The sequence below is a fragment of the Nesoenas mayeri genome (genome assembly GCF_963082525.1).
Source record: "Nesoenas mayeri genome assembly, chromosome: 12".
NCBI lineage: Eukaryota > Metazoa > Chordata > Aves > Columbiformes > Columbidae > Nesoenas > Nesoenas mayeri.
In genome coordinates, this window is record NC_137547.1 from 9,955,414 (window position 1) to 10,027,169 (window position 71,756).

General features: G+C 45.0%; 3 protein-coding genes across 3 annotated transcripts; 2 read left to right on the top strand and 1 right to left on the bottom strand.

Moving 5' to 3' along the window:
- Positions 1–10,437: 10,437 nt before the first annotated feature.
- MTHFSD (methenyltetrahydrofolate synthetase domain containing) lies at positions 10,438–25,284 on the bottom strand (the record flags this gene model as incomplete). Its single annotated transcript, XM_080352080.1, has 8 exons — positions 10,438–11,031; positions 19,039–19,164; positions 19,378–19,490; positions 20,340–20,430; positions 22,511–22,624; positions 22,866–22,979; positions 24,977–25,080; positions 25,257–25,284. The coding sequence occupies 8 exons, from the start codon at positions 25,282–25,284 to the stop codon at positions 10,510–10,512; spliced, it is 1,212 nt and encodes a 403-aa protein (XP_080208206.1). The 3' UTR covers positions 10,438–10,509.
- Positions 25,285–32,164: 6,880 nt separating this feature from the next.
- FOXC2 (forkhead box C2) lies at positions 32,165–34,223 on the top strand (the record flags this gene model as incomplete). The annotated part of the gene is made up of 1 exon (XM_080352079.1): positions 32,165–34,223. The coding sequence occupies one exon, from the start codon at positions 32,165–32,167 to the stop codon at positions 33,632–33,634; it is 1,470 nt and encodes a 489-aa protein (XP_080208205.1). The 3' UTR covers positions 33,635–34,223.
- A 4,365-nt stretch (positions 34,224–38,588) lies between these two features.
- FOXL1 (forkhead box L1) lies at positions 38,589–41,168 on the top strand. Its single transcript, XM_080352284.1, has one exon. It carries the CDS (start codon positions 40,026–40,028, stop codon positions 40,950–40,952), a length of 927 nt encoding a protein of 308 aa, XP_080208410.1. The 5' UTR covers positions 38,589–40,025; the 3' UTR covers positions 40,953–41,168.
- The last annotated feature ends 30,588 nt before the right edge of the window (positions 41,169–71,756 follow it).

The window sequence follows — 71,756 nt, forward strand, 5'->3', positions numbered from 1 at the left end:
CAAGGAGAAGGTGGAAGGCGGCGTTTGACAGCTCGTTGCCTCTTGCTCGGAGACAACTCAGGGATGCACCCGCGGCTCCTTTTCTCTTCTCCTCCATCCCGGGAGCGACACACGGGCATTTTTGGGGCAGCCGGAGCCTCCACTGGGAACGGCGAGAAACACGCTAAAAGTTCTCGCGTGAAAAAGTGGGAGAAAAAAATATTAATAATAAAAATAAAGCAGATGAACTCCCGCACCACCACCGTCCTGCGCTAAATGCGCAGCGAGGGAACACAAGCCCGGCTCATCTGCATTAAGAGGTCTTTTTCTGCGAAGTTTGGCTTTATTTGGTCTAATTGAGAATACTAGCATATCCAGAAAAATTTGCTTTAATCTGTGGGGCAATATGTCTATATCAACGCTCATAGCAGGAATATACACACACATAAAAAGATGCATGCGAATTGATCTGATTATTGGCTGTGTGTTTCTGTCCTTATACAGGGAAATTAGGTTACTGAATACTAATTAGCCAAGCTGTGTGTAATCAGCCTAATTAAAAGCAAAGTTAGCTGTTAACAAAAAAAAAAAAAAAAAAAAGAAAAAACTTAATTATTCTTTTAATTAAGGCAGGTGGCAAAGGCTTTATTAGAGTTGGTGGAGGCCTTTCTTAGGAAGTAGGTTTTTTGTTGTTTGGGTTTAGTTCAGTTTAGTTTTGTTTTGTTTTTTTTTCCTAAGAGTTACTTTGGTGGGCGTTTGGGTTTTTTTTTGGGGGGGGGAGAGGGGGAGTTGTTTTCTTCTTTTTGAGAGCAGATCTGTTTAAGCTAAGAGCAAGCAACCTGCAGCATCTATTGGCATTTCCCATGTTATGCCTTTCTGGGCTGATCTTTCTCTGCACCGCTGCCCATCCCTGTTGGAGGTGAGTTGCATTGTTTCCATCTTTTTTTATATACAAGCTGAAAACTGAGGGTTTTTTTGCTCCCGAAGCACATATCTCTGCTAGGTGTGGCTGAGATAAAGGCCCAGGGTTAGGAGTTTGGTCTCTGCCAAGTGATTCTTCCTTCTTTGAAATCTCACTGTCACTTCTAAGGTAAATTTTCGTCCTTTAGATTAATTTTGGACTTTCTTCTTTGCCTGCGGTGCTGATGCCTTCACAGCTTGGCGGGCTGGAACCTTGCAAGCCTCAGGTCCAGCTTGAAAGGGGTTTGATATCTGGTCCCCAACAAAGGTTTACATGATTTACTTTTCTCCCTCCCGTCGGTTTTCCAACCTGGAAAAACAGAACCACCGCATTCCGTGGACGCCACATATTCCTCAAGCCACTGAGCACAGTCTAAACAGACAGGTCTCCATCTCAGACACCTACAGCAGGGAGGAGAGGATGAAACCCCACAGCCCTTCTTCTGCACAAGACAAACATGCTTTTTCCCCACACTTATTGTCCCAGGGGATTGGAGAGAAAAAAAAATCTAGCCGCTATCACAAGTGTTCCATTTGTACAAGCTCTGCTTGTATGTTTGCAGGGTCGTTTAGGAGCTGGTAGGAGGTGAGGAGAAAGAAGTTTGCTCAGAAATTCTGTTGGAGCCTTGTAGGAGCAGATGAGACATAGGCTTGCTCAGAAATGTGGTATTTGCTCACGTAAGGGCCCAGATCTGATCGTGGTTTGGTATCAACAATCTGCTCACTGCTCCTCGTCACCCGCTTCCCAACTTGTATGGGATAAAACAACACGGTTTTCTTTTCTTTTCTTTTTTTTTTTAAGTTTTATTTCTCCTATAGGAAAGAGTTTCTCATTGCAGATACCATGTGCAGGCCCATGAGCTTTATACAGGGCTGAAATTTTGGAGCATGATGAGAAACAGGCCTTGGTGTCTCCAGCTGAGTTTGGCACAAGACGTATCCCTGGCTCAGGAGACCTGGGGAGTCCCTGGGTGAGCCACCCCCAGGCCTGTGTGCTGCCATAACAGGGATTAGGATGGTGAGGCAAGCTGACAGCCTTGATGCTTCTTTGTGCTCCCCCCATCCTTGTAGGGCCACCATGGAGCCACTTTTACTGCTGTCACTTGGCCCTTGTGTCCCCTGCAGTGCTTATGGGTGGCACACAGTCCCATGTGGGGCACAGCTCGAGTGAGGGTGAGATCACACAGGGATCCCAAAGCGGGGACATGCACTGTGGAGCCCCTGCAAAAGGAGACATGAGGCTGGGTCCCCAGTGGGGTAAACCCACATTTAGTGGGGGACCCTCGGGGTGATCTGTCGTTCTTCGCAGGGGGCGGCAGGGGACAGGGATGCCGATGAGGAGCCTTTCGGTGAATAGGGGGGTTTGGATGGATCCCTGCCGAGGGTTGCGGTGCCGGTTGAGGCGGGAAGCCGGGAGGTTCTGGGGGGCATCGAGGGGTGACAGCGGCGGGCGGTGCCGTTCCCGTGGCGGCAGCGCCACCTGCTGGCGGCGAACCGGCACCACCCGCGCCTCGCCCCTGCCGCCGTTTTCCCCAAACTGGGCTTAAACCCCGCCTGTTTCGGCGGCTTCTGACATCTTCTCCACGGAGTGAGTGTAAAACGCTTGCTTATTTTTTATTTTTTTACTTTTTTACTTTTTTTCTTTCTGGCATCCAGAGCTCTGAAGGCAAACGTCCCTTTTTATTCAGATTTAGCATCACGATGTTAGTGGTTGAACCTGCCAGGTGAAACTCGTTTCTGGGTCACTTCTGGACCAGGCCTGTTCTGTGCCCAGGTGGGACAGATAGCAATACTTGGCATGGGATATCATGAAGTAGCCCATGAATACAGAAACTCAGCACACGATGTTCTCGGATGGGGTTGATGACCCAGACTAGCAAAATACTGGGTACCTTGGAGGCTTTACTGGTGAGACTCTTGAATCTTAAACAGGTATTTGGAAGGCAAAGTTCTGAGTCTGGTACCAACTTATCAGCAGGTAAAGGCTCAGATCCATCAGAACAATTGTGTTCCTGATTTCTTCCTTAAAACCCAGAAGTTTCGAACCTTGGGGGGTCTGAGCCACAGTTCTTGTCACTCTTGAAGAGGGGGCTTTGATTTCTGTGTCACTGAAATGCTTTTTGCAAGAGCACACCTGAACATTTGTTCCCTTGCTGTGCATATTTACGAGCATGGCTGCTGCTCTGCAGGAAAAGACAGTGCTCGGGTGCAACTGTGGGCTTCACATTTGCACATCCCTGCCAAGAAATCTTTGCCACTAGGAGTTGTCCTCAGGAACAAAATACCTGATGCAGGCGAGTGTGTGTTTGGCTGATGAGACCTCCTGATGAGCAGATGTCCCCAAGTGCCAGCAGCGGCTCTGCAGTCGTGAACTGTTATTCATAGAAAGTTGTCAGATCGGCTCAACAAGTGAGGAAAGGCATGTGGCTCAGTTGATTTTTTTCTAAATAATTTTCACTGCCAGTGTTCATCTTGCTTGGTAAGGAGCTAAAAATCAGAATATTATTACGGAAAGATAACAGGAGTGAACCTTACTGTTACTGAGCATCTGGGCTGGAGACCCATCTATCTGCACAGGTTTTTTGAAACCAGTTCCAGTTATCACGTGTTGCTCTGATTCATCAAACTTCTGATTAATGTTTTAAAGCCACTCTTAAAGTGAGCTAAATGTTTGTAAGGGAGACACTGATCCTTCAGAAAAATTCACTGAGGTGGATCATTGTGTCGTAATCATGAACTTCGTCTGTTTGGACAGTTCTCACAAGTCCTCCAAGTGATCCCAAGGAGCCTGGTACAAGCATCAGACAGCAAGTGACAGTCCTAGAGATCAAACCATCTCTATTTAATCATGGGAAGAGATGTGCGGATGTTGGCAGTGCCGCGTTCCTTCAGCAGTTCTTACACTGGTGTATTAATAAATACACAAGCCTAAACATAGTTGTTTATTTAAAGCAGCAGAAGTTGAAAGACCCAGAATGGTACAGAAAGTGCAATTCTGCGGCTCAGCTCAGCTTCAGGCTAATTACTGAAAAAATAAGCAAACACACCTGAGAAAGCAAGATGACAGGACCTGGAAAGTTTTGCAGGAACTTACGGTACCAAAGTTCACTTGGAGCAGAAGTTGCTACAGCAATTGTGTTGCTCTGCGGTGGTGAAGAAAAGCCACTGCAGAGTGATCGCCTCCCTCAGAGGGATGGAAACGCCACGCTTCGGAGTCTGAGCAGCGCAGGTGCCTGGAAAGGCTCTGAAAACATGATATCCCTCTGGAAAAACTGCAAGTATTGCTTGTCTGAACAATTATTCACTCAAAAATACTAAGGAGTGGCAGCAATGGATACACTAATGACTAGAAATGTAGAAGCTTTTGCAGCATTTCATGAATGTTTCCCTTATTTTCCCTTCTTTCCCTGCCCTTTCCCCCCCTCTCCCCTCCCATCTAACAGTCTTGCATGTTTGCCTTAGTCCTCAAAGAAAGAAAAATCACCCTGGTTTAGCTCTATGTGCTCCTGCATGGGATGGATGGACTGTAACACACTTCTGTGACTTGCTAGATCTCTGGAGGAGGGACGTTTTGGGGAAAAGTATCTTGATTTCTGTCTCATTTGTCACAGGGCAAGAGAGCTGTGATTTGTCCCTGGACTGAAGAGAGGCTGGTGTTGGGTACCTGGAGCAGGAGGATCGTACAGCAGGGCTGGCCAGTGGCTCCAGCAGGAACATGGAACCAGGGACCGAGACATTGCAGCTCTTCCTTGGGAGGCAACAAGATGCCCATCTGGGACATCAGGTACCCATCACATAGAAGAGTGCAAAGGCTATCACACTGTGTGTTTTTTTGTTTGAGAGAAAGAGCTTTAGATGAGTTTCTAGTCTGTTCTCTCCAGTTGTTTTCCAAAGCGGTAGGAATTACCAGTTGCATCTCGTCTATCAGGAGCCACCTCCGCCTTCCTCATTTTCCCACCCGTAAAACGGGGATGTTGCTGGGGCCACTGTAGAGATTTGACTAGATAGGTCCGTATCCTGAACTCATTTCTCCCCGTGACTTCAGTGGGATGCTCAGCCCAGAACAATGGCAGGATACACGACCCTAAACATTTCTGCAGCGCTTTCAAAGATGAAAAGCAGTGGCTTTTCTACCTATGTCAGTGTAGGGGCGGGGAAACGCTTCATGATGTTTATAGCAGACATCACGGACATTACACATGAAAACATGGGAAATGGTGTCCTTTTCTTGGAGGGAGATAATCTTTAATAGATGGCAATGAGGAAATAAAAGCATTTGTACACAACAGGCTACCTCACCAAGGGGTGTGTTTGCCCAAGTAATGTGGCCACAGTCACAGATGTTTCCTCCAAAGCCAGAGCTGCTGCACGGGGCTGTTCCTTCTGAGGAACCGGAATGAGAGAAATCCCAGCACATGCTTTTCCTCCCCCTCCCCATCCCTTGCTGCAGTTGTGGAGAAAAAATCAGGCCCAGTAGTAGATTTTTTTTTATTTTTTTTTTTTTTTTTTTCAATGGAAACATTCCCTTAAAAATGTTTTTTTGTTTCTTTGGAGCAGTAGAAGAGGATGAAATTACAAAAATTAAAAAAAAAAAAAAGGCATGACTTGAAGACAGTATTTAACCATCAATTTTCTGAGATATTTTATTAGTCTGCAAAGATACTGAACTAAAGTCAGATTGCTTTCTGGGAAGGGGCCGGGGACTGATGTGCAGAGATGCCAGAGGGCTGGATGAGGACCTGGTTGTGGGATGCAGGAGAGGAATTTACTCCCTTCCCACCCTGATAGTGAGGTGTGTGTGTGTGTGTGTGTTTTTTAATTTCATTTTTCTCTCGATAGAAACAAACACTCCCTGACTCTTGTCACTCAGAGAAGACTACACAGCAACATGGCTTGTTTACTGGCTGTTTTCAGTGGATTGAAGCTGTGTGGCCTTGTCCTCATTCCAGGCAATGCATGGACAGAGCTGTCTGGAGGAAAACCCGACCAATTGTATAGTTTTCAGCACCGAGTGGCAGTTAGCCACCTCGCTTTTATTGTTAGCAGATCGCAATGTTGCCTTGCTGCTATGCCACACACCATGCTGTGACTAATATCATTCAACAAAAGAAAATCCCCTCCAAAATGACCCGTGTTCTGCAGCCGAATGCATCTGGTAGAGGCTCCATTCATCCGATCCTGGTTTTTTTTCTCTGCATCTCTCCCACAAGCGAGAATGGGAAGAGCAGGAGAATCACCCTGGGAAGTTCACGTCCATGATGTAGCACCTCGGGTGGTCACTGCTGGATCCCACACCCTCTCAGTTGCCATCACAGCGGAGCTGGGTTTGCTCACACTGACCAGTCTCCAGAGTTGTTCAGCATCTTTCCCCACCGAACCCTCCAAAAGAGGGGTGTGCAGGAACAACATCACAACTTGTTTGTGCCATGAAAGGAGCTGGAAAGAATGCACCAAACCACATGACAAGCAAGGACATTGGGCTGCACAGAGAATAGAAAGACTTCATTTTTAATTAATTCTGAACAAAGTTGGCTCAGTAAAGCTCCTATTGTACTGCTGAACTTTTCTTCTCATCGCACAGCAGTGAGATGCCGGCTCCTTTGCTGCTGCAAGTGAAGGAAAATCAAGACTGTGTTAGGGATCACTTCATTTCCTATTAAAAGCAGACTACCCATCCATCACCAGCATTTCAAACTTTTCTGCAGCATCCAGGCACTTTGGCATTGTGGATGTTTTTATCATGAGAGTCTTACAAAGCAAGGATGTCCCCCTGCCCCTACAGAAAGAAAATGGGAGTTACGTGCTTAAAGACATCTTCTCCCCACTGCTCTGGGCACAAAAATGTTATTACAGAGGACAGGCTTGAAGATTCAGGACTCTGGAGTTCTGGACTGGTGCTTCAGTTGCAGCAATAAAGAGGGGATGTAAGGGCTGGTATCCACCCAAAATGAGGCACATCGACATAGAGGTAACCTAAATCAACCTATGTGCTAACAGCAAGGCTACAACTACAACAGGTACAACATGAATTATTGCTTGAGTAAAGGTTCTCATCTTTAAAGCCTGGTCATTCAGACTATAAATTCTTTAGGGCCCAAACTTTGTGGTTTGATTGTCAGTAAGATATCTTGCATAGTCTTGGTCTGGGCTGAACTAAAACATAAGCAGGCTACAGTTCCTCAGGTTTTATTGAGATCAGAGTCCAAGGATTCACTAAAATGTATTCCATTTCAGAGTTTTGTGGATTTAGAGAAAAGTCAGAAGTGACTCATGTGTAGCTGAAGTATTCTTGAGCATGCAGAGAGCCTGGAACAATAGATCTAAGAGATCCAGGCTGTCCCATTCACTTTTTCTTCAAAATCTGCTGTTTCCTCAAGTAGGAACTTGGTCAGCCCACAAGAAAAAATCCACATCATACAGCTAAAGACACCAGAAAGGCTATGCAGGCGTGTGCCTTGGGCAGTCTTGCGTTATTTAATTAAATAGCAATTTAGCATCTTACATTGAAACATCTTTGAGCTGAAGATGAGCATCTTCCCAAGCAGCAGCAAGGACTTCATCCTTGTCACTGCTTCCTGTGCTGTCCAAGATAGAAACTGCATCCATTTCAGAGTCCAGAGGCTCCAACTCCTGCTGTGTTGGTACATGACACATTTCAGAAAGCCTGAGCTATACCCTTCTCTGCACAGGTAAGCTTATAGAACAGCTTTGCTGCAAGTCATGTAGCTCTTTTTTTTTTTTTTTCAGAATGTAAATTCCCTGTAAGAATCCTACAGCAATACAAAGGTGATTTCTGAGGACTTTGTTTTGCCTCTATCTAACCCCTAACTACTAAATCTCTGCAGCAGCTCTGAACTCTGGTGAGCCTTCTGCAGCTTCAGGCTCCAATTTCAACAGCTGCTTGGACTCACTCCTTTCCCGCAGGTTGTTGCTCTTGAAGCAGAGATGGCACAAATGACACTTCTACCTGCACTTCAGTTGCTACTGATCTGCTGAAGCTGCTGGTGGGTTTGCAACAGGCTACCAATGTGAAGCTGCTGCTACCTGGAATTATAAACACTCTTTGACTTTAAGATAGCAAGGCCCAAAATACCCTGCTGTTTATTAATAACCTGGATCAAAAATTAATCCTGAAGTTGGAAATACAGTTATCATAGCATAAACATTATTACTCCAGTCCATTCAAAATGCTTAGCTTAAGCTTACAGTTATTATTTTTCTTCTCTGAGCCTAACTACAGTTTCATACCTTGGTCTAGTTAACATCTTCTCCATAGTGCGGCTGGATTGTTAATTGCCTATTGGAAGGTAATGAGATATTTATTAGGTAGTGCAGTGAAATGGGACCTCACAACACATGACAGGAAAAAAAGCGACAGGCTCAAAGAGAACTGCAGAGATCTGCCCACTTGGGTACAGACCCAGCACAGCTCACCCCAGGGATTACACTCAAAACCACAGCTACAAACAAAAAAATATCTAGATGTGTTGATTCAAAAAAACCCTCACCAGACACTGACTGCACACAGGGTTGAGAGCAAAGCAAGCAAACATTTATGTGTTACATAACAAAGAAATGTATCTGCACCAAAACTTCAGATGTTAAGAAAGGAAAGATGGTAGAGGATGAAACTCCCACCAATTTGACCAAAAATCCCTGGTTCTATCTCTTATGCAATAATTTTCAATTCTGGAAGTTTTCACTGGCAGAATAACTGCTTTTTAACTGCTAAGGTCACTTGGGCATCTTCAGCACAGCAAGCAGTATTGCAAGAGTCAAAAAGAACATCAAATGATCATGTTACTTAACTTACCGTTATTTGGAAGTGGAAGGCAGTAATGTATAATTCTTTTTTTTTTTTTTGCTTTCCTTTCCTCTGCTTTCTAAGCTCATGATGTAATGAGTATGTTTAAGTAGTAACATAACTCCTGACTCTTACCCTTGAAGTGCACAGCTACTGAAATAAGATGCAGAGGAGTTTGTAGTGCTTATGTTTTAATTCAGACTATGTGATATGGAAAATAACTTTGAGCTGGAGAAAAAGAGAGCATTTTAGAGCTCAGCACTATTTTTTTTCCAGAAACTTTCCTTTGTTTACCTTACAAGAAGTTGAAGCAATGCTCTTCTTGAGCACCTCTGTACAGAGAACATAATAATGATGAGAACTTTTTACTTAATACTGTATGAAATGTCTGACCCTTGAGGCAGAATTATGTGCTTAAAATATACTTAACAGTACCCTCTGGCTAAAAAAAGTTTCCAACTCATACCTAAAAAACTATCCATTTAGCTGCTTACTTTGACTATGTGCCCAGCATCAATGGCAAAAGTGCTTCTGTTTAGAAAGGATGGTTCAGCCAAAATTCAACTTGTTTTTCAGGAATAGGAAACCAAAGGGGAAAAAAAATGTAATAAAAGCCATACCAAATAAATCATCATTCTCCTTTACACTGTAACTGAGTGTTCATGTGTGTGCAATTCTTACTGTTCAAGCTAGTACTTGACAGCACTTTCACAATGAAAAGCTGTTTGACCCTCAGCACTGTCTGGTGTTGTAGGTGCAGGAAGACCACACTGGTGCTGACAAAGGCACAAGAGGAACAGGCTGTGCTACAATCTCCAGCAACTCTTCCAAGAACTCCACACCAGACCAGTCACCCACAAGTTTTGACTGTGGTCTGTCTGCTTTTCCTTCCCACTACAATGATTAATATGAATGTAATTGCACAGAGACAATGGAATCACACCAAATTATAAGAGACAAGATAATTGCAAAAACCATCTGTTTTATAATTACCTGCATCCATGAAAAAGGCACCTGAAGTGCTTTGGGGAAAAGCAGAGGAGAAATCTCTCCTCTGCTAGATTGAAATAAAAAAATACAAGGTTTACAGAGGGCTGAATTAACAAAAGAAAGCTGAGAAAGGGGCTACCATCCCTTTCACCTGATGTTAACAGCTATTACTAGAACTTGGTGGCTGAGCCAGCATTTCCACAGCTGTTCTTCAAGAGCACAAAACAAAAAGAGCAATCTCTCCCTTCAGCCACTTTTATGAAAAACATGTCGAAAACTCCCAACAGGCAAACCCCTTTTTTTTTTCAGTAAACAGAATTGTAACCCTTAAGACAGATTTTCTGCAGCTGGCTTTTAATCTCATGAGTACAAATTTGCAAGTACAACCTTTAGATGACAGACCACAACCACCTCACTACACGTGGCTGCACACAGCTACCAAAGGGCAGGTTTTTGATCCAGGCCTAACAAATGTATGCACCAAAGAGCAAACCAACCCAATGAAAAACAAATAAACAGAGTGTGGGTACTTCATGGATTACCCTTTAGAGAAAAGGCCCCTCTGTCATCTGTCTGGACAAATCCACTTGGCTTGCACAACTGCAGGAATGAGGCAGGGAACTCAGCTGTGAGATGTACACCTCATTTACTCAAAGTTGGCCTTGCATTTCCTTGTTTAGCTGTCAGAAATCAGAGGATATGCTAACATCCTTGAAAACTTAGGTTGGCTTCTCACAAAACAATAAAAACCATGCCTCCTTTTTTTTCCCCTCTATTCATATTAGTTTATGACTTTTGATTTCTCCATACCCTTTGCTTCTCTGATTCTTGGCCAGCTCAACTCGCAACGTCTCACCCCCGAGGCTCAAGCCTTTCAAAGAGGATACGGCGCTTTCTGCGGTCGCTTTATCCTTGTAATCGAGAAAAGCCTTGTGCTGTGCTCCTTGCCAATTCAGTCGTAAAGGAGTTGCCTGGAATTCCCTTAAAGCACATTTCAGCTCGCTCACTCTTACGCTGGGAGGTATGTTCCCCACATACACAGTAGTAATCATGCTAGATTCCTCTAATCTGGGACTTAAAGAATCACTTTCAACATGATGATGTCCTGTTTGAGCTGAGCCTATTGCAGTCTTTGGTCTTGTGCTTTCAGCTGTCGCCTTCTCATTTGACGCTGCTGGTGTGTTGGCATTTGCCAAATCTGAATGTTCATCTTTGAGGGTAACATCCTTGCCAGCCTGCTTCTCTCTGTATCGAAGACTTTTTAGGATGGGGATTTTTTCCAGCATCTCATAGCTGACCTAAAAAGGAGGAAGACAGATACAATCATGAGATTTCTCTCCTTCCAGAAAAAGGAGAAGACCATCAGGACCCATCTGTACCATAAAAAGAGAGGAACCTTATATTGCTACCATTCAGAGTGCCAGAGCATTCAAAACGTTACTAATTGCTGGCCCGATTCTGAAGTTGCTCCCTAAATACACATTACAAGACAAAAATAAACACTAAATACTCTACAAGCAAGCAGCACAATGTAGATCCAGCAGGAAAATCAAAACCAAACTCAGAACTATTAGATTTGACACTTATTAATCAGGGTGCTTTCAGATTCACATCCTTATTGTTATCCCTCAATATTTGCTTTGACTGAGAGCTTGTGCTCCTGCTCTGGCAAAATGTCACATGCCTACAGTTCATCAGACCATCAGGGACTTTCATTCTGCAGACCTCCTTGTGCTCTTTTTCCCCCAAAACAGGATATCCTGTAGGCTGGTTCCCACAATGGGGAGGGATGGCGGTGTTAGGTTTGCAGCTGGGGAGCGTGCCTTGTAGCAGGGCTCCTCCAAGTGTGGGCCCAGCCGGAGGCACGTTCTCTGGTTGTGGCCCATCACCACAACCTCCCTCTTGTCATCCAACCTCATGCACCACCCGCAGCTACTCATCAGATCCCACATTGGTCTGCTGGGTTGGATCACAGAACAGAAAGGCACCCAGACGCTGTACTTCAAAACTGTGAAGCCTTTACCCCCTCCCCATCCGTTCTCAGTTCACAAGCAGTTTTTCTGGAAGGGCTCTTCCTCCCCACAGCTGAACCGTATCCATCTCAGGCATGAGATGCCCCAGGCTGCACTCAGTGACTGGCAAGAAACCCAGTGGTTCCCCAGCTCATGTGGTCTGGCTCTTGGCTTGCAGACTGCACTTGGGAGGAGGAATAATTCATACTTGGCTGCTGGACAAGCAGAACATCCATCAACACAAGATTCAATTCTTAAATTTAGGGAGCAAAACAGAGCCTAGGGAAGCGATGCCTGAGTGAGCAGAGACCCAAACTAGTAGCCCACACAGTGTGAGCAAGCCACTGCAGCAGGGTACTGAGCCCAAGCTTAAGAGCCACTCAGCAGGCTTTACTAGACTAGCACCAGCATATCCTGGCTCAAATACGCCTGCAGATCGCCCAGCTCAGATCTCTCTCATCTCAGAGAATTCCTTCTTTTACAATTACAGTCAGAGTAGGTCTGGATTTGGCCACACCACATAAAGTCTAAAATGCACCTATCTGCAGGGAGAGTAGCACAGCCCTGAAGTGACTCGAGTGGAAAAAAAAAGGCAGGGTGGGAGCAAGGTTAAGCTTAGGTACAGGAAACTAGGTCAACAGAATTCTCGTAAATGTTCACAGGGCTCCTCTTCTGAGGAGCAAACAAGCAAGTTTTATTTCAGGCCAAGACTAAATAAAAACATAATCTACATAAAACCTGTCCTAGCTCTACCTTGTTAATATAGTATAATATCAAAAAGCAGAATAGGACTAACCAGTATGGGCAGAAGTCACCTCCATTCTGCCACACTGACTCAGAATCAAGGTGTTTGGGATCAGGCCCTTTGAACAATTTCTGAACAAATGTGGTCTGATCTAGCAACCAGCACAGGGAGGCAAGGATTTCCTCTGGGGCTCTGGGAGCCTCCATGCTCTGAAAGGTACATGCCATTTTCAGATTTTAAAGAGTTATTGCTTTGTGGATTCTTGGACTGATTTGTTTTTCTCAGCCAAGAATTCAGATTGTTGTGTTTGACAGCAAACTCCCCTTCCCTGGGCAATACAACATCAAAATGATGGCTGAAGCCATCTTATTTTTACTGGCCAACAATTAGGAATATTTGTTTTCCCCTGTCAAATTTCTATGTGAAATGTAAGCTCTATGCTAATTAAACCAAACAGGAAAAACATTTTTCTGTTCTCATGCAACTAATCACTCCTGAGACCAAAGTACAACCTCAACCTATTACCAAGTGTATGTACAGTTCCTTTCACACTGAAATTAAACTCGGTTTCCCAAGGCACGGACTGAGTGTTTAGTTAGAAAGATCAATGCTACCAAGGGCAAACCCTCATCGTTTTGTAGATTAAGGGAATCAAAGAGTTGGGCATGGAGAGGGTGAGCTCTGGAACTCAGAATCTTTCAAGGACAAATCAAGAAGAGGATTTTGATGATCCAAGGACCAGCAAATTCTCTAAGAGACTTCAACTCTTACTTGAACGACGAGTAGTTTTTGGCATCCGACCAGAGCTCTTTGAGCTACCATTTCAAGCTCCCTGCAAACTCGGGAAGATGAAGTTACAACAGCACAGGTATCTTCATAAGGGCTATGAACTAGTTTTCCATAAAAGCTGAAGTTCTGATCATCAACCACCACCCCACAAGGGAAACTTATCATTACCTTACATTCAGCCCTCTGTAGAGGTAACAGTACAGAAGCAACAAAGGTAGTTGATTTGACACTCAGATTTGTTTGTAATTGAAAACATGCTCTACATTAGACAAGTTCTGACACTGTCAACTGACATCCTTCTGCTACAAAAGAGAGACAGGATTTACCTTCAGGGCTGTTTTCCCTGGGGTCTAGGAGAATCTTTCAGCTGGACCAAAGCTTTAAAATCCTTCCCTATTTTTCCCCACTTTTATATCAAGGAAAGGCAGAAACTCAGTTTGGGATTTCAGAGTTTCAATTCAACAAACCAATTCGCTACCTTTTTTGGGGTGCAGGAGGTGAGAGCCAAAGGGGCAAAGGGGGCAGCGGGTGGCAGAGAAGAGGAAAAATCTTGCTCTGTTCTTGCAAAATAGCAAACAAAAGAACTCTGTGGTAGTACAATGTGTTGCTAATTATGATCATGCAAAAAGTTTCTTTTGTCTTGTGAGCTGTGGAGGATTGCAGTGATTTATTTCCATGTGGAGAGAGGCCACAGATCCTCCTCCTCTCCTTCAAACAAGCTGCACGTTTCTTGGTCCTGTGCCGGCTGGTGACTCCTCCCCAGCCTGGCCTACTGCTTTACGCTAAGCCAGGATGCAGGGACTTGTGCTCTACTCCAGGTCTAGTTGATCCAGTTATGCGGACCTGAGCAAAGCCAGTGCCGGAAGCTTCTTCCCTTGCTTCCCTCATCACTATAAAGTCAAGGCCAAGCCATTTATTGATGTTTGTAAACTTTGTCTTGAGTGTTGGGATTTAGCTGAATGATTGGCTTTGGCAGTGAAGCCAGCTGAGAAGTTTCTTATTATCCCTTGACCACCAATTCTCAGGCCAGTTCCATATTTCAGCCCTCTGGGGTTGGCCAACAGAAGTGCTTATGGGTCTGCACTATAAACTCGGTAGCTGAAGCGATTCAGGTTAAAAATAACTCCACCAAAGGCAATTAATCATGTAACAATCCTTCCTACTCCCTGCCATGGCTGGGAGAGCCTTGGGGAAAGAGGACAGCAGGGTAGATGAATTCTTCTGGCACACAATGACCAGGCTATGGGAAAGGAGCTGAGAAGGGAAATGTGGCCCCTTTCTGATGAAACCTGAAGAAAACAGAGTCTTGACCGCCAGTTGCCAATACAAACCTCCCAGCACTTAACCCTGAGCATCCACTCTTATGACACCCAGTTTGGTCCCAAAACAACGTAGCAGCAGATGGATTCTGCAATGTCTCTGCTGCAACATCAGAGCCCTCTTCAACCTCTGTTATTCCAGAACAGTGAACATAGCCACTTTCAATATTATGCTGGGGAAAATGAAAGATGTGTTTGTTCTGTGACAGAATGAGTAATGCTGACCCCTGATACAGTGCGGGCCAAGCCAAACATCACTTTGATTTCCCTGGCAGTGGAGGCGGTGCAGTTCTGATGTACGGCAGAGGAGGGAAGGACAGCTATAGATTGGAGGGCATGCTACGTCTGCTATTTAATTCTGCTTCGCACATCAACTGATGTGGCTCAAGATGGAGACAGATGCTGCTGCCCTGGAAAGCTGTGAGCAAGATCAAACACTCCTTAGTAGAGCAAATTCACCAGCCCTTCCCAGTACTGAGGCTGGTAGGCAGAAGGTGTTTGAAAGATTTGTCTTTGCCCACCCTGAGGGTTGTCTGATCCCAGATTCCTCATGAAGGCCTCCAGGACTGAGCCTACTTCTTGTCTCCTTAATTGGTTGCTTGTTTCAGGGAGCACTGAGCTCACAGAGGTTTAAAGCACAGACAAAGCCAGAACAGCTAGGACAGGCCAGCACAGTTGAACATTTTATCATTCATTTGCACAAAATGTCCAAATATGTGCACGCAATCTGAGGGCATATTTCTGGGAGCTGGCAGCCCACAAAGTCTGCTAGTGTCCCTCAGGAGAAACTTATGCAACCCACATTTGGAATCCATCAGCAAAAACCTATTCCATGGACTCTGCAGCAAGGGTCAGATTTGCAAAGGTGTTGAGACATTTAACCATGTGTGGCAGCATGCCCTGCTCACACTATCCCTCCAAAAAAAAAAACAAAACCAAACCCTGACTAAACTAACAGCAACCTTCTTCTGATGGCAATGCTGTGTCCCTCCTAAAGGTTTTGCCAGCTTGAACATGTGAATTTTTTGAGCTTTAAAACATCATTTTACTTTTGAAATACTCTATCACAGACCCAAACCAAAAGCTGTTTCTTGTCAGATAGCTTCCATGTCTGCCACTGCATACTAAACTCATTCAACATGAGACCCAGGGATTCCCTTCATTTCATTTTGGGAAAAATCTTTTCCTACATCTACAAAATTCTCAGAAAAAAAAAAAATTAAAGAAACAGAGGGAAATGCTTGGTAAAAATCTAGTGATTTTTCCACCAACTCTTCTCATTTCCCTCTTCATGACCCCAAGTATTTTAATTGGTCTGTACAGTTTCAATTTAAAATAAGTACAGCACAAATAACTTTGTAATTGTGACAAATATAATAGCCAGTGTCACAGATAAAGATCACAGCTACCCATACAAAATACTAAATGAGAAAGTAACTTGTTTCATGAATTTAGAGTTCCCAGAAACAATGGGTTAGATTTTCAAGACAGATGAAGCCAAATAATTCTCCACTGGCATCCAAATAAAGTTTTCCAGAGCACTCTGAGCAGCTCTTGCTGTCCTCCAAGAGCACATAACTGATTTTTCAAAACCCTGAATTCTGATGCAGAAAACTTACCTGTATACACACTCCAGCACTGTCTGTGTATTTAGAAGCATTTCTATAGCACCTAGCACTGATTTTGATATTGCTTTTTTTTTTATATATATATAATATTCTAGCTCTTATACTTCCTTGGAAGGCTTTAAGTCAGCATTTCTGTGACATAAGTCCCAGCAAGTAATTCACGTTTTTCCTATTTGGAAAAACATACTACCTTGACAGCAAGAACTAGCTCAGCTGGAAATTCTGCACTGAGAAGAACTGAAAGGAGACAACTGAGAGCAAGTCATGCCAATTACTTCAAGATACGAATCATTTACTCACAAAGAAACACCTATTTACCCCATATCTGACACACTATTTCCTTCCCACATAGCAGAGAACAAACAAGAACGCTCTAGGAAAATGCAGCACCTCTTTGAGCACAGAAATCTAGCCTGGAGACATGAATTTTGTTTGCTGCCTAAGTACCTTCTTACCTCTTAGGAGCTGAAACAGTGTTTGGAGCTGCAAACAGAGTGTGTGTATTATGGCTATTTATCCTAACAGCTTCAGAAAAACACACCCTTTACAACAATGCTTAGCTGTAATTCCATGTTTGCAAACACCTTTAATTCAAGCTCCTAAATCAGCACCTTTGCTTGATCCAGCCGTGTTCCTGAGGGCAAACTCTTTTGCAATGTATTTTACGCATCACACATCTTAGCAATACAGTTAAGCTACCTTCTGTTGACAAAACACTGTATCTGGAAGTGGGTTATTTATTTATCCCTCTTGGTTCATTTAGTTTTGCTCTGAGGAATAGGAATGCACCAGTAAAGCCAGGATTTGAAGGAGAAAAGAATGTAGAGAAAAGGATCAGAAAAGGATGTAGAAGCAGCCAGGACAAGTCAAAGGACAAACACTTAAATAACTTGTATCAAATCCTGCATTTTTAAGACCCTGTTGGTCAACTAGACCTCCCACCTCCAAGACCCTCTCTGTACAAGTTGCCATCACAAACAAAACATACACAAGTGGTTCAGCAACCTGTGAAAGAATAGTGCTAATTTCTTTCTTCTTCATATAGATAGGACATTTTGTTCTTGTCCCAAAACAACTGAAACGTAATGATCATCCCTGCTCTGACTAGTATCCCCCATTATTCTTATTTAATAAACATATACTCTGAAGAACAGCCAAAAGCAGCTTTAGTGTTAAATCAACATTTAAATATTCAAATAAAGGCTCAATCATGTGATGTGCTCCATTCTCAGTGAAAGCTGTAGAAAATTCAGTGAGAGTTGTATTTTTCAGGCAACACCACTAATGCAGTTGTGTCAGACACTTCATTAGTTTATAAGGCATAAATTATAATACGGATCTTGATTTTTTTTTTTCCTCTGGAAAGCAAAGAATTGCAGAGGCAACATCAAATTTGATACATCGCTTGGGACTGACTGATTTTTTTGTGGCAAAAGTTCCACAAAAATTCAACAGCCCCTGTAAAAGGCTGCATTCCTCAGACCTTTGAAAAATGTCACTGCTGAAGGGAATCAGACAGAAAAAAGGGAATCAGACAGAAAAAAAGTGTTAGCAAGGCCACTTACTGAGCCTGAAGTCTGACACTAAGACAGACAGACTGTGATCAAAAGTATGCTGGCAAGATGGATGGACCACAAGGGGTAGGCCTTCGAAACAATTACATTCAATAATATCCTAAAAAAAAAATGTTTCAAAAATAATTCAATGGAAAAAATGCACCAGTACAGACAGGGCTTTTATTTATTTATTTATAACCTCAAATCCTCAGCCACAGGCAGGGTAAAATACTCTCCCACTATAGGAATAAAAATAGCAGTGGTTAGAATTGTTTGTTGTAGATACATCACCTTAACAAATCTAATGCTTTTTGCTGGCTGGCAAGTGCTCAACAAACAACTCTTGATTTCCCTGGAAATATTCACTAGGAATTAATTCCTCCATGGTTTCTGCAAGACATTGGTACGCCATTCCTCATTTCAGGGTTCCTACTGTTATTCAGTCATGCTGGATTGCATCTGCTCCCTAACTGGATGATTTTAGGAATGAAAATCTAATGAGACAAAGTTTTCTTAGCACGAATTTCCATTAAAACAATTCAGTAAATGCTTTTCTGAAACTATTTGTGAAGCTGCTAAAGTTTTTGGCAATCTTGGAGTGGGTTGAGCCAAACTCATACAACAATAATTATCAATAAATAATGATTCATTACTTAAAACAGTAGAAAGTCACTACTCCTCACCTGAAAACAAGCTACAGCCACAAATTCATCTGCCCTTTGAAACTAATCCCGTACATCCACTATGTAAAAAGCAACATACCAGCCATTAGGTCACATTTTCTTTCATAACCAGAACAGCACATATTCCACCCATTCCACACAGCCTAAGGCCATAAAGTTCTCTCTGTGGTGCTGCCTCCAGAAAAGGAAGAGACCATTTCAATGAGCAATAAAGGTGGAGAAGCCCCTCGACTTACATGACTGTTATACAGCCAAGAACTACAACATCCATCTTAAAAATTCACAAATGTTTCCAGTGATTCTCACCATATAATCCATTTTAAACAGCAACTGCAGTTTCACTAATGTATTTCTCCTCCTCACCATCACCACTTTAAAAACACTGAACACACACACACACACACACACACACACACACACACACTCACACACACTGTTGTTTTGTTTCATCCAAAAAACACCTGGAAGAGGACCAAATGTGTTTAAGACAACAAATGTGTTTATATGGAAAAATGGGGGACTTATCAACAGAACATAGGTACCAATAAGCTGCCATTAACAGAGGTAACTTACCTTATGCCATAATATCCCCTGCGGTTTTGGTCGTTTGCAATCAGTCTTGATAGTTCTAGTTGGAGTGAGTATATAATCCACAGTTACATCATGATCGTCAAGAAGCTCTTCTGCTATGTCAAGCACCTACAAGGAACAAGAGATTTGGTAAATAGTAAAAGCAAATTAACCAAAATTATACACTGTTCCTGATGTCTCGCAACATGTGAAAGTCTGTCAGTAACAGTGGAAATGAAGTAAGGATGCTGCACTAACATCATTCCAAGTCTCTTCTCCAGACAGAACATTCAGCATCACACAGTTCTGACTCACAGCTTCAGAATGGATATTTTAACTTACCTGACAGTCATGTACAATAGTAACTACAGGTGTATCCTCCTGCACTGCACCCATTGACACCATCATTGCATATTCCATGTCTGCATAACCTTCCCCTTTTCCAATTCTCCAGCCTAAAATACACAAAAGCAAATGGTGATAGTAAACACAGGAACAGCAGAGTGGAAGCGCTGGTAACTGTGAAAAACATGCAATTAAACTAAGCAGCCTGCAACAGATAAACCAAGCAGAGAGTTGTCACTTGGGAAAAATTCAGATCAGTTTCTCTCTGAGAATGCAACTTTCCTTGGAATCAGCACTGAAATTAAAATAAAATGTTAGTTTCAATTAATACCTCAAGGATCCCAGGAGCCTCTCATTCACAGTGAATCAAATTTGGTCCAGTAATGTAGAAGCCTATTTATCCATTGTAATTAGAACCCTCTACTCATGTCAAACATCGGTTAACTTTGGGGAGTCTGGGTCACACACAAAGAGCATGCTATTTTTAGGCAAGGGATAAAATCAGTAGAAAATGTTACACCACCAGCAGGTCTTCAAGATAGTGTAAAATGCAAAATCTGATTCCTGAATAGGTATAGAATTAACAGCTGTAACACATGTCCTTTCACACACTGTGAGAACAGGGAGCCCTCTGATTCTTTTAAAATAAAGAAACAAAAATAAAAAATTTCATGTCTGAATAGTTCTACTGACGGTCAAAACACTGGCCCCCATCCTCTAAACCACAGTGCTGTTTACCCACTAAGTCCTGGCAGCATTGTCGCAAAGCAGGCGTTGATTCTTCCTAGTTGAATTGAGACCAGTGATTCGTCACAAAGAGGAGACAGAACTCAAGCCCGTAATTCAGTTCCAAAGATACATTCATGTCTGCCAAAAGGAACACGTTACTGTAGCCCAGTGACATTGTGAATCGTGACTTAGGACCCTTCTCCTGAAAAGGTTACATGGCTTTATCTTACCTTTTTCAGAGACAGCCACTGATCCTACAACAACCAAGTCCACTCGTGCTTTCCCATCGAGACCTACAGGCACACTGTATTCTTTTATACCCTGTAAGAGAAACATAATTTTAGGTTTGCAGAGTGCAGACTCTTCCAATCAGCAAGTCAGGAATCCAGAATGTTTTGATAAATCCAAGTAACTCTCCACGTTTCCAAGTGTTTCTTCCATGTATAGCCAAGCTGTACATGTCTGGAAAGTTATCCTCTAGGGGATCCTAGAATACATTCCCTACCACAGCAACAAGAATTTTGGCACACTTCAAGGAGAGCTAAGGGAGGTAGACACTTTACTAAGCAAGGTTACTTATTTAGGATCAAAAATTCATTTTTTTGAAACCCTTTATTGGGCATATCTTTCTAAAAATTAGGTCAAATGACACTTCCTACCCTACTACTACCTTAAAGTCATGATACGTAAATTTAATGCCCACGAGGAATATCAGAGCACTATGAATTCTTCAATTAACTCTCAAAGTTAGATACAGACAGCTACAGCATACAGATATTAAGCTGCTTGTCTGAGTCACACAAAATGCTTTACTGAAGCACAAGCAGGTACCCAAGCTGGATCACACTCCATTTCACACCACAATCCCTGCACTACCAGCTTCTCCACACCTCTATATTTAAATATCTTCCAAAGCTGCCTACGTGTTCCTTGAGACTACAATCCTCAACATCTTGCTGTGTGATCATCACTCAGGATATGCCACTGCCAAGTTAAGCTATCTTGACTGAAATGTTTTATCTAAGATACTAATGAACAGAAAAACTCACTGTTCCTGACAAGTGAGAAGAAAAACCTTGCATAGTTCTATCATCCTTTTTTCCTTCCCCCCCCTCCCCTCTCAGTTCCACCAACCCCTTTTCAGGCTCCTCTCTAAAGAACATATCCTAGTAAAATTCTGTACAGAGCTGCAGAAATGAAAACTGGTGTTTACTTCGGCTTTCAAACATCAGAGGTTTAACACTTTTAGAAAGATATCTTATGATTCATTCATCCTTAATATATATGTACAGTATAATGTAAATCTTCCTCACACCAGTTCAACTTTGTGCTAAGTTAATCCTCACAATACAAAGCCAATTATTTGCCATGTAGAGCACAAAACCAAAAAGATTGGTAATTTGCGAGTATCAGTAATACGCTCATTATCCACTTCACAGCAGTGTGGTAAGAATTGTTTGCACAGTGCTTTGTAAATATAAATTGCTAATAGCATTTATTTATTAGTATGCCTGGTTGGGGGAAAAAACAGACATACAGTGATAAAATCAGAGATCAGATATGAGGCCTGAAGCAGGTCAAGAGAAAGGTCTCCTTTAAAGTGCTCTTCAACCCTGAAAAGCTTAATTAGTTAATTACTTTAATAAAAGTTCCAACAAACAAAGACGCTACTAATTACCATTCATTTACAACCCTCCATTGTATAGAGGATTACTGTAAAACTTCATCGTCTTTTGCAGAACATAAAAAAAGAAATAAAACCTATATAGCTGGCCTATTCATTTCGTACAAGTTCTCATGTCAAGTAAAGATGCATATAAATAACGCAGGTTTCTCTGCCAAACTTTTTTAGCAGTACAATATGATATTTTAACACCAGAGGGCAGCAACATACCACTCTTCGAAGCAAAACTCTTAACATTCTCTTGTAGCTCGTTGATGCAAATGACAGAGTTAATGTTTCTTTAGACTTAGGATTCTAAAAGAACTAATCTTTCCCGTTTAGTAACACCTACTGTTCTATCGACCAGATTATGCAAAAACTGTAAACACTAAAATATTCCTCATAGGGTTCACTAGCTCAAAACTACAGAAGAATATACGACTATGCATTAGAAACCTAGAGATCTAATTTACCTATGAAAGCTACTCAAAATGTTCCAAAAAGCATTCAGAAAGTAGTGATACTATTTCATTAATAAATTACAGTGAAAATATTAAATTTCTTCGTTATTTAAGTACAAACAAAAAAATATTGATTGTGGATGTGTGCACAAAACCAGGAATAACATCCCAGCAGAACAGTATTTCAGGTAGCATCTGATTTTCCACCTTCTAGGACTATCATAACACCACACTCCTCTACAAGTTAATTCAGACCTCCCCCATTTTTCATTCCTACTTGAGATGTAGCACATATTCGCAGGATCTCCTTAGTTGCACCTGGAGGTGGAATGATCTTATTGAACAGTCCAGTTCTCAGACGTGGTGTAGGAACCAACAAAGTCTTCCTTGCCTGTGTAACAAAAGAAGTGATCACATTAGAAGGAGGTAGGCCATTAATGAATTATTTTTACTGTTTCACAGGTCTCTGTGTGATCGTCTTATTTGCTACAGAGCCAAAAAGGCAAAGACATTGTTATACAAGAGGCCTCACGAGGTTCCCGCCAGAGAAACGGCAGGTGTTGACATGAGATGACATTGAGTGCTCCACCGCTGTCCCACCCTCCTCCTCAGGGGTGCAAAGGTGCCGTTACCTGCAGCGCAGCCAGCCGAACACCTTCTAGAGGTTTGTCAGGATCCACTTTAATCTCACGTGCTCTGTTGAACACATCCAGCTCTTTAATAGAGCAGCAAGTTTGGTGAGACCCCTGCGTGAAGAAAGGAATCGAGAAGAGAATACATTGACTTACTTCCAGTGTTAGAAAGCGAGCGTTCTTCTGGGGAGCATCGGGATTTATTTTTACAGTATTGGCAGCTCTGAACTCCTGTAAACCCAGAAGCCTTGTCGCAGCATGGGAGGCACCCTGTTTTTGTAAGATATCAGTGAATCACCAAGGAGTTCACAGCAGAAATGGGCAATTTACAATCTTTCATCCTGTAGAGAGGCTGATTTCTCCAGATTTTAAAAGTGAGTGACATATTAATAATTTTGTGATGTTCCCTATGGGAAACCTTCACATATCAACAGATCCTGAGAGACTGACTAACATCTTGCAGGCCTCAGAAAAAGAGGGGATCCAAGTACACTCACTTTACCTGTCTTCACCCTCATTCATACCTGTCTGAAAGCCAGAGACCAGTTTCCCTTTTTTGTCAATGAATACAAATAGATTCCTTTAAACACAAGCCATGGTCAGAGACTCTTTCAGATGAAAACTATCTGTACCAGGCTCTCCTTTACAGAGACTACACTGAACTCAGAAGATTCACTTCTCAACTAAGGTGCTCAACCTTAGCAGAGCACACACTCCCCTTCTAACTTCACTTCTGATATCCCCTTTTTTAAAGGCACGATAAAGTCTCAGGCTTCCTCTACCTGCTTCAGTGCCAAACTGAAGCAGAATGTTTCTGCCAGTCCCTTGAGCAAAAGCATCAGAGTCCGTCTCCTAATGCTGCTCATGGGCTAAAACACTCAGCACATCCCCACACGCTATTTTGGTTATAATTTCTTCAATACATGGCAGATATGTGGCTGCACACCTTGAGCTTGGATTAAAACAGGCAGATGATAAAGTGGTGGCCTCAATACTTGAAAGTCCTCTTATTTCTTTCTCCCACCCATCAAACTACGGACACAACAAAGCCAGAGCAGGAGGAAGCAATCTCCCATAAACACTTTGTCAGCAACCACTTGGTCACCAGTCACATTTTAGCAGCACACTGTATGTTCCTAGGCTAAGTCCTACAAGATGTGTGACCTCAGCTTTCCATCCCAATGGATGTGCTGAATGCCCTAGGGAATGAAATCCAATTCTGAGTGCCTCAGTTTCCCCACCCATAAATACATCTACCTCATTCACAAGGTGGCTTCCATAGAATCACAAAATCATTTCAGTTGGAAGAGACCCTTAAGGTCATCAAGTCCAAATATAACCTAAACCTAGCACTAAACCATGTCCCTAAGAGCCTCATCTATATGTGTTTTAAACTCCTCCAGGGATGGTGACTCCATCACTGCCCTGGGCAGCCTGTTCCAATGCCCAACAGCCCTTTGGGGAAGAAATTGTTCCCAAGATCCAACCTCAACCTCCCCTGGTGCAACTTGAGGCTGTTTCCTCTCATCCTGGTGCTTGTTCCTGGGGAGCAGAGCCTGACCCCTCCAGCTCCAAGCTCCTTTCAGGCAGTTCAGAGATCAGAAGGTCTCCCCTCAGCTCCTGTTCTCCAGTTGAACTCCCCAGGTCCCTCAGCCGCCCCCATCACACTTGTGCTCCAGCCCCTTCCCCAGCTCTGTTCTCTTCTCTCGAGTTTTCTTGATGTGAGACGCCCAAAACTGACCCCAGGATTTGAGATGCAGCCTCACAAGCACCAAGTACAGGGGGACGTTCACCTCCCTAGAAGTTTTGTATCCACTGATTAAAAGACAACATACACCTGGCACATCTTGTCATGTGCAGATACCTGCACTTCTTTACTCGCTGTAGATTATACATGTGTGCTGTTTGTATGGTGTTTCTCAGAGCTCTACCACCCTCTACCGTCGCCCACCAACTGCAGGACTGTGCGGATGAGGGCTGGCACGACCAGGGGAGCTGCAGGGGGGGGGGGGGGGGGGGGGGGGGGGGGGCTGCCTGTCAGAGCTTCAGAGCCCGAGGCTATGGGGGGAAGAGAAAGGCCGCGGCTCAGACCCACAACCGGGTCGCCGTACCTTGAAGTTGGGGATGCGGCGGTGCACCGGCCGCGGGAAATCGGCCAGGCCGCTGGCCTCCAGGTGGTCCCACACCTTCTGCCGGACGTCCCACTTGGTGGCACCTGCGGGAGCGTGGAGCTGAGGGGCCGGCCCAACGCCTCACGGGAGAAGCGCCGCGACCGCCGGGCCAGGGGCCGCCATCGCGCTCCCCTCACGCCAATGGCCGCGTCCTAACGGCCGCGCTCGCGCTGCCGCTGCCGGCGCCCCGCCCACCCCACGGACGCCCCCGCCCGCTCACCCGCGCGCAACCGCGGGCCCCCCTCCATGGCGGCGCCACCGGGAGAGAGGAGGAACCTCCGCGTTAGCTCCGCCCCTTCGCCGCACGTGGCTACGGCGGCGCGGAGGGGTCAAAAGCCCCGAAGTCGAAGCGAAGGGTGAGAAGGGGGCATGTTGGGTATGGGGGTCTCTAAGCCGCGGAAAAAGTCGTTCTTGGCTCATGTTCTCTTGGCCGAGAAGAGCTTCCGGGGAAGGGGGTCCCCAGTTGCCAAAAACCCACTAAAATTCGGCGCAGCTGCACTCACCAGCTCACCAGAGCTGCCTGGGGCCAGCAAGGTGCAGGGATGGATGCCCGGAGTGCAGGGATGGGTGCCCGGGATGCAGGGATGGGTACCTGGGATGGGTACCCGGGGTGCAGACACAGCCCCGGTGTCAGGATGTTCCCGGACATCACCAGCACAGCCTGGCCAGGAGGCTTGCAGGAAAAAAAAAAGAGATGTGCAGAAATTCCTTCTGTTTTTTACAAAGGCCACTGTGAATCTGGGGCAGTTTAATGGACAGAGATTTAAACTGATTTAAACTAAAGGAGGGGAGATTCAGGCTGAACATGAGGAAGAAATTTTTGTCCCTGAGGATGATGAGAGCCTGGCCCAGGTTGGCCAGAGAGGTGGTGGATGAACCATCCCTGGAGACATCCCAGGCCAGGCTGGACGGGTCTCTGAGCAACCTGAGCTGGTGAAGATGTCCCTGCTCATGGCAGGGGGGGCACTGGGGGAGCTGGGAAGGTCCACTCAACCCAAACCATCTGTGATTCTGTGACTGGGCTCTGGATGAGCCATGTGAGGGGCTGCAGCCCCCAAATCTGTCGCAGTGTCACTTTTCTTGCTTGATTTAAACATACAAAGTGATATGCCATACCATGAATGTCAAAAGGGAGAAGTTCTGTTTGAAAAATGAGACTGCCCTCCGAGGTTAGGGAAATACCGTGGTCTTTTGATTGTGTGTTAGAGCTTGGGGGGGAACCCACCCCACTTTTAATCAAATAAAATTCCCAAATCAATTATTTTTCCATTTAAAATTGGTCATGAACAAAGCATTATCCAGCCTTTATGTGAGTTTCCAGGTCTGCCAGCTTTCAGCAAGTAAGTTTCTCATTTGCATTTAATAGGATAGTCAATGATTTGTTTGCATGATTTATTATTTATAGAATTAATGTATTTGATGATTACCCTAAGAAGAGGGAGGACGTTGAGAATCCCAGCATTCCTGAGCAGAGTGGGATGGAGGGGTCATGGGAACAATGAAACAGAGGTTTATTTTAAAGTGTGTCAGGGAAGAGGAGGGGGGGGAAATGGCTTTTGAATTTGGTTTCTAAGCTGCTTGGCTTGGATGCTACCGATACACATCCACCGTCAGAGCCGACTGTTGCTCTGCCAACCAAAAAGCGGAACAAATTCGGATGCTCTTCTCTGAATAGTTACAGATGTAGCTGGGCAGATGCAAACGCCTTTTCTCTCTGCTGCTGCTGTTGATTGCTGAACTGGCTGCTTTTTTTTTTTTCTCATAGTGCAAATCAAAGGCCAGGTCTCCACTGGGCTCAGGAGTCTTTCTTCCTTCAACTTTGTGTGTTTTTCAAACTCAGATTAATATCAACATATGGGGCTAAATGCTGCGGTGAGCCTGAAGATTCACCTTTCCACCGAAGCCCCTCGTAAGCATTCAGAGAAAGTACTTAGACCCAGGTTCTGCAACAGGGTGCATTTAGTAAGAGCCTTTTCGCTACCTCAGTGCTGCTGGAGCCAGTGGGAATCCGTCCAGGCATAATAGACCACCCATGTGGAGTTGGACCTAAATGTTTGAAGCTCATTCCTCCGCTTCCTACTCACGGAAAACTCCCAGTGACTTTGATATCTCTGCAGGGAGTTCAGGATCGGGCCTTTAGTGGACAATTTATGACCTCTATGTAATTCAGTGTTGCGATTTGCGCTCCCAGGCCATGAGCACTGGCACTGTCTGTCTGTCCGCTGTCACCCCAAATCACCACGTTGCAGCTCGTGGGGCTCGTTTCTGCTCCAACGCACCCTCTTCCTCCTCTCCTGTGAGGACTGGAAAGCAAGTGAGGTAGCAACAGTGCCATTAATTAATACATTAACAGTCAAGAGGGACTGAAATCCTACCAGACCACCTACATCTCCCTCCAACCTCCATGCAAGATGCTAAGTAAAGCTGTTCCTTACGTGGATTTGGCTTCCAAAAAAAGAGGACCTGAGTTGGCTTTTTAGAAATCCGGGTGCTTTGCCTTAAGCTAATGAGAAATTTGCTAATAGGTGGCGTCTCATCTGCTAGTTCAACCCTCTGCTTTGATTCTACAGGTCTGAAATTTGCTCCAAATTACTTTTTTGGGGTCTATTCTGTTCATGCATACTGCAGCCTTCACATTAGCTGTAGCAGCCTGATGTGGCTCGTACAGATGCCCCTGGCAAATGTCTTTTTTTCATTGGGAAGCAGACAGGGCCACCAACACCCTTGTAAATGCAATTAGTCTGTTAGAGGTGCCTGAGTCATTTCTGAATAAACTGAACCAAACTGTATAAAATACTCTAGTGAAAGAGGTTAAAAAAGGCTCCTGGCATTTCATACAGAAGATGAAATGAAGCTCTTGCTTGAAACATCCACATTTTGTGAAAACACCTAGAAAAAGGGAGTGCCAGCTTAATACAGACCCTGTGAACAACACAGAAGGAAACTCCTTGTGCTACAGGAATAATTTTTCCAAAGTGCAGGGCTGAACACATGAGGGCAACCACGGAAAACAAAGGGAATGCACCCAAAAAGGAGCGCTAAGCTAGTGAGGTCGCTCTGCTTGGTTTTTGGTATTGAAAATTAGGCTACAAATTTTAAAAGCAACAATTTTTTAACCAGGTTTTCATTCATACAGCATACTAGCTGGGTGCTAGAAACTCATATTTCTGACCACCGTGGAGTGCATTTCCATGTCTGAACAAACCGTGTTGGACCAAATTCTTGTGCTTATAAAATAACCCAGCAAAGGAGGCGCATTAGGGCAGATGGGGCTGGCCTGGACTGACCTGTTTGAGCCCAAGAACATCGCCTGCCACTTGGGAAATGGGTGTGGGGTTTGTGTCAGCCCTGTAGCCAGCAGTGGGTGCCCTGAGTCAGTCACCAGTGCAAATGCTAGACTGATGAACAAGCAGAAACTGTGTGTGTTGGTGGATCTTTATTGGGCTGATGCCACAATTTGCATTGCCAAGATGTAGCCTTTCTTTCTTTCTTTCTCTTTCTCTCTTTCTTTCTCTTTCTCTTTCTCTCTCTCTCTTCTTTCTCCCCTTTCTTCCCTTCCCTTCCCTTCCCTTCCCTTCCCTTCCCTTCCCTTCCCTTCCCTTCCCTTCCCTTCCCTTCCCTTCCCTTCCCTTCCCTTCCCTTCCCTTCCCTTCCCTTCCCTTCCCTTCCCTTCCCTTCCCTTCCCTTCCCTTCCCTTCCCTTCCCTTCCCTTCCCTCCTTCTCTCTCCTCTCCTCTCTTTCTCTTTCTCTCTCTTTCCCTCCTTCTTGTCTTCCCCCCTTTCTTACTCTTTCTCCTTCTTTCTTCTACTCTCTCTTTCTTTCCCTCTTTCTCTCTCTTTCCTTCTTTCATCCCCTCTTTTTCTCTCTCATTCTTCCTTTCTCTCTCTATTTCTCTCTCTCTCTTTCTGCCGCTCATATCTTTCTCTCGTTCCCGTTCTCCTTCCCTTTCACATAGTTCGTGCTCTTTCTTCCCTGCTCACTCACTCTCTTTCTTGTTCTTTAACCCTCTGTCCCGTTTTCATTTTTCACCTCACCTCCTTTCTCCCCATCTCTCCTTCTCCCTCGCCCTGTCCCACTCTCCTCCCGCACAACTGGGGCCCCGCTGCCGGTGTGGTGCCGGTGGGCCGGTGCAAACCCCCCGGTGTCCCCTGGGGGGCAGCACACGCCGCACGGAACCCCCGAGCCGGGCAGGTGAGCGCTGCACCCGCCACCGGGCACCGGGACCGGCTGCATCGAACACCCGCCCGCCCGGTGCCCTCGGGAACCAGCCTGGAGGAATCCTCTGGGGAGGAGAAACCTTCGGGATGGTGTTCGGGGAAGGCAAATAAAAGCTGCGGGGGGGAAAACCTCCGCCTCCCCGCCCGGGGGTGACCGGGAACTCGGGCAAACGCCGCTCCCGGAGCCCGGCGGGGGAAGTGAGAGGGAAACCCGGGATGCCCGAGAGGAGAGCGCGGTTCCCCTGCGCCTTGTGCGGGCTCCTCTCTTTGCCCTCCCCCGTTTGGAAGCTGGTTATTTTTCATAATTACGATTTTTTTTTCCTTCCTGCAATTTGAAGTTCGAGCTTTTCCGAGCCCGTTGTTTTTGTCCCTGCTAAGTCCCCAGCTGCAGCAAGCAAAGATCTAGTGCTGCTTCTTGGTTTTTCTGTAGAAAGTCATCTCGGTAAAGTTTCAGAGGTAAGATTCAGTCAAGGTTGTTTCTCGAGAGCGTACCAGGCTTCTAGGAAGCGACAGCTCTAGGACGCCGCACGGATGGCTTCGGTCAAGCTTTTCCATTAAAAAATTCCTGCCTTTTAAAACATATCGTTTAATAAATCCTGTGTGCTTATGTACGCTAAGAAAACGCCCTAGTTTTCATGAGAAATGTGATTTCTTCGAAAACCGAAGATAAAAATGTGAAGTCGTTCCCAATTTATTAAAGAAAAAAATGTTTTCTCGGTAGCCGTGCATTTACGTGAAAAGTATCAGCAGTCCTCGGAGAATTTATTATTTGTTTTCATAAAAAATCCGCCGGACGTTTTCTCGGTTGATGAAACCGTCCCCGAACTTTTGCATTTATTTCCATCAAAATTAAATACAAATTTCGAAGCGTCCGGCGAAACTTTCCGATCAAATTTCCCATTGCAGATCATTTTTAACCATACCTCATTGTAGAGGAGCTGCCTCTTTTTTATTATATTTTTTTTTCCCCTACTATCGCATAAAATCGTTTCCTTTCTTATTAAGAAAATCTCCGGTAATTAATAGCACCGCCGAGTTCCCACGGCCGGAGCCGCTTGCGGTCCCCGGCTGGGCACGGGGAAAAGGATCCTTCGTACCAGCAGCCAGCAGAAATCACAATCTGAATCACAATCTGACTTCGGGGGGAAAAGGGGGGGGGGGGGGGGGAAGTCTTTATTTAAAGCCTTATGAAACCCCACAAATTGCAAGGAGGAAAAGGCAGAATTACAGTGTAAGAAACCAAAAAATCACCGCTGAGAAATCAGAGTAGGAGCAGCTGGGTTTGAGGGAGGCGGCGGGAAGGAGCCCTGCCGAAGTGACAGCTAATTCATTTCAACCTTATCTTGATCTTTTCGGGCTCGAATCGATTTTGCGGTGACTTTTTTTTTTTTTTTTTTTTTTTTTCCGCGGCGGGGATGGGGGAAATTCGCTGTTTCCCACCTTCATTTCTTCGCTGGGTAGATCCGCGCTTCTCCCGGCTGGGACAGGGCAGCTCGCAGCAGTTTTCCTTAATACCTGGGTTTACACTTGGTCACCATGCGTCCCTAATTGTCCCGCTCTGATTGCCTCTAATGAAATCATTAGAGAAAAAGCAGAGGGGCGGATTTCACATGCACAAGAAAATCCGCCTCAATGGCTGGAACGAAAAAAAAAAAAAGACAAGAAAAGGTCCCTTAAGTGCGATCACTGTTTTCTTTTAGAAAATAAAAATAATAAAATACCCTTAAAGCCCCCCAAAGCGGTAGAGAAACCTCTCAGCCCCCCAGCGTGCATAGGGCAAAGCGAGGCGGGATGTCACTCGTCACCGGGCGAGCAACGTGGGCTGGGACCCGGTGGCCTTTCCCGGAGTCAGGGGAGGAACCCCCGGAACGTTTCATTTAAAATAAATATATTTAGAAAAGGAGGAAAAAAGGGACCTGCCCGGCACAGGGGCACCCGTTATGCCGGCACCGCGGGGCGATGCGGGTACGAGCGCCGTGTCGCGACTCCCGCAGTCCTGGAGATCAGCCTGGCTTTTAAAAAATACAAAAAGTGCTTAAAAACTTCGCTTTTTTCATGAAGCGCGAGGGAAGGTGTCGCGGGCGAGCGGAGCCCCCGGCCAGAGCCGTTCAGCGCCGGCTCCTTTTCGGGGCCAAAACGTTAAAATTATAGAGGGGAGGAATGGGTATAATTTTTTTATGTGTGTATCTATAATTTCAGAGTCAGGCAAAGCACTGGCGTGTGTGTGTGTGGCGTGTGCCTGCGTGTGCCACTCACCGGCGCCGCCGCCCTCCCATTGGCTGCGGCGGCGGGTGCGCGCTCCGCCATTGGCGGGATCGGCGGCGGGGGGCGGGGCCAGCGGGGAGTAAAAGAGCGGCGGCCGCGCGGGGCGAGTTTTGAAGCTCCGCGGACGCGGCCGAGGAGCTCGGCGGCTCCGCGCACCCCTGCGCACCCCGCGCACCCCTCGCCAGGAGCCGGCGGGGCCCCGCAAGATTTCCAGCGGTTGTTGTGACAAGGACTGGGTTTCCACAAGGCTGCTTTTTTCTTTCTTTCTTTTTTTTTTTTTTTAATTATTATCTTTTCTTTTTTTTTTTCAATAATTCCCTTTTCCTGCGAGAACAGGCCTTCCCACCCCGTTCCCGCTCCCCGCCTCCCGCTCCGCAAGAGCGGTGTGTATACAAGAATCACAGTCATAAAGAGGGAGGGAGAGGCCGCCAGAGACCACCCTGCCCCCGGCGACCCGAAGGATGCTGCTGCGGTGCCGCTGCTAGAGGATACGCTGGGATTTAGCTCCTCTTTGAGACTCTCTCTCTCTTTCTCCCGCTCTCTCCTCTCTTCTTTCTGCTCAGAGGGGTCCCGGACGGGGGTGAAGCCCTTCCACCCTATTCCTCCTCCTCTTCCTCTCCTCCCCGGCCGCGGGAAGCCCCTCTCCATGATGCAGGCTCGCTACTCCGTCTCGGACCCTAACGCTCTGGGAGTGGTGCCGTATTTAAGCGAGCAGAACTACTACCGGACGGCGGGGACGTACGGCGGCATGGGCAACCCCATGAGCGTCTATTCGGGCCACGCCGAGCAATACGCGGCGGGGATGGGGCGCTCCTACGGACCCTACCACCCCCACCAACCCGCTGCCCCCAAGGACCTGGTGAAGCCACCTTACAGCTACATCGCCCTCATCACCATGGCCATCCAGAACGCCCCCGACAAGAAGATCACGCTCAATGGGATTTACCAGTTCATCATGGACCGTTTCCCTTTCTACCGCGAGAACAAGCAGGGCTGGCAGAACAGCATCCGTCACAACCTGTCCCTCAACGAGTGCTTCGTCAAGGTGCCCCGTGACGACAAGAAGCCGGGCAAGGGCAGCTACTGGACCCTGGACCCCGATTCCTACAACATGTTCGAGAACGGCAGCTTCCTGCGCCGCCGGAGACGCTTCAAGAAGAAGGATGTCTCCAAGGAGAAGGAGGAGGCCCGGGAACGGCTGCTGAAGGAGCAGCCCAAGCCCACCGGGCTGCCCGGCGCCGACCTTCCCAAGGAAGCTTCCTCCTCCTCTTCCTCTTCCTCCGCCTCGGCGCCGGCCTCCGAGAAGAAGGTGGTGATCAAGAGCGAGACGGCATCTCCCGAGCTGCCGGTGATCACCAAGGTGGAGACACTGAGCCCGGCCAGCGGTGGGGCGATGCGGGACAGCCCCCGCAGCGCCGCCTCACCCCCCGCGGCCGCCTCCCCGGAGGGTTCCTTGCCTGAGCATCACCCCGCCGGGAACGGGCTCCCGGGCTTCAGTGTGGAGAGCATCATGACCCTGCGGACTTCCCCCGCGGGGGATCTCAGCCCAGTGAGTGCCGCCTCGGGTAGGACGGGTGCCGGGATGGCCCTGGGCTACCCACCAGGGCAACCGTCGGGCTACAGCGCGGCGTGTAGCCAAGCCCTGGACACTAGTGGGAGCTACCACTGCAGCATGCGGGCCATGAGCCTGTACAGCGGCGAGAGGCCGGGCCACATGTGCGTGACCCCCGCAGCGCTGGAGGAGGGGCTGCCCGAGCATCCCACCGGTGCCCCATCGCCCCTCGGTACCCTGAGCCTGCCCTCGGGGCAGGAGGGTGCGCTGGGGACCGGGCATCATCCCCACGGCGGAGGGGCGGCGGGGGGGCAGCCCACGGCCTCCTGGTACCTCAACCACGGGGCTGAGCTGAGCCACCTGCCCGGTCACGCTTTCGGCTCCCAACAGCAGACTTTTCCCAACGTTCGGGAAATGTTCACCTCGCACCGGCTGGGGATGGAGAGCGCTTCGCTCAGCGAGCATCAGGTGAGCAGCAACTCCGCCTGTCAGATCCCCTACAGATCCGCGCCCTCCCTATATCGCCACGCCGCCCCCTACTCCTACGACTGCACTAAGTATTGAGTAGCCGCGACTCCCACCCCCCCCAAACCCCCGCCCAGGGCCATTCGCCAAAAAAAAAAAAATTATTATTAATAATAATAATTATTATTAAAAAAAAAAGATCAGGAGAATTAAAACCACACCAAACGCTTCAGACGGAGGAAAAATAATGAAAAATTTGACAGTTTCCCCATGGACCTGGGAGCCACAGAGTTTGTAGATCCCAAGCCTCGTTATTGGCTTTCTTAAATTCCAGGCGAGTAAATTCTACTTGAAAAAGGGGATCTCTCCTAAAAACAAACAAACAAAAATTAAAAATAATGAAAAAATGAATAATTCTATATATATATGTCTATCTTAAAGTGGCAAATTTTATATGCTAAAGTATAGGGGGTCTCAGAAAAATAAGTTATGGACCAATATCACAACGACCATTTATACGTTTTAAAAGAAAAAAAAAAGTATATAAATATATATATATATAAATATATGTCCTGGGTATTTTTAAGTTCTCTGTTGTGCTGTAAAAAATGTGTGGATTTCTAATCAGGCTGATTTTCAGAGCCATTAATATAATATTTAAAGTTGAGTTCACTGGATTATTTTTGTCTCGCCCAACGATTCCTAACTTCCAAATTAATGACAAGTGATTTCGTCTTTTGTGTACAATTATGCAATAGAGTTTCTTTCATTTTAGAGCTGTTCTTTTCGCAAGACGAGGAAATAATTTATTTTTGCTGGTGGTTTTTTTTTTTTTTGAAAGAAAAAAAAAAAGACAAAGTATCTGATACTTTTTTATTATTATTTACGACGTGTGATGTTCTGTAAAATAGATTTCACCTTGACCATTCCTAAGGACTATTTGCTTTAACCTGCTTCAAAGTTCGTTTGTCTTATGTGGTCCTAATTGTTGTACTTACCTTAAAATAAATCCATGCTGTTTTTTTCTGCTCCAAGTCTGGCGCTTGTCTGTATATATATGTGTTTTTTGCATTTTTTTTTTCCTCCCTTCACCTTTCCTTCATGCAGGAAACTGGTTGTTTTTAAAACAAAGTCGTTTTACTGAAGCCTGAAGGTTTCTTATCATGATTATTTTGTTTGATAAAAGGTTTAGTTCACATGGAGAGCTCGAATTTATACAACTGTGTGGGGAAACGAATAAGGCACTGCGGGGGGGGCGGGTCTTGGTACTGATTCTCTCCCTCAATCCCAAATTCTTGACTAGCTTGAAATTTGGGGAAAATTCCCAGGCCTCTAATGGAGAGAACAGGCTGGGGCGGGGTGGGGGGAGGAAAGGAGCTGGAGGGAAGAGGATTTTTGTGTCCCCTGCCCCGTCCCTGCAAGCGCGGGCCTTGTGCGGTGTTCACGGGTCTGAGCTCCCGGAACCGGCTCTTTCCACCACAGAAAACAAATAAAATTCCACCCTCCCCCCCCCCTTTTATTTTTAAAGGAAGCTCAAAAGGCTACGAGTGGGTGCCGGTGATAAGAGCGATCGTTTAAACCCGTTCTCACTGCGGAGTCCGGAAGAAGGCGGAAAGTTCATTTCGGAATCATTTTAAGCTTTAAAATCCGCAGCCATATGAAGATATGGCTGTTTTTTAACCTTTTTTAAAAAATCAATTTAAGCTCCTATTGGCAATGGCGGGTACTGACGGATGTTGCGCCTTTTCCCCAAATCAACCTTAACCTGTTAAAGCGGCTTTGCTAAACTCAGAATTGCGGGGGTTTGCAATGCTAAAGGCATGGAAATGCCGGTAAAGCCTGAAGCAGACTTTAGGAGGGCTCTTTGGGACTTGTTAAGCCCAGCTTGCTGGAGCCTCGCTTCTTTCCCAGCTTCCCAGACGCCGCAGAGGCTCCAATATTTCCCTGAGACATTTCCCGGCCGTGGCCCCCACTTCGACCTCCTGTAGCTCCCCTCAATTCCCCTCGTAGCCCTGGCAGAGCTAGGGAGCGGTTATACCCGTAGCAGACTGTTAAAATCGATTATATTAATCTGGTTTTATTCGAGTACATTTTGCATGCGCTACAAAGCTGGCAACAGGTACTGAAACCCTCGGTTGAAATGAGAAAAAATGTCTGAGCCTCACTTGATCCTTATTTTAAGGAACATTCTTGTAAAACTCTTGCCTTTTCCTTTTCTCCTGGTTCTCAGAGGGTGTGTTTTCCTTTTCTTTTTTTTTTTTTTTTTTTTTTTTTTTTAATGCAACAAACCCAAAAGTGCTATTCGAAAGAGAGAAAATAAATAGGGTGAAGGGTAGAAAAAAAAAATAGGGTACAAGTGTAAAAAGATATGAAGTGGGGAAGAATTCTTCACCCGGCCCAGGCACCTTTCCCGTGGATTTTGTCCCCTCCTGGAGGTGCCTGAAATCAGATGGCCGCTGTGGGTTTTCCCACATGCTTCATGAAATTCCGGGGCCGCTGTTGCTCCCACATCTGCCCACGGCGGCTGGGTACACGGGGACCCTTCCCCTCACCAGTGGGCAGGGATACTGGGGGCTGAGGTGTCCCCCCAGGGCTCTGCCGTCCCCCCCACTGCTGCTGCTGGACAGTTCCTGGGGGAGCTGCGGCTTGAGCCGGGCTAAGGGCACCCCTCTCCCCCCACAACTCCTCATTGATGATTGTTTTGTCACCCTGTCCTGGTGCGACACTCTCCCCCTCCCCACCCTGCTGTGCCTTGGCTTCGGAGATGGCAGAATTTCAGGATTTTGGGAATCGGGGCTAGGGGCTGAGAGCATTGTCCCTCTGCTGTGCCCAATCCTGGGGCATGAGGGGGTGTCAGTCCCCATTTGCCCCCGTCCCTCAAGCCCCAGTGCCCTCTGGCTTTCCGATGAGAGCATTCTTTTGGTAGGCTGATTTCACAAGCGAGGTGAGACCAAAGGGACCTTTTCGGGAGCCTATTTAAAAGCTGGGATATGGGGGTTGAGAATGCAATAGGCGTCTATCATGACAGGTGACCTCAGTCCAGCCAGGGTAGAGGGAGAAGAAGGAAGGAGGAAGGCCCAGAGTAGATCCTGCAGACAGCAGCGGCTGGATTGGGCCATTCAGGCCCTTGCAGCTGAAGGACCAGTATAAACCTCCCCTGTTGCAGATCAGGAGGGCTAAGTTTGGCCCCAGGGGGTGGCTGAAGATGCTGCATGGCCAGTTGCACTGGGTTGGGGCCCAATGCTGTTCTGGGCTGCAAATGAGGTTGGTGGATGGGGTTTTTTTGATTTTTTTTTTAAACTTATTTCTTGCTGCGCTGCCTTTAACCTGTGGGTTTGCAAATTGTGCAAAAGCCCAGACAGCTCCAGATTTTGGAAGGGGAAGGAACAGGTTTTCCAGCTTGTCCCCGCCATGAAAGTCTCTGTGCAAGGTGTCCCCGCAGCCAAGCCGAGGGAGCGTTTCCCTGGTGCTGCAGGACCTAGGTAAAACACGTTCCATTTAGGAAGCCACCCAGGCCTCTGCACAGCCTGGGCACAGAGCTGTCTGGTCCCACTCAAACCACCCCACCTCCCCTGGAGGTTGTCAATGCACCTTGGGAAGATGCTGGACAGTAGGGTTTTCGGAGAAGGTCGCTAGCTTTTCTGTCCCTTTGGAGGGGACTTTACAGAAAGTCCATAGCAGGGGCTGAAAGGCTGGGAGAGAAAGAAATATACCCCCAGCCCAGGGTCAATATTAAGTGACATTGCAACTGTACAGCACCGTACATGGTGAGGGGATGAGGGGTGGGCAGGGGTTGCCAGGCCTCTCCAGGAAGTTGTGTCTAAGGAAACCCAGTCCTGGCTGCAGCAGAAGTGAGGAGCCTGGGTTTACACCCCTGCTCCCCCCAGGCCTGGGTACAGCAAGGAGTGGGGAGCACTGATTTATGCCCCGCTCCCCCGGGGGCCCGGGAAGGGAGCGCTCCTCGCTGCTGCTTTAAAAGGGGCTTGTCAGCCGTAGAGAAGGGGAAACACGTCCAGGAGCGCCTCCATCGCCGGCTCGCGTTTTTCTCTTTCTGTCTTTCTTTTTTTTTTTTTTTTTTTTCCCTGTTCAAGGAAAGAGCGACGATAACAACAACAACAAAAAACCCTCTCTGCCGCGCTGCTCGCTTCCCCAGCACCCCCCCGGCAGCCGTCGGAGCCGCTCGCGGGCGGATAACGCAGGGAGCCCCAGGGATGCCGCCGGCAGGACAGAGGCAGCAGGAGGGGGACGGCAGGCAGTACCGTGAGATGGGAAGAAAGAGCGGAGAGAAAAGCCGCATCCCCGCCTCCAAGGATTTCCTACTGGGAAAACAAGGAGGAAGGAAGAATTTTACTGGGGGAGGGAGCTCGGGGAATGAGACCGTGTGCCTATATTCCTGCCGTACACGCGAGTATTTATTGTTTTATAATAATAATCCGTGACTGGAGTGTCCCAAGGAGCGGGGGACTCCCCGACGCGGGGAGAGGAGGGGGTTGGGGAGGACCCTCGTCTTCGACAGGCTGCCCTGAGGATGCGTCGGGCGGGTGAGAGCAGCTGGGCTCTGCCCCATCCCTCCCCAGTGAGGATTCTACCGGGGAGGGTGGTCCCCACTGTCGAGAGGAGGGACTCTCCCTCTCCCCAAACGCTTCTTCTGCCTCCCCTTCTTTATTTATTTGGGAGTTTTTTGCATTTATGGCACGTCGGATGGCTCCTGTGGCCCCCGGGGGGCGGCGGGCGTTTGCACCGCAGAGGAGAGACGCGACATTCCCCTCAGAGAAGGTGTTAGAGGGGGAGGTTTCCCTTCCCCTGCGTGGGACCAGCCAGTGAGCGAGGAGATTCCCCCCACCCCTGCCCGAGAAGCCACCTCCCTCCGCACCGCGGCTGGATTTCCCAGGCTCGCAATGGCGACTTGCAGCCTTTAGGGCTCATCTGCGGCTCTATAGCCATGGCGCTGGTTTTCACTCCGGGGATGAAGCCCATTCGCTCCATGATTTGTTGGGGCAACAGCAGAATTGAAGCAGAAATGGGCGAGAAACCCCACGGGTGAAGAGGAGCTTGCAGGAAGGTCCGGGGTGGGGGGCATCACTTGGGCAGGGCTTTTGCTCTTCCCCTGCCAAGTGAAAGTCCTACCACGGTCGTGGGATCTGCACTGATTGGATATTTCTCTCTCGGGGAGGAAGAGATTCCCCTCAGGCCTCCTCTTCCCTCCCCCGGAGAAATGATGCTCCACTGAACAGGGTCTCCCCGGGAGCTGAGCCGTGGGGGGGAGGTTGGGGAGACAGCCGACACCTTCAACTGCATCGGAATCCCTCAGGGCCTGGGATTAAAGCAGTTACATCAGTAAATTTAAAAAAAAAAAAATATATATATCCAACAACAGAAAACACAACCCCAAACCTGGACGTTTATACAGAAAAAGAGCATCACAAATTCCTAATGTAAGCACGGGCCAGCTGTGTGCACTTGTAAAGTTGTTATAATCCCCCTCCTTGTTATAAACAGGAAAGTACATAATATAAAGCAACAGGCCCGCATTCACAAATACTGACCCTCCTCTCCACGCCTGCCAAATTCCCCTTTTATGAAGCTCGCTCGCTGCAGCCCCCGGCCGTGTCCCCCTGCACAGCCCTGCCCGCCCGGGGCTGAGCCCGGGGGTCCCTCCGTCCGCTCCCGGGTGGCCCGTCACGATTCGGGAGGGTCGGCGGGGACAGGATCGGGTCCGGCCACCGCTCCGAGCCGGGCATGGGGAGGTGCGGGAACCCCGCCACACCTGGATCCCAGACAGTCCCTTTCCCTTTCTCCCCGTCGCAGCGCTGCCTTCTCCTCTCACCCATCCCTTTTTCTTCCTTTCTTTTTTTTTAGTTTTTGTCATTTTTTAGTGGTTGAATGCCCCAGTTTTCCTGCGGGGATCCTTGCCCGCTCCTCCCCGAGCTCCAGCAGTGTACATCCTGCTCCGCTGTGTGTGCTTACAGCGTCAAAGGGTGGACGTGATATTTCAAACATCAGATCAGTGCGTTTATATATTGGGTGCCCGGAAATTTTTCCAAATAAACACAGCTTGATTCGACTTGGGTGGGCAGACTTATCAACAGATTAATTCTATAAACAAATGAAGGAATAACCCGGAGACCATTGGCTGGTACCAGCAAGACACGTGGAGCGAGCTTGGAGTTTTGTAGCAATGAAATTTTAATTAATGTGGGTGGGCTGAGAACACAAACGACTGTTTATCAGAGACAATTTATTTTCCAGTGCTAAGTCAACATATAATAGCAAACTTACAACAATTATTTAACTTTTTTTTTTTTTTTTTTTTTTTTTTTTTTTTAAGAGCTATGAAGCAGGGACAGAGGCAGAGCGAGCTCCTTCAGGCAGGGTTGGGATCTGAGCTCGCACAAATAGCTCCCCGGTGGACTCGTCCCAGGTTCCTGCCCTTCCCCGTCCCTTCGTTCGGCTCCGAGGGGGAAGAACCGGAGCTAAGAGCCCACCGGCGATGAGCCACATCTACGGCAGCCACCTCTCCCCCCTGGGCAGCACCTCCATGGTCTATCTCCCCGCCGCCCTGGGCTTCGCCCCCAGCGGTGCGATCTCCCGGCAGGACCCCCCGCAGAAACCCCCATACAGCTACATCGCCCTCATCGCCATGGCCATCAAAGAAGCTCCGGAGCAGAAGGTGACCCTCAGCGGCATCTACCAGTTCATCATGGACCGTTTCCCCTTCTATCACGACAACAAGCAGGGATGGCAGAACAGCATCCGCCACAACCTCTCCCTCAACGACTGCTTCGTCAAGGTGCCGCGGGAGAAGGGACGGCCGGGCAAGGGCAGCTACTGGACCCTGGACCCCCGGTGCTTGGACATGTTCGAGAACGGCAACTACCGCCGGAGGAAGAGGAAGCCCAAAGCCCCGGGGCCACCGGAGGCGAAGGGCGGCGCGGCCCCCCCGGACAGCGAACAGCCGGGGCCGGCCGCTCGCCCCGATGAACCCAAAAGGGCCAAGGGGAGCGCAGAGGCGGACTCGGCCGACAAGGGGATCCCTAGACCGGGCGGGGGGGAAGTGGCTCCCTCCAGGGGTCCCCCCCGCTGCGGCGGCGCCCAGGCCCCCGCCGCCCCCCGGCCGCCCGCCCCCGTCGCCGCCCCGCCGCACAAGAGCGGCCCGAGGGGCCGCAGCTTCAGCATCGAGAGCATCCTCGCTCAGGGGCTGAGGCAGCAGCCCCCCGGGACAACCCCCAAAGCGGTCCGGGAGACCCCAGTCGGTTGCCTCGGTGGCTCCTTAGTCGCCAGCGGTGGCTTCGGCCCGGCTCTCAATGCCTCCCTCATGCTCGATTCCCAGGTGCACGGGAGGCTTTACCACATCGGCATCCCCTTCCTCTCCTGCTTCCCTCTCCACTTCTCCGAGGCGGTATTTAATTTTCAGTAGTTGCCCCATAATTAATCTATCCCTCCTCGTGCCTCCCCCTGCCCCCCGGTCGCTGCTCCGGGGCGTGCGATGGGAGGGAGAGACCGGACTCAGAACTCACCAAGCGGGTAAAGACCAAAAAAAAACAAACCAAAAAAAGCGATGTTAAAGGTGACTCAGGATTTCAGGGCATTTTCAAGGCACATCTTGCTGCGGAGTTCTCGTTAGCGGTTGCCTCCCACCTCCCCTGCCAGATCGACTTTTAAAGGTAAAACGGTTTTCTTTTCCCCTGGTTGGAGGAGGCACAGAGGCAGCGAGGAGATCCCACGCTGGCCTCCAAGCACCGTCGGGTTTGCTCTGCACCTTTAGTCTTTGCATCCCTCATGTTTCTTAGACCTGGTTTCTGCCAAGCCCTTCGGGTGTCCAGTTTTCTCTCTCTCTCTCTTTTTTTTTTAAAAAAAATTTAATTTTATTTTGAAAACCAAAACGCCCCCTTCCATTCCTGGGGAGGAGGCTGAGACTTGTTTTGCCATTAATACCCACGGGTGCCTGCACATAATAATTCCTGATATTGCTCTGTTGGCCCAGTCCTCCGAGTGGGTAAAAAGCAGGTAATGGAACTGATTTAAGGGCAGACCAAAACCTCCAGCCTCAATTCTGCACAATCCTCCTTGCTTTGACTCAGCACCATGTATAACTCATGGCATTAACGCAAACTGCTTTCCTGCCTCACACTTGTGCTTCTCATGTATCGCGATAGTGTTTCTGTCTCACTGATGTGGTCAGAAAGAGGGGGATGGACGAGCAAACACGCTGTGAATGTGGAGATGTGGCCGATTTCCATGTCTTGCTGGGATCAGTTGCTTCTGACCAAAAAAGACTGAGGCAGAGTTGTGGAGGCTGGTCTTGTTTTTTTGAAGGAGCTGTGTTAACAACCCGGACAACCACTAGGAAAAAAATGAAAAAAAAAGACATCAGCTGTGTTTCTAGTGTTCTCTTTTTTCTTAAAGAAGGAAGAATCCAGACACATTACAAGCAATCAGGAATATTTTTTCTTTTTTTTGGTTCTAAATAGAGGCTTTTTGTATATTAGTGGATAAATGTCATTTTAGAATAAAAAGATCTATATTCTCGATTTTCATTATGAAACCAAACTTATATCCAATAAAAGTATTTTGTTCAGGACTGTGGCTGATGCGTTGTAAACCCCACCAGGCTCATGCAGTGAACTCTGGTGTAAATATCCTGGTGATGGCACGATGCTCTCACTGCCAGGAGGAGGGAAAAGGTGGCAAAGGCTAAAAATAGGGGTCTGGGACATTACCCATTCCTCACAGCTGAGATAATGAATCTCAAAATTATTCTGTTTTTCTTTCTCTTCCCTCTCTTCAACCACCTCATCTCACCAGCAAAGTCTGTCCTTAAAGTAGCACCTGGACTATTGGAAATCAGGATTTCTCAGGTGAGTTGTAATCCAGCTTTTGCAGAGGATGGCTGCCATTAGACTGCCTTGATATTTGGACAAGGAGCTCAGGGGGGTTCATTTCAACACAAGGTAAAAAGCTTGTACATGGGGAAGTACAGAAAACCTCTGAGAGGTGGGAACTGATGTTGAGTTTCCAAAAGAAAGATGCTCACAGGCAGATCCCTGGGCAGGCAGAGCTACAGCTTCTCGCTGTGCAAAAAGAGAGAATAAAAAAGAAGGGGATTTTTATATAGATGTGCAAAACAGACTTTATTTAAATAAAATACCAGCTTAGTTCTTGCCCAGCAGAGACCTCAAATCATCCCTCCACCACCAGCTGCTTGCATGTGTCCAGAACTGAGCACATATTTGAAATGGGAGCTTAACACTGCCCCCAAGGATGGGCGAAGCTGGGTCTCCATCAAGCCCTAGAGCTGGATCCCACAAGTGGGGATCCCTGCATCCCTGCTTTCGCTGCAGCCTGGCCCACTGAAGTGTTTTGCACTCAGAAAGTCATTATTTATGGTCTCAGTCACAAGGTGGTTTATTCCTAGAAAAACCTTTTTCGCTTCTTTAAAAAGACTCCCCTGAGGGACTTGTGTACATCCCCACCAGGCATGGGCAGAGCTGTGCGAGGCTTGGACCAGTGCTCAGCAGCATCCTCATCCTCGGATGTCTGCATGTGTCTGTTCTGGAAAACAGCCGCTGACTGCAAGGGTGAGCGTTTGCTTCTGTATGCACGGAGTGTGAGGACAGCCACACGCAAAGGAAAATCCACTGAATCCACCCCCTGTGTCTTCGGGGTCCTCTGCTTCCCTTTCTCCAAACTTGGCACTCCAGCTGTGACTCCCCAAGTTCTGGCACCTCTCAGCTCGTATTCCAGCTCTCAAAGTACCTTTTTTGACCTGCAAACGGGACTTCTGAAGCAGTAAGTCTCACATTAGGATTGCAGTTTGATACGTACACAATGTATATTTGTATCAGAGGCACATTTTTTGGAGATTGAACTTTTTCCATAGAATGGGATTTTTTTTTTTTTTTTTTTTTTTTTTTTTTTTTGTGTGAAGCTTTGCTCATGATGCCATTTGATTTTATTTCTGTTTTGTTGTAGTGGAGTGGGACAAAATACAGCTGCAGTGTTTCAAAGCCGCACTGGGCTCCATTTTGATTTCACTTGAGAGAGTAAAATTAGTAAACTTACCATGCTCTGCACAAAGGTGACACCAACTCGAATGAACTCAGAACTGAGTGGATAGTGATAAAGGGCAATTTGGAATTGATTGTGCCATTGCTGTAACTTGCAGGGGATGCATACCAAGAAAAAGGGTCTTATTGCCAACATGCAGAATGACTAATAGCACACAGCTTTTGTACGTCATATGTTTATATAGAGAGGAGAAGTAGTAATGGTACAAAAAACCAACAGCACTTCAGTGTGCAGATAAATAAGTGTGTATGTCAATACAACTATACCTGCCATTTGGATGTAACCGAGCATCCTTTAACCCTCTATACATCATGTGAATTCTGGTGCTGTGCAGTACAAAACAGACAATACGTTGTACAAATAGAAAGGACTTGACAAGCTGCAAATAATGGATGTCAATGGTTTCACACCTGTTTCACAACCCAAAAAAAGCAGCTGCCAAACACAAAACTGCCACCCGGTATTTAACTCATCCCTGGAATCTTCCCCCTCCTGGCTTTCCCAGCCTCTTGGGCTTGGCTATAAACACCAGTCTGAAATACTGCGAAGAAATGTAGAAAATAGCCTACGATGCAGTATAAACAGCATACTTCTTGTGTGGGCGATATATATGCCTTTCCGTTCCACTGGAGAGGAATGACCTCTCCCAACCGAGCAAGGTTTCACGTCTCCAAGGTCTGCAGCCAGTTTTAACTCGTAGGAGCAGAGAGGAGCACACAGTGGAATAGGCTCATGGCAGAGTCCTTCAGTTCGTGGAGCAGCTTTGCTCCAAACGCAGGTTTCCTATGAGAGGAACTGTAAATTTGGCATATTAAAATAATTCGGGAATAAAATTTCTCATAAATGAAGCTTCCAGTCTTTAAATATGCTCAGTATGTGCTCTCTTCAAGCTGGTCCCATTGCATATAAAAAAATAATCAAGCATTTACACATGATCAGAAGCCACTTGCAGGACTTGTCACTCAAAGTGCAGGGCTGCCCATGCAAGGCGACATAATTCAAAGGGATTTTTTAACTACTTGAACTCCCCCCCTTGTCCTTAATAGCTAATCCTCTTTCCATCCTTTACCAAGGAAGATACATAATAGAGAGAGCATCCCCTTTTACATCAAAATCCACTGGTCTCCTGCTAATTGCTCCTAAACACATTGTGAAGAGCAGCCAATTCCTGAAATGAGAGAGGGAGAAGGATCTGCTTCGTTACTTGATTGATAGCCCTGCACACCCAGAAAATAGGTCTCCTGGGAGACAGCATTTTGGATATTAAACAGATCACATATTTGATTTTAAGTGAAAGAGCGAGAAGACAAGATCACAGAATTAGAGAAGTTACAGATGGAAAAGGTCTATGAGGTTACGCAATCCATCAGTCTGGACATCGCATAATTGCTCCCCACAGTATATTTTTAGTGCTTTATCCAGACAAATCGTTAAGTGCTTTAAAATGGGCCAGATTCCTCAAACGCAATGCGTGCTAAGTCACAGCTGATTTCACCGTGGCTCGGAGCTTCCAGTGTTTAATAAGATACCAGAAGAAAGTTCTGTGTGGTCAAGGAGAGCAGAATGGACTCTCTCAGAAATAAATACGAGTCTGATTCCGTACTTTTTCTAGAAATCTTTCCTAAATTGGCTAAATAAGATCTCTTGAATCTCATTTTCAGATTACACTGAATAATGCATTATTACTTATTCAGATGTTCACTTAGTCCAAAGTAAAACGTTGTTAATGTTCATGTGAAGGCAAGTTGTTTTAAGCCAGCTTCAAAGCCAGTTCAGTAAAGCATAAAGAATGTTTATTTAAAATATAGTTGCTAAATTTAGCATGAGCTTGGTTAGCCTAAATCTTAGAGACATTTTTAGAGAGCACATTGCAAATCAGGAATGCATGGAGAAATAAATAAACTTTCCCACATTTTTGGAAATCGAGTAAGAATTTGCAAGTTATTTCTTGCATGGGCGATTTCTGTGGATTGGAAAGCACTATGAGTAATGCAAATTTCCCACTAAACAGACAGTTGAAAACACAATGCTAATAACTTTCATTGCAATTTCATTTTAAATAATGCTCCCTCAAGGAGGAAACAACACTATTAACAGTCAGCTATTGTTACAGAATTTACGCAGCGCATCAACATGTTTCAATATTTACCCAAGCTCCTTGCAAAGCACCGAAAAGTGCAGCAGAGCTGGGGTTGGCTACAAGCCACATACAAACTCCTGCAAAGGAAATCTTCCATTTGAATTAGGTCCTGTGCTCTTCGTAGCAATTATGATGCTGGATTTTACATCCACATCTCACATGTTGGTTGCCGGATCCTCAGCTGGATTCAGCACCAGCCTGCCTATCAATTGAGCATTTAGACAGATGATTTTAAGTTTTTCCTTTCTTCCAGCATTGCCTTCCTGAGTTTATGCAAGTAAAAGAGACATATCTTGGTCATTTTTATGTTAAGTAACTTTGCCTTAGAGAAACAAGCCAAGGTGAGCAGACTTGTGATGCTAAGCAGCTAAATTCTCTTTTATTGGGTCAGTATCAGAGGGCTGGAGCCTGGAGATTATGCTCAGTTTTCATCATCTCCCTCTATCCTTTCCATGCTTTGGTTGGTGTGAGTGTAATGTAATACCTATTTCTGCTCCTAGAGGTGGGAGAATTACAGCTGTAATGCTCATGGGGCTACAAGACAAAAGGGATGTGGCCAAGTGTCCCACCAGTGTCACCAAAGATACCCATGAACTTTGGTGGCATTGGGGTCAGCTCCTCACCAAGCAGACAGGTGAAATAAGGAGGCATGGAAGAAAACACTGAGGGTATTTTTTATTATTATTAATTTTTTTTTTCAAAAGACAGGGCTGCACTGCTTCTGCCAGTTTTAGGCAGCTTTAAACATCTACAGCCTGATCCAAAGTGCTGTGACAGCTTTACGTTCAAGCACCAGGTCACACCTGTAGATCCATCCTCCCCAGCCACCTTGGATCCCCCTTGGCTCTGCAGATGAAGGTTTGCAAATCCACCAGCCCAACATGCTAATTCCTGCATCTGCAGTGGGGTGGACTCCTTAATTCTTCACTACCTATCTTCAATTGCTTACTAAGTCACTGTTTTCATTAGAAAAGCAATATGTAATAATAGTTGTTAAAATAATTGTATTTCTGTTTTTACATCTGTAAAGATTAAGTTAAACAGTATGAAGCCCATTAAACTATTTCATGTCATGCTGCCATAAATTTCCTCCATTCCCATTGCTACTATTATTCCAGAGTAAACTCTGAGATCAAGCTGCTGCCACAGAGAGTTATTTATAGGAGCTCATTCATCAATAAAAACTTCAAAAGAAATCTGTTACTCTTCTATTGGGAAGCCAAAGAAAACTAACATAAAGACAACCCTGTTAAGAAACAAAGCTAAGGAGACCACAAGACATTCAGTTAAGGAAAGTCCTGATTTCTAACAAATACCACGCAAGAAGGGGAGGAGGGAAAAAAAAAAAAAAAGATTGTTGGCAATGTGAAGCCTTTTAAGTTATTTCATTCTCATTGGATGGTTAAAACAAACTGTTAAACAGTTGTATTTGTACTGGCTCAGCCGCCTCATTAGACTTCATGTGATGGATTTGCGATCTCGCAGTGCGTAAGGAGCTCTTCATCTCTTGCAAAAGCTGGTGTTGTCTTTCCACTTGTCTCAGCTGCTTGTACACAAACCCAGCAGCGCAGCAGAGACCAAAACAGCAAGATGCTGAGCAGGCAACCAACAGCATCCACCTCCCTACAGGTAGATATACAGAATAGAAAAAGGTTATATTTCATCATCTTTATTGTGTCTTATTTCTTATTGTTCCTTCCTCTGTACATTTGAACTGTGCAGCATTGCCTTTGGTGGTAATAACAGAGTTAGTTCTGTAGAAATTTAAATACAGAAGGGGCTTAGTGTTGAGCTTTCCTGTACCATCACCTCACAGAACAGACCAAGTCTCTTTTCTAGAAGGAATGTTAGGAGTCACATCAGGTCTCAACCCATTTCATTTATATCATAGCAATTAACCATAACCGGAAAAATAATCTCTCTCTTTTTTATCATTGTCTCACTAAAAACTCCACATGAGTGGGATCTTCGTGGAGGTCTTTGCAGGAACAGGGACTGGGTGATCTGCCAGACCCTGTCATGTAGCAGCATCCTCAAACAGGGCTTTTAATGAGCTCTTCAGGTAGACCTATTTGCTTCCATCACAATCATCTGAGTCCTGAAGGCAATGTGGACCTCAAACTCCCAGTATGCATTGTATAAAAATATCATAATCACGTTCCCAAACATCAAAGCACAGAGATGAGGATACTGTTTCTCAGAAATCTCTTCACATCTCTACCACCATTCATGCAAAGCTGGGCAGGGCACTTTGCATGGGATTCATCTCAATTAACACTTGACATCTAACAACTCCATACCTGGTCTAAGCTGGCCATCCAAATGATCTCCAGAATCTGCCAAGACAAAAAACACCTTCAGAGGGCTGAGCTTCCAACCACCTGTGGTACAAGCTTTAAGGTGGGTGAAATCACCCTTTGATTATATATGGAAGACCTGGATAAAGTCTGTGCTTTCCAGAGCAAGGACAATTTTTTTCCTTGGCTAATGCAATTCTTTTTCCTAAACAGCAGCCTCTCAAAACTCACGCAAATGGTTCCTTTCATTTTTTTTATTCCTTTATTTTCCATTCTTTTGTTGCAGTGGAGTATATAAACAGTGGAACGTCACTGCTTTCCTTCTACAAGGATTTAGAGCAGGGACTCCCAAATGGACCACTAGTGATGTGACTTAAATGTAGCCCAGTAGTTGCTTCCCCAAGCAGAGGTACTAGAGAAATACATTTGCAAAGACTCATTGAATTATGGGACAAATAAATCTATTTCCTCAGGAGATCTGAAAGCACCACCCTCACTTTTGTCTACCTTTGCTTTGCTACAAATTGAGGCTCATGTGTCCAGTTTTGCACTGATGTAATTACAGTCGTGTTCAAAGAAGTCGGAGAGCCAAGCCAGTCATGTTGACCCAATTATGCCGATGAGAAAAAACATTATATTTATGTTTTATATATTTTTAAATTGGGAATTGACCTAAACACTGTGGACACAATGATTATTAATAAACATGAAATTTCCCTGTATACAAACTGGATTTATTCAAATTTAACTGTACCTACTGTTAAATATAATTGGTTTGCTATGAAAAGGACAAAGACAAGCCCTTAATTGTTGTGTCTGGTTTCAGATTAGACCTTACATAAATTCTAAGTAACAATACCAGCAATTGTGCACCACTTCTTATGTAGTATTTTTCATTGATTTCTCCTACAGTGCTCTGCAGGGAGGGTCAGTAGAAAGCCCCATTATAAACATGAGGAAATCTCCTGATTATTTGTTTTGGATGGCTATAGAGGAAATTGCATATGCTTTCATAGAAAAAAATTCCCCTATTATTATCTTCTGTCCTAAAAGGTGGGGAAAAAAACCTGATGATTCTGATCTTACTCTAAATTATACTGAAGTGAATTCCTGGCAAACCAAATTAAGTCAGATTACTCTGAGTTTAATGAGACTAAATAGCAACAGACTAAGTTAAGCTTAAACCAGGGCACCTAGCTGCTCTGCACTCCTTTGTGGTGTGATGGATCTCTTGAAACTTGGATTGACCAGTTTTATTTTCTTACCTTATTTCAGAGATATTTTACTTATGGCTTGAGCACCAACAGGAAACGGCAGGTCAGCTGTTGGCATCTGTTAGGATCTGTAAGCTGACAAACTGGAGGTTGCTAAGTGTGTATTTGTGTGTGCAAAAGCGTCTGTGAACCCCTAAATCCAGGCTCACTTTGCTCCAATGGGAGCAAGACCAGCAGCTCTGTTTTGGCCAATCGATGACACTGGGAGATGGGCTGGGTTGCAAAGACCTTTTCCAAGCTCAGCTTTTTACTGGATTGCATCACTTTGATTGAAATCTGCTCACATGCAAAACTGAGGTCATGGCTGCACAGAGCCCTCTCTACAGTATGTGACACAGAGATTTAGTCTTACACAGTGAGGACCATATCTTCAAATGATGACCCCTGCTTTTGAGAGGGATTCTTGCTCTGGCATTGAAGGTGAAGTCACCACACCTTCAGTCAAGGGCAGCTACCTCCTGTCCCCATCCTTAGCTAACGAGAGAATCATTTGTGTCCCATAAGTGGTGCATCTCTCCTGGGTGGCCTGAGAACAGCCTGGCTCCTCTCCATCAGCTCTCTCTGGCTTGGGCACAGTGGCAGGTGTAGGAGTTGAGCCCCAAGTTGATGTCCAATCCAGAGGGTGACCTTATGGACCACGGAAACTTCATATTGTAAAATATTCAAGACCGCACATCTTCCTGTGTCTCCGCACCCCTCTCACACAAAGGGTCCTGTGTCCTGGGCTGCACACAACACCCCAACAACAATTAGGTGACTCAGCTCCCCTGGCATGGAGGTACCACCCGACTGAGCGGACCACACTGGACTCTGCAAGGAGAGGGCGGGTGGAGGTTATTTTATTTGGGAAAGTGGGTTTGAGGGTGGTTTGGTGTGGGCACTCCATGGAGAGGTCCATGTGTCTCACAGTGGAGAGAGGGAGGTGGAGAATGGTAGAGCTGAGCTTTCCCATGGTGGTTACAGCGATTGCAAGATCAGGCCACGTCTGTCCTGGCATTCATACTTTAAAACTAATTTCCAGCCAGTTTACTAGAAACAGCTTGTACAGCCCTAGATGTGAAATATCTCAGGCTGGTGAGCAAACATCTTGTGCTAGCTGCAATCTGCGAGCTCTGAATTTCACAGCTGCGGTGAGACAGTATTTAAAATCTCAGAGACAGAAATGGCCCTCTGTAAAGCAGAAATTATAAGTTTTGGCCCTGTCTCTAACCTTTGGAGAGTTGCCCAGCTTCTGACAGTCTGTGATGATGTCTCTGTGGAGGAAATCCTATGCTGAAGAAAAGCATGTTGCTTTCTCCCAAAGTTATATTCTTCCTTTTATTCAGCCACCATAAAGGACACTTTGTCATCTTGACAGACCCTAAATATTCTCTCCTAATTTTACAGGAGGCAGATATGGGGGCAAAAATTGAGGATTGTTCAGGAGTCTTATTTATGGCTAAGGATATAAGGGATTTGAATGGAAATAGCAATTAAACTCAAGAAAAAATTCACACTACAGGTCATTGCAATCCCAACTTTTCCCCTTATGAACTCAAGCCAAGGAGGTTTTCTTCCCCTTTGTGATTTAGGCTTTGTTAAACTTCTCTGAAAATAGTTCATATATCATAGTGAAGAATTTCCATGGGGAACATAAATACATCCATGGAAAGAAGGGAAAATTTTTCCTTGTCTCTGGGAATGGATGAGAAAGAAAGACAGTTGACGCCAAATATTAATGATGAGTGGAGGAATCTATCCAAAGAAGCAATCTATTGAGAATACTAAAACTATCCTAAAGTCACAGACATATAAAAATCTAGTACGGAACAATGATTTTTCCACTAATACAGGCTTAGAGTCAAGAAAATATTTAAGCACATGCTTAAGTCAGTCACTGTTCAGAACAGCCCTTAAGTGAATTGTTGAGCTTTATTGATGCATTTTTCAGCTCTGTGGATACCAGGTGGCGTTAAACATGCCTACAGTTAAATATACGCTTAAGAATTGTCTGGAGGGGAGATGTTTTCTTCTAGTGGGACCAAGTAACACAGTTTTCAATTTCTTTGCTTCAGGAAGAGCTTGTATTAAATTTGCAGTTGAGGGGACAGTGTTGAGGACATTCAGAGCTCACAGATTAGGATCAGTAGAGAGGGAAGTCAGAGCAGTCTAAAGGAAATATAAAACACACCACTCAAATGTCGAGTGATTTGTACACTGAGATGTATACATAGATCTATTGCATATATGCATGTATAGGGACACATACATACCTGCACATGTGCTGTGCTTCACAGATATTTCACATCCAGAGGGTGACAGTCAAGAGTAATTGTAGAGGGACATCAATAGCTGGTCTTTTCTGGCAAACACCTGAGCAAAACAGTGCCCTGGACTTGTGAGCCCTTCAGACAGGAGTGGCTGGAACCTCCCAAGCAATGGAGTGGGGCAGGGAAACATGCCTGCCTTCCTTTGCTGGATGGGGAAGCAGAGACACGGTTGTGTCAGTCGTGCATGGGCATGTTCGGGCAGACCTGAGCCCTGGTTCTGCTGCCTGAACGGAGCCACAGCTGACATGGTAGGTGCCACGTACGCCCTACACCATGCCCAGCCAGTGACAGCTGCTGGTTGTCCTGCCATCAATGCTATGTCCTTGCCATTGGTATTTAGTCTGTCCCCTTTGCAGCTCATGTGCCAAGGTCTTGCATTGCTGTTCCCTACCTCAGAAGGCCACAAACTGCTCCTGAGCATCTTCTGCCCAATGTCATGCTTGGTCTCATGTGCTTATGTGCCTTTGCCTCCATCCTCATGACAGGGATGAAGCGGCCAGCTAGTCCAGGTGTTGTTCCTAACAGATAGCTTCAGATGTTAACACTTCACTGCCTAATATTGCATGTGATCCTGTCGATGAGGAACTGGGGGTAGGTGTCAGCCACAAGGGCATTGCTTTTTGCATGCTGTAACGTGGTACAAGAATTACAAAGCAAAACACACAAGCTTTCCTCAAGCAATCGGATTTGACACAGCTGAATGAATGGTTTAATTGTGTTATTAACACATCTGCACACTGACATCAAGAGCATTAAACGCTGTGTAAATAGATCCAGGCAAATGTCTCTGCCAATGTGCTGGGGGCAGGTGGGAGGGGTTGCTGCTCTTTTTGCAGCTGGGGCATCTCTTGGCTCCCAGAGGGAGGTGGTTGGAGGGCAGGAGGTAAAACCAAATCTCCTTTTGGAGCTGTGTCAGGGTGAAGAAGAAGACGACAGGCAGGGTAGGGTCCACACCAGCCCCACCTGGCCTTACTTCATTTGCAGAGCATCCTTAGGGCTGTGTTGAGGTATCCTAGAATAGCATAGAGACCGCATTCCTAGCATAGTCATCTTTGGTTTAATCCTCAAGAGGTTAGATTGGCATCATATTATAATTATCACTAGTACTGGCTGCATCTGCACACACTGCGGTTATAACTTCTGCTGGGATTTCTCCTCCTTCTCTGTTCATGGTAGAAGCAAAGGACTGTCTGTCCGGACAGGGTTTTTGGGCCACTTTATGTCCACATGCACAGCATTGTCCTGAGGCAGCAGTTCCTCCACCGCCTTTGCTGCGAGCCAGCATCAACATTTGGGTGAAGAGATGTGGCTGTCACACTGCAAACCTGTGCCTCATGTCCTAGGGGAGCAAGAGGATTAGCAAGGCACTTCAAAGTGTTGTGCAATTGCACTTTCACTCAACTCATACAGCTTTGTTTTCTTAATTTTTAAAAGAAATGTCAGGAAAGCCTCCAGGGACAGGCAAAAGGATCCCTCTCTTGGTGACAGTGGGTAAAACAGAGACCGCACATCTGTGTCCTCAGACTGGACGGCTGGATCCAGGCTCATCTAGTGTCTGTGAAAGTCAGGCAAATAAATCGATGTTGGATTTGGTTGCTTTGGTCTTTTAGACTTGCAGCACTTGTGTGCTGGAGCTCCTCTCTCTGTCTGACTCAGTGACCAAGAGCGGGGTCTCCTGCATCCCTCTTCATCAACCTTGCAGAGGGATGCTCTTGTGGACACAAAGCAGTTTTCTGCTTCCCTGAGCTCACGCTTGGAAGTGATGCCTTTCTTCTTGCTCACACTTAGTTAAGGGATTATCCTTTTAGTCTGATTTTTCTGAGTGATTGAAGCTTGGAACAGACCCCACCAGCAGCTGAAGCATCGGTGCCCATGTTTCTTCCTCCCTGCCTTAATAGAATAGGATATTAAAGGTTATAAATGTTTTGCTTCTGCTTGAGAAACCAGCATACTAGAGAAGAAACCAGAGATAGGCAATGAATTCCTCAGGCTACTATCTCATGGCATGCCAATAACGTGTGCCTTAGTAGATTTACGTCCCAGTGTAGCTGTAACCTCGCTCTCCTCTGAGGAGAGAGGCTGGTGCAGTCATGAGCTGTTCATTTATACACGCCTTGGTTTTCATGCATAGCACATCTTGCATCATGGGATCCCTGATTTTGTATGTGTTCATGTTTTTTGCAAGCTTTAACATGAAAAGCAAATCACGTCTCTTTGGAGAAAGTTTTAGGCTTTACTTTAAAAGGTGCAGATTGTGCTGAAAATGGCAGGGGTGTTTTCACACAGCTGGTAGAGAGGAAAAAAGAGGGATTGAAAAATCAAATTTTCTCCAAGCACAATCAACCACTTCATGTGATAGTTTTCATAAACAAATCAACTCTATCCGCCCCCTTCCCCGGCCCCCCTCTTTTTCTCTGTGTAAAGGTCTGACTTAGAAATCATCCTCTAGCTTGCTTCCATTGACAATAGTTCATCTGCTAACTAGATACTGGCTCTGGGGATATTCTCTTTTCCTTCATTTAATCAATCTTCTTTCTGGCAAGTTGATTTTGAAGAAAGAAGGAGCTATTCACTTAGCAAAAATGAAACTGGTGCATCACAGAAGATAAATATTTGGAACTGGTTTATCTGGTTTGAAAATGTGTTCTGATTATCTTCTCCCCTTGTTGCTGGTAGAGAGTGAACTGTCTTCTCTGATGGCTCTTCTCATCTTGGTTGGGACTTCAGAAGTGCAGAAATTGCATGAAAAAAATCCCAAACGAAAACAAAGGAATGTTTTGAATGCTGAATCCTTTTGGTGTGATGCCAGTTGGAGGTGCTGGGTGAAGCAATGGGATTAAGCACATTGCCTTGCTCATCCCTTGACATGCTGTTCCTAGTAAATCAGTTTTGCTTCTGGTGAGTGTCGGGTGAACTCAAAGCTTATCTATTTTTAGAAATGCCACAAAACCTTCTCATCTGATAAAGGTTTCCCTTGCTAACTGGAATAAAATTTGTAGGTACTGACATCAGCTCTTGCCATTTTTACTCATTGATATATGGAAATTTTGAGTCTGTGTGTGCATTAAAGGCTGTTTATCTGTCTGGAGTATCCTTCACAGTTGTGGATCCTAAACTGGAGATTAGGACCCCAAACAGGCTTGTGCCATTGAAAATTTGGCTTGTGAGCCCAAGGGAAGCTTAGCCCCTGAGGTGGGATGTGATGCCGGAAGACTGCCAAAAAATGTGCTCATCAATGAAAGTGTATGAAAAGTTCAGTCACAATCATTTATTTTTTTGTGATTTCTATCTACATCTATGTTGTCCTGCATTTCCCTTTCTCTCTTCCCAAATACTTACCACTGTTTCCTCAGCCCTAGTTCTAATACATTCAATTATCACTCCCTCGTTCTGCAAAGTGCTGCACTGGAAGCTGAAATGCAGTCCACGTTGAAGGGTTGTGATCTTTTTTAAGGCAAGGAAAGGTGGAAATAATTTGGTTCTCATTCTTTAGAAGAGTTTTGTTTTAAGAAGTTGCGGAGTTATATGACACTTTCCCAAATTCTCCCATTTATATGGGAACAGCAGTGAAACAAGCATTACTTGGAGAGTCAGCAAAAGATTTCTTAACATTTCCAATCCTGACCAAATGGAAAAAATAAAAAAAAAGAGAGAGAAGCTCTTTTGCCTTGTTTTTTCTGGGCAGCTCTAATTCACAGCATTTGGGAATGGCAAAGCTGATGACTGAAGAACATCGCCCTGCAGTTGCTGCCACATTTGCTCTCAGGGTCGGCTGTTTTTTCTGCCCCAATTCCTGGGTTTTCTGCCTAGTGTGTTGGAGCTGCTTCCCGGGGTGCTGCCCCAAACAGCCCTGGGGCGATGGGGCTCACTGGGACCTTTCTCACCAAATAGATGCTCAGGTCAGTAAAAAACCCCACAGTTTTTGATAACTGAGCTGTTATAAAACACAGAGTTCACCAGCTATGCAGCTTCATCAAATAGATGGGACATTCTGATCCCATCTGATAAGGTAAGAGTCCATCCAAAAACAACACTGCCAGGTCCATGATCTTATTCACCCATCCAGGAACACTGCAAATAAGTGAAAAATGAATATGAGAAGAGAGAGATATCCAGCATGAATAAGCCCGCAGTAACACAGGAGTCATTGGTAGTAATAATAAACCATGAAAAAACAAAGCTCGCCGTTATGTGAGCGCTGATTCTGCTTTCACTTATATCAATAGGAATCTGGCAATCGGTTTTGACAGAAGGGAGGTTGGGCTTGGAGTGGAAATATATTTAGGTCTGAACTTTTCACCTCGCAAGAACCTGTTCACACTTTAAGAGAAAATTGTGTTGCACAGATATGCTGTTCAGGTGAGAGCATCACCTGGGCAGAGGGACCACTATGGTGCAGGGTCTGAACATCGCAAAGTCCATGTGCTTGAGGATGAAATGGTGAATGTACTGGATAACCAGGGTTGCAAACAATTCTCCTTTCCCCTGTATGGCAAATTCCTTCCTCTGTTTTTGCTTTGTTTTGTTTTGTTTTGTTTTGTTTTTGTTTTGTTTTTGTTTTGTTTTGTTTGGTTTTTTTTGTTTGTTTTTTGTTTTTTTTTTCCCACCAAAATTTAGCAGAACAAACAAAGATTAGCATTTTCATATCTTGCAGCTTCATATCTTTTCCTAGCTGTGGTCTCAACCTACTTCTTGTTGCAACAGTGACACAGTCCCACGTTTATTGTTGGATGGGAAAATGGATGATGCGGAGATTAAATGACTCAACCAAGGCCATACAGTGAGTCAGTGGCGGAGTTCAGAAACCATGGCTGAAAACTTGATTTCATTAATCTGGGTGACAAAATCATCCCTGCTCTTGTGCTTTTGAAACGTCAACAACTACTTTTCCTCTTGGAGTGGGGTCATGAGAAACCACAGCAAATTTTGCAGAAGAAAAATTCCCAAGACTCTTAAATATCTTATTAATCCTGCCTGTGTTCATTACCTGTAAGGTTTCCATTTAGCATAAGGTTTGTGCCATTCCTCCTGGGTTTAGGGAATACTGCAAATAACCAAGTACATATAAATATGGAATAAATGAAAATTTCTAATGACATTCATTATACTTTTCTAGTGTTTGTGTTCATGTCAGTCATCCAGTCAGACTTTGTGGGTTGTAAGTAATCTTCTGCTTATTCCTGGTGCCTTCCCAACATGAGGAAAATATACAGCCAACAGCAGTGGATTATTTTTGCATCTTCAACAGAGATGCTTATCATATTTACTAAAAAGATTGTTGTACCATAGGAGGAAACAGAAAATGGACATGTTTTAATGCCTTTTGAACACAAGACAGAAAACAGCAGGAGAAGAAGGGTGGAAAGTTTATACAGAAATTACTTCTGAGAAAATGACACCGGGAAAACGAGAAACACATTTTCTCAGTGGAGCAAGGATTTGAATTTGCAGAGGGCACATTGTGAGCACGCCAATTTTTACAGGCGGCGAGGAAGAAAATGATGCATTTCCTGAAAAGAGAATAAAAAAATAAACAAGAAGTCTCACTGTGACTTGAGTGAGAGTAATCTAAAAGCAACCATGAAAAGAAGCTATAGCTGTGAATTCCTCCTGTAGCTGGAGATGGGGAGGAAAGGACAGCTGAGTCTCATCAGCCTGGCCAGTGCTGCTCCTGTCACGGGCTGATTCTTGATGTCTCTTATCTTCTGCATCGGCCCCCAAGAGATGAGCCGTGTTCTTAATGAGCTGATGGATGAGACAGTGATAGCTGCAGCTTAAAGCTCATATTGTACCTTCAGAGACGTGATTTTTCAAACTGAACAAATGGCCTCTGAAGCTGCTGGTGACTCGGAGTAACAGATTATATGTCTGAAGGCATTTTTTTTTTTTTAGGTGCATGTGTAGAAATGGCATATTTTTAAATGAACTTTAATGGTACATGGCTGAGGCACCTTGTGCAGACAGGCTGACCTGCTGTCCTGGCTGATTCTCATGTCTTGCCTTGGGATGAGCGTCGCTTCGTGTCTGGGGACTTGTCATAGCATCATAGAATAATTTTGGTTGGAGGAGACCATCAAGTCTAATCATTAACCCAACCCTGCCACTAACCCATGTTCCTGAGAACCTCATCTCCCAGGGATGGTGACTCCACCACTGCCCTGGGCAGCCTGTTCCAATGCCCAACAGCCCTTTCCAGGAAGAAATTGTTCCCAATATCTAATTTAAACCTCTACTGGAGCAACCTGAGTCCATTTCCTCTTGTCCTGTCACTGGCATCTGTGCAGAAGTACTTCAGTATCTATTTTTGGATGAACTCACTCCAAGTGTCCCTCTCCCCAGCCCTGGGCATCTGCATCAGACCAGAGCTGCCCTCCCAAATCAGGTGTCCCTGGAGCAAATATGAATTTTAACTCTCCTGGAGCCCTTGTTTCTGAGCTCATGGACACAGGAACTTCTCCCATACTGTCCTAAAATATTTGAGCCATGTGGGTGAAGAATTACAGACTCATGAATACTTCCTTCAAAACCTTGTGAAGATTCACCCAGGTGGTGGAGCAAACATAAACAAAAAAACTTTTGCAAGACAGTTACAATGCAGTCCTTATTTGAGAGGCGCAGCATTATGGATGCAGTTAATTTCCTTCCAATTCACAAAATTACTATAGTACTGGGTTTGAACAACATTAGGAAAATGATGCAATGGATACAACAAAAGCTGCAGTTATTCTGAAGGGATTTCAATGTAATAATATTCAGGCCGACATAATCAACAGAATCTCCGAACTGTTCAAGTTTCAGCCAGCATTGGCAATTAAGAAATCTTACCAAGAAATGTAACTTAACTCCTTATTAGCACTTGGATTCCTATCAGGAACACTGAAAAAAAAATAGAATAAAAAATCCAAAAACATTTTTCAAATTAGCAGCCTTGAGGGCAATATAATATAAGTTCAGCTAGAGCGAATCAAGTAGGAATAGTTAATTTAGTTCTAGGAAACTTAAGAATCCCTCATCTCCTCATCAGCAGTAACTCGCTTGTTAAAGGAAGACAAATGAAAATGTTAATCAGCAAAGATTCACACTGGGGGATTGCTTGGAATGAATCACTCCTAGCCGGCAGCCCTGGCGAGGTCATGTGTGTGTAACCAGCTCTACCGACTCAAAAATGCTCTGAGCTGGAGAAATTTGACTGGAAAAGACCTGTGCCGCAGCCTGCTTGGCAGAGAGGATCGGGACAGGATGGCTCCAGAACCGTGACCTGGGCTCACGGTGTTGGCAGTGGTCCGAGAACTATTTTTATTGCTATATTTTTTAGCCAGCTCTTGGTTAGGACTGATGAATACACCTTATGTTGGGTTTGACATTGGGTCCTTGAAGGGATTTTGGCTGTGCCGTGAGTGTGTTGTGAGGGAAGGGAAGGCAAAACCCTTGGGGGGCAGACAGGCAAATCTAAGGAATTGTAGGATTGTAGGACATTTAAAATCTTGTTAACGTTTGTTGTTGTTGTTGCTGGTTTTTTTTTTTGTTGTTGTTGTTGTTTTTGTTTGTTTTTTTTCCTAACAGAAGAAATAGCTCTGGTTAGTTATAAGGATCATAGATTTAAAAATAGCTGGGTTCCTTCCTGTCTGAGGTAGAGAGAAAGATATAAGCCTGATTTATAGGCTGTCCAGTAGACTTTATATTCCATTTCCTCTTGTCACATTCCTATCAAGTAACTGCATGAGTGTAGCAGAGGCAGGGTGAGCCTTTACAGAATAAATACATTCATTTACATGATGAATACCTATATTCACATGAATAAAAGTTCTCTTCAAACACTCAAACAAATAAATACTGACCAAACATTGTTAGCAGAAAAATGGTGAAGAAAAGCCATTTTACATACTTGAATCCAGCTGCAGGTTAGAGTTAGCAAGCGCATTTGTGAATACACTTTGCTAGGATGTGTGTGTAGGATGTGCTGAAATGAATGTCCTGCCACTTCCCATGGAATGAGGGACAAATCCTGCTTTCTGGGACCCAGTTACATCTTTCCTTTCCTTCTTTTCGCCTTGCGATGGTGGCTGACGCTGCTCTGTGATAACTCGGTGGTGCAGCAGAACATCCTGTGTGTCTGCACTGCCCGCAGAAAGAAATGCAAAAAAGAAAAATGAATCAGTGCATTTCTGAAGCTTGCCTGCCAGCTGGCATCACATTTGGAGCCAAGATTTGCTGAACTTTTTCTGGGCTGAATGCAGAAGCGGACTTTCGTTGTGGGATGCTTGCGCTGAGGGTAAAGATCGGTCTCATGTTCAGATGGTCCAAGCGTTCCTACTCATGTCATCAAGCAGAAATAAAACCAAGAGCTCCATTTTACATTTCCATGGGTTCCAGTAGCTGGATAAAGCTTCCATAAACCTTGCATTACACATACATAGCTATTATTTATCACTTTCATCATATGTAAAAAAAAATATTTTCAGAGAAAACTTGGCCTTTTGAAAATAGGTTTGTGAACTCACGTGTTTATGGAACTGGGACAAATAGAGAACTGGCAAGAAATGTTTGCAGGAAGATGGATGCAATCCTGTGCCCAGGGGAAAAATTAGGAACCCAACCAAGGAAAAACACACTGGAAAACTTCACATCAAACAAGAAAAAAGAGTGAGAAGAAATGAAACACATTTAAGATTATGAAAAGGGGTTTAGTTAATGTCTGAGTTTTGTCTGATGCCCTGGTGATGTTAATTAGGGAAATTGGTCTGGTGGCACCCAGACTAAGCTCAGGATACAGCCCAGCACAAGGTTCATTGCAGTGTTCAATCCAGGGCCCCAAAATATAGCCAGCTTGATTTGCTCTGGTGAATTCAAAAGCACTTTCCCTGTATTGTATTAAATATAAACAAAACATTCACTTAGATTGCATATTCTACTCTACAAATATGTTAATTTCCCCCAAGAGCTAAAAAAAGAAACAACTTTTTTTTTTTTTTAAATTTTTATTTGATATACATAACGTAGACTGGCAGTATTAGCGTAAGTGTTTTCTATTCATGGTTTTCTGAAATGTTCTATTAGAAGTCTTTGAAATCAAACACCCTTCTTTTTATCATATATTACTTCCTCCCCTGGAACTATTCCGTCTCTGTGCAGTGATCCCATTAGGCTTTTAACTTTCATATGAAAAAAAAAAAGTGATAAAAATGTATTGATGTTTGAACACCATCCAAAACAGTCAACTTCAAAACCAACACACAGACACACAAGTTTTGTGAATGGAAAATGGGAGCTTGATTTACTGGGAGAGAAAAAAGCTTTTGCATAGGCAGTTACTATGTTTAATAGACCATCTATTGGCTTTGGGTATATCCAGTAACACTGGTGTTTGCAACAACATTTAAGACAAAATTTAGAAGAGAGTGGACCATGGGTTTATACAAACCGTAAGTGACAGAAATGGCTGGTAGGCTTGATGATGTCTGCAGAATTGTTTATTCTTGCAGCAGTCAAAGAACCCAGGGTGGCTGTGGTTCTAGTTGCAACCTTATAGGTGATATCAAAGCAAAAAAAGTAGATTTGAAATACTTAAAGCTACTGTACACTGTTAAGAAAATGAAAAGATGAGCTTAAATTGATTTTTTGGTATTCAAAATACGACTTTGGGTTAAATTTTATCTAAATTTTATTTTCAGCCACACTCAGGTCACTCCTTTTACCATCAGTATTTTGATAGACTCAGAATATCCTCTTCAAGCAGTGTTTTCCACATTTAAAAGATGAGCTGATTTAATAATAACAGCAATGCTGTAAAACTGATGTAAGACATCGATCTGATGCATCTGAAATCAATCAGTTCCTCACCCAGTCTCTTGCACATCCGAAAAGACTGGGTCAGGCTTTTGGGATATAAAAGAAATCTCCCAGGCAATAGACATAAAGAGGAGGAAAGACAGAGGACTCGAGGTGCCCAGATTGGATTAGATTAGTATATATTTATTATTGGAGCACATAGCATTATGGTTTGAAGGGTCATCTACACATCTTGATAGTTTCCCCAGGACACCATGCTAGGACAGCAGATTATCTTCACCTGCTCATGTCCTAATACAACCATGTTATTTTTACTTGATGCTGCATGACTGCTCAATATTCACCAACCAAGACATACTGGCCAGGTAAATCCTGTGATGCTGCTTCTTTTCCTTCACTGGAAACGCATCCAAACACCTCCCGGAGAAGTACATTAAATCCTGTTAATTTAACACATCCGTTTCTTGCATGTGACATCCACACCTACAATAAAAAATCATGCAAACACTTTCAGTGATAATTTAGAGAAAAACCAAGGTCAGGAACCTCAGAAGTGATTTCATTAAAATCAAACCAACTGCTAGTACTTGACATAATTAAGGGTGTTTGATTTGGCTCTTGAGTAGTGAAACAGCTACACATGGAAAAGTGGTTGCAGCTTTTGTCATAACAAATTTGAAGCATCATTATTCTATACCAGCTTGGTACCAATCCCGTTCTATTAAAATCTTTCAAATATTTCTTATTTTTCACTTTTCCTGGCACTGTGAAGCAAAAGAAAAGTTTGACAGGTATACATTTTGAAAACAAATGATAGATTTTTTTAGATCAGCCACTGATGAGAAAGCAGGGAAAGAGCAAATTATATGTGGTTTTAATTGCAAATTGCAATTTTTATAAACAAAATACACCCATGCATCATTTATAATCATGATCCAGGCCAGAGCAATAATTATGATAAATCCTTTGTCAAGCCTACTAAGAATTTTTTTATGAACTAGTAGGAAATTGATTCACATTCTAGACAATGGTTCAATAAAATGCTTTCCAGCTTCTCTGACATATGTAATTCCACATGGGCTGCAATCAGATGTTCCCCAAGTCACACTTTTTCATTGCTTAACTCCTTGACAGTTTAACATAAACAAGTACTGAATTCATTAAGCTGCATTTTTAAAGCCTTCTAATTAACAGAAACAGCTGAAGCTTGAATCTTCAAACATATGTTAAAGGCTTAATTTTCAAGACACAAACCACTGTAAGACCTGCAGATTATTAACATTTGAGGTGTTCAGCAGAGTACCTTTCCTTGTTTTATTCTTCATGGTTCCACAAAATGTAAACTTTCAGTATTTAACATGAAGTAATTAACAAAACATCAAAATATCTCATTTTTACAATGAAAGCCATTATTGCTTTGATTTGGAAACAGAGCTTTTTTGACTATGAGCTGCCTGGTTACTTTGTCCATCTTATCACATATATTCCTCTCTCTGTTATATGTCCCGCAGCTTCACAAACAGCACATACTTAAGCACCATTCCTCAAAAAAAAAGGCACATTCCTGCTCTGTGTGGTTTGTGCCACATTCAAGAGACAGTCCAGTCAATATTCTGGATGAAGTCCTGACCCCAGAGAAAGCTGTTTTAATCTGTTAAAGTCTTTTAATCTTTGCTGTGACTTGGGAAATGTGCTTCTGGAAGGGACTAGGCTTTAATCCTTCTACGGTCTTAAATATACTTTATTATACAGCAAGAATTGGGTAGGTCAAGAGACTGCATCATCCATTGGATCTGTATGATTCTTGGTTACAGCCAGGTGAGACCACAGAAATGAGTTGAACACCATAGATGTTTGTTTGTTTTTAAATTCAAGCATTACGATAACCACCTTTTAATTCTTAAACGAGAGTACCATGGCAACACTATTACTTGAAATAGGGACAGAAACAACATCCATGTGACCCGAGAACCACATGGCCATGGCGTCATGACAAAGATACATACTGGAGGTAATGGACAGCAGAAATCCATTTTTAGCTCTTCTTGTCCCACCAATAATCACTATGATGGAGCCTGTTCAGAGCAAAACTGTGACAACATTCTGTCATTTTAGGAGGCATTGAACTGAACCATGGTGGGACTGGGTTTGCTCAGCATGGATGATGTGTTTTGTCCTTCTTCTTTCGTCTGAGGCAATAAATCTGATACCAGGTGCTCTGTCCTACAATCGGGTTTACGTGTGAAATGTGAAGAGAGGAGGAAATGAGGGGAAGTAAAGCACCATCAGCAAAACTTTCATGTGGGTTTTGTTCCCAGGAAACCACTTCCTCTGTTTGTATGGGCTGGAACGGGATGGGACTGCATGGGGACTCTCGCTCTCAGCTAATTTAGCCAAGCCAGGAAAGCCATGGCACCAAACAAAAACTAAAGGAGGTATTTTTTTATTATTTGTTTGTCTGGATTTTGCTGTCATGGAGTTTTTGTTGCATGGGAATTTTCCCCCTCTCTTTAATTTTTTTAAATTATTTTTTTTTCCTTACAAAAACTGATGACAGTGAAGTAAATTTTCAAGAGTTAGTTTGGACTAGAGAAAAAAGCTAGACTCTTGTGAATGGGGAACCAACACATGGATTTGCACCAGAGAGGAGCACAGCAATGTAAAATTTTACTAACATTTGGATAAATGACATGGTTCCTTAGTGATCAGTGATTTCATTGATAGCTTGCCTACTGAGAATGGGGCACCAACCAAAGAAAGCAATTTTTGTAAAACTTTCATCTGTGGTCAGGGCTGTTGGTCTTTAAAGCCTCATTCTAGCTGATATTGCCTCTTCTTTACATCAGGAAGGTGAAGAGTAGAAATAGTCCTTAAATACAGCAGGAAGCTCCTAAATAAGAAGCCCAGGCATAGGTGTCCCAGAAGCCTCGTGTCCCAAGATATGTCCGGAAATGTGCAGTGTGGAGCTGGTGCCTTGGCAGGACCTGGAACCACCAAGGTGCTGCCAGGGGCTGGGAACAGCTGGTTTTCCATGCTGACCAAGCGTCCAGCCCTGTGGGGTGGTGATGTGTGTCAGCACAAAAAGCTCCAGGAGTGGGAAAAAGGGGGTTGTGATGGTGCAGCATCACCTGCCAGCTTGCAAAAAATCAAAACCGAGCCAAGCTGCGTCCTGGAGCTGAAGGTTTAACGGTGTTAGTCACCAGCAAACGGAGCATCCCAAAATAAACATGGATGTGTTTTTTGTTCCTTGGTTTGTCAGTCCTGCCCTGTGTGCAGGGACAGACTGGAACAACCTCCCTGGGGGCCCCCTAGGATTTGTTTTGGAGTTAAAAGTAAGACCTGAAGTCAATTAGGAACTCTTGGAAAAATCCATGCTAGGAAAGATGTGGGCAATTTGTGAGAGAAACCACAGCTTGCTTCAATCAGGAGAGCTGGGGAAGGTCTGGAAGAAAAGACCAGGACCTGAGGTTGTATCTGAGAGCAGCATAGAGCAAACCAGCTCTTGAATTCCTGCTGCCCCATCCTGTACCAGCCTACCTCCTTCTGCTCCTCTCCATGGGGATGGACCTTATCAAGAGACCAGAGAACAACTGCCAACAACTCTTTTTATAGGATAGTTTTAACCTCTTTTTCTGTTCAGGGATATTGCAAGGCCAATTACTATGTTCTCAAAATGCATTGGAGCAAACTAGGTGAAACGCTTCTTCAGGTATTTTGCTGAGCGTCCTGATTGCAGACAGATAAGCACAGTGGAGCTGTTCATGTTCCTCAACTGGATGAATGTATGGCATTTCTGGTGTGAATAGTTGCACTTAAGAGCAAAAGATTTTATTTCCCCGAAAATGTGCTGATGTAATGTAGCCATCACCCCATGGACATTTTCTTCAGTGAAATTCAAAGCAAGGCTGTTGTTTGTGACAGCAGAGCAGCCCTGGAAACCCAGGGTGATGGTGTCACCGATGTATGAAGCTTCGCTCCTGCTCCAGACTTGCCCAAGGTCTCTGGCATTGCCATCTCATGTCACTTCCAGCACCGCTTCCCTTGTTTCTTCATGTCATGTGAAAGAAGAACTCCTCATCCTTGGGACCGCAACATTTGGCTTGGTTCTACTTCATTCCTTATTTTCCACAGTGTGCTCGTTAATTGTGTGGTCTAATACTGATGTGAAGAAGTGTTGATAAAATTTACAGATTAAAAACCAAATTGTGCCAAGGAGCACACCGTTTCCCTGGCTTTATCCGCACCATTGTTGGAGATGGCCCTGACCTTCTCCGCCACCTGCATCCCACCCCACAGACAGGCTGAACCCACAGAGTGGCTTTGGTTTTGTCACTCATCTGCAGATCATTTTGGGAAAGAAAAAAACTGACATGATGCTGAGCCTGAAATTCAGAAAAGATTTTAAAGTCTCTGCTTGCTTTAAAGAAAACAAAATTTCACACAACTCTTCGCTCTGTTGTGTTACCCCCGCAGGCTAGAAGCATCCTGGGTGAGGCTGCTTTGGTGAGGTCTTGTGGTTTTGCTAAGAACAACAGACATGGGATAATTACACAAATAGTCCCTGATCTCCAGCTCCATCAAATCTCCTGTTACATCTGAGAGGTTTGGATCAGGACCAGCGTTAGGGCATGGGCTGACATTGTCTCACTTGATTCTGGGCCACTCGTAGTTCTCCAGCTGTTTTGATAAGAAGATGCTTGGCAGGAGTTTTTGTTGCCTGAAATCACATGTTGACAAGAACAAGGTGAAAGCAAAGAACATTTCTGAGCTCTAATTCATTATTTATTAATAAATACTATTTCTAGAGGGAGAAAATGCTTTAGAATGAAGATAATTGGTAGAAAAGTGCTAGCAAAAGCTCTTAACATCATGCTTGGTTCACCTTGCTTACATTCTCTTTCACTTAGGACTTTCTCCACTTATCTGTGAGAATGCAGGTGGTGAACATCATTTTACGTAAGGAAGAAAATGGGTATCTGTGGTATCTGTTGTACAACTACAGGCCTGATCCAAATCCACTGAAATCACCAGAGCTCCAGATGTCCCCAAATCCATCTGTAATTATTTTCTGAAGAGAGGTCCACAACTCAACCTCAGGTACAATCCAAGCTTTGGGTATTGGGGCTACATCTGCTTCAAATTATGGATGGGTATGTTTGCTTGCATGTTACTCCAAATAAACATCTTAAGGACTTTTGAATTGATGAAAAAATGTGAAGAAGGACTAAATAAGCTGTGAGAAAGGAGAAAATAATTAATTAGGTTGAAATGCAAAGTCAATTGATCCCTTCCTACATGGCTTTTTAATGGCTATAGCATCAGAGTGTTTTCTAAAAAGAAAGTGAAACCACCAGCATGCTCCAAAAATCAAGGACAGTTAATAAGTGACTGCAACTTAAAATTGTGAAGCATTTTGTGGAGATTATGACTTCTTTGGCTCACACGTAGACGCTACAAAGAATTTAGAGTGTCTCAGAAATTTTTACCTTCATTAAGAAACCATATGCCTTGCTGGAGCAGTTTTGCAAAACCACGAATAAAATGTAATGAGTTCAGCATTTTCATATCATTCTAATTTTCTTAGCTGATATTTGAGATAAAAGACAAAGCCTGCCTTGGTTTCAGTTCAGAGGACGTTCTGTACTATGGCTTCACTTTTCTGAAATACTGATCAAAGCCGAGCTGTGAAATCTTACTATCCCATTGCTAACTGCACTGTTGACTTTGTGCATACTTCCAAAATCCCTGCTTCCCCTTAGACCTTTTGACCACCTTATTAAAAAAAATAAAAAAAAAGGCAAGATATTTGCATTTGGTACTGTTCAGTACTTTCTTGCTAGAAACGGTCTTACTAGGGAGGTGAAACATGATTTTCCTGTTCTATAATTAAAAGAATAAACCTTTTCCATGGTACCTCTGAGCTTGCTCTGCTCTGAAACACGTGTGATATCATTTTGCCGACTGTGAGGGATGCAGTTCATTAACCTTGGAGACACCCTCCTCATCAAATAAAGGAGAAAAACGACTCATGATTTTTCCTCTCAGATTCTCTGATTATATTAATCCCAGAAGATCTGAACTTCATTTTCTTCCCATCTGGGACAAGAATCCAGCAGGGAGAAGTTCAGGGTACCCAAATGTTTCCATAACTGTCTCAAATAACTTCGTGCCTTTCAGCTCAGCAGCTGTGTAACCAAGTGTGACGGCATGGGGCTCCCCATCGGATTCAACCCATCCCTGTCCCTTGGGTGTCCTGGGAGAGGGATCATCTGTGGGGGCTGAAGGGTGCTGGGATGCCTTACCTATCACCTGATGCCAGTGGGGTGGAGACACTTTAGGTCACCTTTTTCCCAATAACTTTCCCCCTCCATAATTTAGCTTTTAATCAAATAAAGAAAGGAGATGTAATGTTGGTGGGGTGACACTGAACCAGACATGGCAAAGATGTGGCTGTCTGTAAAAGTGGCTTCCAGGCAAGCTTCCCAGTATGGAAGGGACCAGCAGGACCAGTTAGACAGCAGGTGTTTTGAGGCTAATGCTAAAATGATCTTCCTGCTCTTGGGATGGTTTTGTGCAGCGGGTATGGGTATTGCAGACCTACAGGAAACTGTAATTTTCATTCGAGCAATTTTAACACCCTGAGGACACCCTCACTGGTGGGGGTGATGATACAGGAGGCAGTCAGTGACTCCTCTTGGCAGCTGGATGGCAACGCCAGACAGTGCCCAGGAACATGTCCTGGGGTCTCACGCTGCAGATGGGGCACCTGTGCAAGAGCTTTGGGCACTAGGGCACTGTCACCTGTGGCCAGTCACTTGGCTACACACGTGTACAGGGGGTGGCTGAGGGAGCTGACACTGTGTTCAACTTGTTTCTGTGGTCTCTGAACATCAGCCTTGAAGTCAATCTTCTTTTCTGCAGGGAAAAAAAATAGTAGTTTTGACATTCCAAGAAATCCCAAAAGGAAAAGTACTGAAAATTAAATGGGTTGGTCTCTGTCCAACTCACTCATGGGAGATAAATGATTTCGTATGCTAATGACCATTCCCTCAAATCTCTGACATTTTCTTACAATGTACTTAAGTACAGTTTGTTTTGCTTTCTGTCTCCACAACAATTACAAAGATTTATATTTTATTGCTCTGGTTATGTTTGCCAGGACCACACTTCCTTTCCTTTTTAAAGGCACAGGGATATTGTCTGGTGCGGCATATAACGGAGCTTTCTGAATAGCTACAATGAAAATAAACAAGGCTGAACTTATCTTCTGGAAGAGGGCAGACACTTTCGCTAGGCACAGCGAAGCCAATAAAGGCTTCTGGCTCTTTTCTCCTCGACAGATCAGTACACACAGAATCAGCAGCAGTTCATAAGCAAGACAACTCTGACACCTTTTGTGATAACTTAGAATTAATTCCCCCCTCTAATGTGGTTATGAACAGCTAAAACCTGCCACTTTTCAAGGCGCTTCTGGTAGTAGAGGGCTAATTTCTTCAGGCTGCTCTTTGGCGAAGGGGACACGTGCTTGGTGGAGGAGGCACTCCCATGATGGTGCAAACTGGTGGAAGAACAAAGTCCCATTGTGTCCAGGGGCAGGTAGCACAAACGATGATTGTTTCCAGTGACACCTTTCGCTGCCTCCTCCACCAGTCTCTCAGCCATCTCTGTGACTCAGATCTCCATTGAGGACCCATGGGAGGAGGAGGAGGAGGAAGAGGAGGAGAGTTTTAGTATGTGGCCTCCCTTCTGACTTTGCCAACCAGGATGCTGGTGCTAAATTAGCTTTGCTGGGTTAAGTCTGCAGGGAATGGAGCTGAGGTCACGGCGACGTTTCAGACTGGAAACCAGATAATCCCGGGCTGCCATGGCGCTTTGCCCACAGTTGGCTGAGGAACCTTTTCCATCGCTCTATCTCGGCCACATCCGAGCAGCTCAGCACCACGAGAGGTACTGACCCCCTCATGATGCTGCTCTGGCACCCCACAGCCTACCACTAATTAGTCCTCTGTTGTACTCTTGCTATTTTAGACCCCACGTTGTTTTAAAAGCATAATCCCCATCTATTCTTGCTAGCGTGGGAGGTACCAGGGTGGCCGAAGAAGTTCTGATCTCTGACCAGGATCACTTGCCTCATCTGTGGGAGCACTGGTAGTAGTCCTCTGCAATGTCAACTTCGCAAGGGGTGGCCGTGCGTGTGTGAATCAGTCTTAGGATTTGGTTCCAGCAAAAAAAACAGGCTGCTAACAGTGACCTCACGGCAGGTCGGATCCAGTCTTGTTTTCACAGACAGAGGGAGAATCCACTGATTGTGGCTTTCTGGGCAGTCATTTGCAGTCCATGAGTAATGTGGACCACAAGATGAAAAAAAAAGAAAAAAAGTAGTCTTAAAAAAGAAAGAAGGAAAGACAGTAGAGTCAGTGTTTTCCACTATGTGCTATGAACATTTTGAAAAGCTCTGTTACCAAAAGACCCCATTCAAATAAGCTGTACCAGTTTGGTAGTGGAAAGTCTTGTGAAAAATGATGCCCACAGGTACCTCTCTTTGAGGATCATAACCATTTGCATGGGTTTCATCAGAAAAATGTAAAGTGGCAGTGATTGCAGTCTGTGACAAACCTTCCCCCTCTCATTTAAACTGTTTAAAGTACTATACAAGCACTGGCAGTAGCTGGGAAACTTTCATAGTTACCTGCAGCTCTTCCTAACTTTATAATCATCCCTTGTCTGAAGTGTACGTTATTTAGGCTAAGGAATGTGCATTGTATATCAGAGCAAATAAAAAAAGTTTATAATCATTTCCTCTATTGAATGCAATTAGGCACTCAGACTCAGAAATTCAGGGTTTGATTCCTGGTCCCTTCCATGGGTTTCCTGTGTGACCTTGGGAAAGTCTCCTTGTGCTTCCATTTATCACTCAATAATTTGCAAAAAGGAAATGGGAACATGGGGTGTTCTTTTGTGGGATGCAAAAGGCAGCTTTTTGTCAAAATTTGAATGAGAAAAAATGCTGATCACTTCCCCAGCTGATGAAAGAGGAGAGGAATGCCATGAAGAATGTTGTCAAAGCTTCAATAATTTCCAGTGGTTCTAAAGATATTTCGCTTTTCTCACCACTAGTCAGTCTTCTCCTGCCATTTGTTCATGGTGTCTTCCAGCAATTCCTTGTGCAGTGCTCATTGCAACAGTCTTCATCTGGTGCCAGCTGAAATATGCAGCCATAATAACGGTATTTTATTTCAAAGCTTCTTTCTCTGCTCATGGCCAGAATGTCTGAGTATCTTCCACTGCATTTCTGCTAATAATGATAATAATAAAAAAGGCAAATTGCAGAAGAGTCCTCAGCTTGTATTCAGTCTGAGCACTGGTTTTGGGAGAGGGAGGGAGGATCTATAGTTGGGTTCACTCCGCAGGTCAAGGTGTGTTATGGATTGACCCCACCAGCCCCATGAACCTGACCCAGGGGGAGCTCAGAGGGCTCCAGCCCCACTGTCACTGCATAGGATGGTGTGCAGTCCCCTGTGATGTTGCTTATGTTCCCCAACCTCCCTCTCGATGGGAGTGTGGCCAGGCCACCAGCGTGGGCAGCGCTGCCATTTAACAGAACAATAAAAGTTGAGCTCCTATTCCCAAAGGGAAAATGTAAATGGTAAGATCTTTCCTAAAAATATGGATCATGAAAGTGCATCTATTTCTACTGTTTTGGTGAAACATTGTGTTAACTGAACTTAATCAAACACACATTATGTGTCTCTGTGGATTAAATTCTCTGGCCCCTGTTACCCAGGTCAAACCAGATGATCTAATGGTCCCTTTGGCCTTAAAATTCTCTGAAACAATGAAACATGGGTTTCATTAATGTAGCTAGACATTTGGAAGAGTGAAATATGAGCTACACATATCCTAATAATACCTCTTTCAAATTCCTATGGCATTTGTCCATCTTTTTGCCAGACTGCAGCCTGTGGAGCAAAACAGAGCCCTGATCTCTCTCCCTTGGGAATGATCTCCTGACCCAGCTTTAACTTCTGAAAGGCAGATGCGTGCACACTCTTGCAGGCCATTTGACCATGCAAAAGCAAGTCTCTGGGGAACCTCAGTCTCCTTTTCTCCCTTTCCAGTCACAGATAGTAAAACTCTCGTTGCCTACGGTATGCATTGTGGCAAAAATGGGACCAAAGTCATCTTCTGCTCCTGGGGATTTAGCTCTCCATTCTCAGTGATGACCTGCTTTGACATCAAGACAAGATGATTCCTGCAAATACAGCCCCTATGTATCTACTTGCATCTAACGAAGCCCTGCCAGCTTGTCTCACATCCATACCTTCTGCAGAACAAGACCCTTTG

Excerpts from the sequence above, each read along its gene's own strand:
- FOXL1 (XM_080352284.1), top strand. The coding sequence starts at position 40,026 with ATGAGCCACATCTACGGCAGCCACCTCTCCCCCCTGGGCAGCACCTCC.